The sequence below is a fragment of the Vipera ursinii genome (assembly GCF_947247035.1).
Source record: "Vipera ursinii genome assembly, chromosome: 7".
NCBI lineage: Eukaryota > Metazoa > Chordata > Lepidosauria > Squamata > Viperidae > Vipera > Vipera ursinii.
The window spans coordinates 8,832,247-8,903,209 of NC_139521.1; the positions used below are offsets into that span (position 1 = coordinate 8,832,247).

At 43.1% G+C, this 70,963-nt stretch overlaps 3 protein-coding genes across 9 annotated transcripts in view; 2 read left to right on the forward strand and 1 right to left on the reverse strand.

Moving 5' to 3' along the window:
* Positions 1-262: 262 nt before the first annotated feature.
* Positions 263-14,607, forward strand: OCIAD1 (OCIA domain containing 1). Of its 2 annotated transcripts, none has more exons than XR_014493089.1 (8): positions 263-764; positions 3,466-3,550; positions 4,423-4,476; positions 6,283-6,330; positions 7,675-7,789; positions 8,040-8,057; positions 10,360-10,520; positions 13,636-13,654. XR_014493089.1 is itself a non-coding variant. In XM_083367940.1 (8 exons), the coding sequence occupies exons 1-8, from the start codon at positions 699-701 to the stop codon at positions 14,478-14,480; spliced, it is 708 nt and encodes a 235-aa protein (XP_083224066.1). In that variant the 5' UTR covers positions 520-698; the 3' UTR covers positions 14,481-14,607. The 2 variants fall into 2 exon arrangements, 1 of the variants encoding a protein (XP_083224066.1); XM_083367940.1 differs by lacking the exon at positions 8,040-8,057 and adding an exon at positions 14,443-14,607 and having other exon boundaries at positions 520-764; positions 13,636-13,776.
* Positions 14,608-15,931: 1,324 nt separating this feature from the next.
* Positions 15,932-26,324, reverse strand: LOC310643490 (OCIA domain-containing protein 1-like). The gene is made up of 7 exons (XM_083367948.1): positions 26,184-26,324; positions 25,292-25,393; positions 24,860-24,947; positions 23,308-23,361; positions 21,774-21,809; positions 20,325-20,427; positions 15,932-16,450 (listed from the first exon to the last, which is right to left on the reverse strand). Exons 2-7 carry the CDS (start codon positions 25,343-25,345, stop codon positions 16,432-16,434), a joined length of 354 nt encoding a protein of 117 aa, XP_083224074.1. The 5' UTR covers positions 25,346-25,393; positions 26,184-26,324; the 3' UTR covers positions 15,932-16,431.
* An 18,429-nt stretch (positions 26,325-44,753) lies between these two features.
* Positions 44,754-70,963, forward strand: part of DCUN1D4 (defective in cullin neddylation 1 domain containing 4) — a 42,051-nt gene continuing 15,841 nt past the window's right edge. The window contains exons 1-11 of one of the 6 annotated variants that reach the window (XM_083367927.1): positions 44,754-44,902; positions 53,692-53,762; positions 57,177-57,216; positions 59,281-59,395; positions 60,785-60,876; positions 62,888-62,958; positions 64,377-64,468; positions 67,056-67,164; positions 68,707-68,811; positions 70,194-70,296; positions 70,432-70,963. The exon at positions 70,432-70,963 is cut by the window's right edge and continues 2,638 nt beyond it. In XM_083367927.1, coding sequence (XP_083224053.1) covers positions 44,878-44,902; positions 53,692-53,762; positions 57,177-57,216; positions 59,281-59,395; positions 60,785-60,876; positions 62,888-62,958; positions 64,377-64,468; positions 67,056-67,164; positions 68,707-68,811; positions 70,194-70,296; positions 70,432-70,487 — 879 coding nt within the window. In that variant the 5' untranslated portion in view covers positions 44,754-44,877 and the 3' untranslated portion in view covers positions 70,488-70,963. Of the gene's footprint in view, positions 44,903-45,873; positions 46,078-52,861; positions 52,936-53,436; positions 53,763-56,092; positions 56,288-57,176; positions 57,217-59,280; positions 59,396-60,784; positions 60,877-62,887; positions 62,959-64,376; positions 64,469-67,055; positions 67,165-68,706; positions 68,812-70,193; positions 70,297-70,431 lie in introns of those variants that run through there. The other 5 variants (XM_083367929.1, XM_083367926.1, XM_083367928.1 and 2 more) reach the window with 5 other exon arrangements.

Genomic DNA, 70,963 nt, shown 5'->3' on the forward strand with positions numbered 1-70,963 from the left:
CCAGATACTTAACCTCCACACACTTGTTTACAAATCATAGTAATAACAACCTACGCCACCTCTCTAAGCTTTCACCTCTCACGAGGAGACTTGGCAGCGCCTTTCTCGCCCCCACCTCGATGCTTCCTGGGTCCTTCTAGCCCGCTTTTGTCTATGGCAGGGGGTAAACGACCTTGGCTCTTTTATGACTCGCGGACTTCAACTCCCAGAATTCCTGAGCCGGCCACGCTGAGGGGGGAAAGGGAGAGGTTTCCAAGCTGAGCCGCGCTGGCTCAGGAATTCTGGGAGTTGAAGTCCGCGAGTCATGAAAGAGCCAAGGGTTGCCTACCCCTGGCCTAGGCCGCTTTATGACTCGCGGACTTCAACTCCCAGAATTCCTGAGCCAGCCACGCTGAGGGGGGGGAAGGGAGAGGTTTCCAAGCTGAGCCGCGCTGGCTCAGGAATTCTGGGAGTTGAAGTTCGCGAGTCATAAAAGAGCCGAGGTTGCCTACCACTCGTCTATGGCAAGCACGGCACGCGTCCTTCCTGGTGCCCTTCCGGTTTCTGATCCGAAGTTCCGGTTTCTGGGCTGTTGTTGGGGTTTTTTTTGCCCTTCCTTTGGTTTGAGAGTCCTCCGAGGGGGACTTGGGGGAGGGAAAGGGGGCGATTTATTTTTTTACCCCTCCCGTCCCGGTGTTTTCTACCCCATAGACCGAGCTATGGAGCCGTCTGGTCAGCCGCGAGGTCCCGGAACCTACGGTCCCATGGACGGGGTGGTTGGCAAGGTAGCTTGTCCCTTTTCTCAATGCCGGGGAAGAAGGTGGAGGGGTGTGTGTGTCTGTCTGTCTGTCTGGGTGTGGGTGTGTAGCGAAGGATCGAACCGTGTCTTCTCCCGCCGGCTCGGACGAGCAATTGGAAGGTCGTCGCTGCTGAGGCTTCAGACGTTGAGGTTCTTGCTCTGTTGGGGTCCCCCCTCCGCCCCGGGTTATAATGATTGCTCTCGGTCGGACCCAGAAGGAAGGAAGGACATGTGGAGCTGGATGAAGCATTAGCGCAATGCCAGCCTTCCTAGGTTTAGAGATAAATAATAATAATAATAATTAATAATAGTAATAGTAATAATAATAATAATATGTTGGAAGGGACCTTGGAGGTCTTCTAGTCCACCCCCTGCTCAAGCAGGAGACCCTATAGCAGGGGGGGGTCTTCAAACGTGGCCCTTTTATGACTTGTGGACTTCGACTCCCAGAATTCCTCAGCCAGGCACTGCCTGGCTGAGGAATTCTGGGAGTGGAAGTCCACAAGTCATAAAAGGGCCACGTTTGAAGAACCCTGTTCTATTGCGATTAAATACAGTAGAGCCAATTTGTTGTATTGCTTAAGGCATTAGAGCTAGAAACTGGGAAGACCCGTGCCTGGCTGAGGAATTCTGGGAGTTGAAGTCCACAAGTCAGAAAAGGGCCACATTTGAAGATCCCCTGCTATATACCATCTCAAGACAGGTGACTGTCTAGTCCAGCGGCTCCCAACCTTTCCTATACCCCGCATCCCTAGAACGCTCCTGATATATTCTCACACCCCTTAGAAAAGTTCGAAATAACCGCAATGAATTATGCTTGTGTATGTACACTATAATTTTGAAAACCCCCAAGTTTTCGCACCCCCTGGAATATCGTCTCGCACCCATGGTTGGGAACCCCTGGTCTAGTCTCTTCTTAAAACCCGCCAGTGATGGAGCGCCAAATATTTCTGAAGGCTGGTTAATTGTCCTCCCTGTTAGGAAGTTTCTCCTTAATTCCAAGGTTACTTCTCTCTTTGATTAGTTTCCACCCGTTGTTTCTTGTCTTGCCCTCTGGTGCTTTGGAGAATACTTTGACCTCCTCTTCTTTGTGGCAGCCCCTCAAATACTGGAATACTGCTATCACGTCTCCCCTATTTCTTCTTTTCTTTAGACTGGCCAAACCCAAGTCCTCCAGCCGTTCTTCGTATGTTTTAGTCTCCAGGCCTTGGATCAGCTTAGTTGTTCTTCTCTGAACTTTTTCCAAAGTCTCAACATCTTTTTTGTAGTATGGCGACCAAAGTTGGTTGCAGTAAATAGCGGCTAAACTTACAGCGTTCCTGTATTGATGGATAACTTTATGCAGGCCGTACTTTTAAAAGGGTTCAAATATCCAGTCTTCCCCAGGACAGGGAATCGGTCGATCTATCAAACATCTGGAGTGGCAATCAAGCCAGGAATAAGGATTTAAGGAATGGAATAACACGTTAATATCAAACGTCTAAGGATGAGCAATACAGAATTGTACCATTTTATAATGTTTATAACCACAGCAATTGTATTTAGTATTTACATTTTGAAGAGTGAGGTAGGGCAGCACAGGATAAGCCCCTATAAAGCAGAGTGGCATGAAATAAATAGCCATCAGATCAAGCAACCTTTTATGTGACGATAACTTTATTTGAGCAGGAATGCTATTTTACAGATTTTAACGGAGCAATAAAATCAATGGGAATAAAATTTTTTAAAATATTTCTTTTTTACCGAGTGCCAGTTTGGTTTAGTGGCTAGAAACAAGAGGCAGTGAGTTCAAATCCTGATTTAGCCACGAAAGCCAACTAGTTGACCTTGCGCCAGTCACCCTCACCTCAGGTTGTGAGTGAACTAGGTTCCTGAGATAACCACCTGATTGCTAAACTATATAAAATGTTGCTTAAGATGAATCTGGAAGAAAAAATTGTCAAAGATTGTATGGTAAAATGACAAAAAAAAAGTTTGGGTATAACATAACGCTAGCTAAATGGGAGAATGTATGGACCAATGGTTTAAAATGTACTTTGAATTACACATTGAAAAATTTTTTTCTTTGTTTTGTAAGAATAATAAGGACGGGATATAAGTCATCGGATAAATAAATATACATAAATGGGTATAACTACTGCAAGCAATTAAGTGTCAACTGCTCAGCTGCATAGATGTTTTGATCAAAGAATAATTGAAAATATTACAAAGTGAGATGCCTTTCTAAGTACTTTACGAATTTCTTTACGATGGACGATTGTAATGTCTGAAAATAATTATAATGTCCCTGGTATGTAGATTGTATCAAAATGCTATTCTTGGATATTCTCTTATCTTCTTTATAGTACAGAAAAAGTAGACTAATCTAGAAGGTGGAGTTAAATGAGTTATCAGTATGGAGTCATTGCGTTGCCACAAGAGATCCAAGTCCAGCCCTCCCCTCCCCCCATGAATTCCATTGATTCTTATCGAGTACTAATTTAGCTTTGATCATTAGTTGACTAGATTCTTGTACAGGGATAGCAATAATAAACTCTTCTGTGCTTTGAACTCAACAAATGCTTCTGGTTATTTCCTCCTGACACATACTCACACATTTATCACAGCATGTATCTCAAAGCATACAAATCAAATGGTAAGAAATAGAAATGCTTAGTGTTTTATTTTTGTTTTCTTTTTAATCAAAGCACAAGCTAGATCATTCCTATGAACTCACACCAGAAGAATACAGAGTAAGCCGAGAATGCATTAAAGAGAGCTTCTTATACAGATGTAAGTAAATTGTTCCTTGTTTGTGCTTTTGTGGTTAAGCGATGTCTCTTTTGCCAAATAATAATTGATATAAGTAATGTAGCTTACACAGATATAGACAGTTCAGATATGTTCCTGGCGATTGTTGGTGGGGTATAATTCCATATAATTCGCACATCCGTGATCCATTGGCCTTACAAAATCTTCTTTCAAGAATGAGGCATTTACTCTAAGATGGAGAAAAAAAATCTAATACCAGTTATAAAATATATAGGTTTCAACGCTGTGTGAAAATATTTCTGTGTCCCATATTGTAATGTGTCTTGGGATTTATGCAGTAGTGGAGGAAAGGATTGTACAATTTTTCACGTGAAGCAGGATTCAGTTCCACTCTCCATTGCTGAAATAAAAGAGATTCCTGAGTTAGGTGTCTCCTGTTTCGCACTTTGTGCCCACATGCCACAGAGACTCATCGCTAGATTACGACTGGATTTCCACAAGATGGTGACCTGAATTAAGCCACATTATGGCTTAGCAAGTATATGAACCCCGTTTACGCGTTGTATTTTTATTTCATCTTTTATTTCACTTTCCAGAAGCTAAGAAGAAGGTAGACGTTTCCGTGGAGCTTAGGTTTAACAACTGTAAGATTCTTACAGTAACTCTGAAGCAATTGGATTGAGAGGGAGGTCGGCTGATGAACTTGGTCAGAGAAATATTTGTACTTGGGTTCCCTTGCTTTAAAGCCACTACTGACCTGAAAGTTCTCCGATTTGAATGGATCCTGTTTTGTACCGTCATAAACATATTTACAGGTTTAGTGTTTGTTACTCAGGATGTACTGAAATTTCACCTCCCCGTGAATGTTTATTTCTCCCCCCCTCTTTTCTTAGGTTTGCCCTTCTCAGGTTTTGCCATGGCGGTCACTCATATTTTAACTCAGAGAGGTGTGTTCCAAATACCTTTAAATTTGAAAGTCTGCCATTTTTCATGTTTGCTTTGTATTATTTGGCTTCATATGCTGCTCCTGTTTTATATAATTTTCTTAAAAAGGTGGGGAATGAAATACTATACTTTTTTAAAAAAATGACCATATAAATGCTATGAATATGTTATTGAATCAGTACCTCAGAATTATTATTATTATTCATTAAACATGAACCTCAGTCAACTGAACATTCAGGTTCATCTTTAATGAATTTATTATTATTATTATTATTATTATTATTATTATTATTATTATTATTATTATTATTATTATTATTATTCTGAGGTACTGGTTCAATAATATATTCATAGCATTTATATGGTCATTTTTTAAAAAGCATAGTATTTCATTCCCCACTTTTTTAAGGAAAGAAAATTATATAAAACAATGCTACAACAATTGTTGCTGCTGTTGTTATATTTTTATTATTATTATTATTATTATTATTATTATTATTATTATTATTATTATTATTATTATTCTGAGGTACTGGTTCAATAATATATTCATAGCATTTATATGGTCATTTTTAAAAAAAGCATAGTATTTCATTCCCCACTTTTTTAAGGAAAGAAAATTATATAAAACAATGCTACAACAATTGTTGCTGCTGTTGTTATATTTTTATTATTATTATTATTATTATTATTATTATTATTATTATTATTATTATTATTCTGAGGTACTGGTTCAATAATATATTCATAGCATTTATATGGTCATTTTTAAAAAAGCATAGTATTTCATTCCCCACTTTTTTAAGGAAAGAAAATTATATAAAACAATGCTACAACAATTGTTGCTGCTGCTGTTGTTATATTTTTTTTGTTGTTATTATTATTGTTGTTATTATTATTATTATTATTATTATTATTATTATTATTATTATTATTATTATTATATTTAATCTTCAATTCGATTCACAGTCTGGGACTGTTAAAATCTTAACAATTCAAGTCCTAACCAAGAACCTAAGAGCTGTTAACGTAACTTGTGAGTATATAGGTAGTTCTGAGTAAGGTGGTTTTTCGCAAAGTCAGAATATTCAGGTCTAATAAGTTCAAAATTTCTATGTGTCTAGGCCAGGGGTCCCAACCGTGGCAACTTTAGGATATGAAGTCCAGAGATCTTAAAGTTGTGCAAGTTGGGGACCCCTGGTCTAGGCAGTCCTTTGGGTATTGCTCCAAGGACTCTATTATTATTGATACAACCATTAATTTCTTCGTCCACAATCGCTCAACTTCAGTTTCCAGATTGCAATATTTCAGTTATTTTTCTCAGCTGTTTTTATATTATTATTATTATTATTATTATTATTATTATTATTATTATTATTATTATTATTATTACCTTGCAATCTATATATCTTAACTCCGTGGTTCTCTACCTCTGGTCTGCTGACCCCTGGGCTGATTTCATCATGGGGTCCACAAAGGATTGAAAGAAATGATTTCAATCCTTGGGGGTCCGTAGCCACAAAAGGTATTTAAAGAGGGTCGGTGGTGAAGACAAGGTTGAGCACCACTGTCCTAACTGATATATGGTGTTTAGAAATTTTGGGGGGGAAAAGAATCCATTCCTAAGTTAACATATTTTGCAAATCTTTAATGATGACGCTTTTATTATATATCTAATTGGGGGCCAGGGGGGGAATGAACCTAAGTGATATAAACATGCTAAAAGTGAAATAATTGCCTGGCTATTTTTTTACTTAATAGTTTTGTATAGTAACTTCCCTTTTTTCCTTCTTAACGTTGATTACCAGGAGTCCTTACAGGTCATCCAAAGTTCGGCGCTATACCAAAAATGGCATGTGAGTTTTCATTCATATTGGAATTGAGTTGTACCTGATGGCCCAACGTTGAGGGTGAGGGTTCTCATTATTTAGTTAAGGAAAGAAAATATTAAGCACCTTTTAACAAATGCTGTAAGAAATGTAATAGCTCAGTAGTGTGAAGGTTCAAAATTTAGATGCAAGTGGGCCCGTTTAAACACTGTCTATACCAGCGGTCTTCAAACCTGGCCCTTTTATGACTTGTGGACTTCAACTCCCAGAATTCCTCAGCCAGACAGGCTGGCTGAGGAATTCTGGGAGTTGAAAGTCCACAAGTCATAAAAGGGCCCAAGTTTGAAGATCCTGGGTCTATGCAATAACAAAGTTTCCAAATTGTTTTGCTCGTTGATCCCTTCATTAAGTTTCAGATTGTTCATCTAACCCGTAACCATTTAGCACATGAAAATAATAAATACTAAATTAACTAATAGTACTATTACTAATTAACTAAATTAATTAGTAAATTAGCTAATAGTACTATTACTAATCAATACCTTGATACACTAGTCCCATCAATCTTGGGGGTCAACGTAAAATCCTGTTCTATAGCAATGATATAAAACGATGCATGTACAAATGCCACTGTTATGGCTTGCATTCCAGCTGTTGACACAATTTTCAGCATTTGTGTAGCTAAAATGGTCAGGCATGTCATCATTTGCACCCCTGAATAAGACATCTATATACTCAGTGGTCATATATGCCAAGTAAAGTAAGGGATGGATGGATGGACGGACGGACAGACGGACAGACAGACAGACAGATAGATAGATATAGATGCATGCATGCATGCATGCATGCATAGATAGATAGAGATGCCTAGATAGATACAGTAGATAGATATAATGTATCGATAGATAGATATAGATTTTGCATTTTCTTCAAGTTCTGAAAAAAATAGAAATACAAATATGAAAAGCAGGAGAGCAATAATATACCCCTATCCATGTATACTTGCCTATAAACGTAAAACTATAGTAAGGATTTTGGCTCTAGACTTGTAATAGTGATCTCATCAGGAGTTTATCATCTCCTTGTTGAAAAAGAGATAGAAAATAGAAATGCGCTTAAAAGCCATTGGTAGTTTACTCGGGTGTATTAAAATAGATCTGAATGTTTTGTTGCTGACCTCTATTTAGCAGTTTTATAAGTTCTGTCATCAAGAAATGGGCTCAAATGCTTAGACAGTTAAAAGCATGTTTTAAGCAAGGGATTGTTTTTGGGCGTGTGACTTTCATGGATTCCATTTTAACTGTATTCTTTTGTTCAAAGTGTCATTTGGTCAAACATCTTAAAGAGTATTTGCCTTCCTTTGTGAATAAGTTGCAGGAATCTGTGGATGGTTTGCTGGGAAGATATCTTATATAAACGTGTGCAAGGAGAAGTTTATGAACCTAAAGGATTCACCGTTGGGAGAAATGTTGAAGAATGAATTTCAGTAAGAATTTTTATTGAGTTACCCGATTGAAAACCTGCTTTAAAATACCAGGGTCATTGTATACTGCTGTTTACTTTTCCCATTACAATAATACACGACATATCCTCAGAAAATTAGGTTAGTCTACACACGAGTGGTATCAGCTTGAATTCCAAGACTTTTAAAAATATTGTCATTTTCTTTTAGACTGGGACAAAATCAACTTGGTGATAATCCTGACTGTGTTTGTTTACATTTGCCTTTTCTTTAGAATCAGAAAAAGAAGGTGGTGAGTTTAAAAATATATACAAATGGAAACATTGGACATTTATTCAAGTCTTCCAAAAGGCAGTTTGCTTGATAGAGAAGACAGTTGGAACATATTTAAGTATAACATTGCCAAACTTAAGTACTTGAACTTTGTCTTCATGGAGAGATGTTTATGCAAGTACTTTTATTGAAGCTGGTGGGGACTTCAGATTGTTTGAATTTAATCAGAACTTGTATTTTATGATATTGGTAGAAGAGAAGCGTATGTAGAGGGGAAGAAATAAATGCTTTTGTAAATAAGTAAATAAATAAATACATGCATGCATACACACACACACACACACACACACACACACACACAAATACGCCTTTTTAATAATCCATTTTTCTTGAACCTTAACTATGAAAATTTAAAATCTCTGTTTCTTTTAACACATATCGGGAACTTTCTTAACTATTTCCTTTTCCTGCTATACTGTACAATTAAGGGAAAAGGATAATCAACATAATAGGACTTGCAATAAACAATCTGCAATCGCATTGTGTAAGACTTTAGTTAGGCCGTGTGATTTTAAATAATTCCATGATGGTGTGTTTTTGCACCTCGTGTTACAATAATAATAATAATAATAATAATAATAATAATAATAATAATAATAATAATAATAATAATAATAATAATTTTATTTATATACCGCCCTTCTCCCGAAGGACTCAGGGCGGTGAACAGGGCAAGCATAAAAATACAGAGATACAAAAGTTAAAAAGGATTAAATATATGCCCACTAAAAACAGTAAATACAAATATTAAAATAACAATAAAAAAACCCCGCCCATCCCCCATCAGGTCAGGCCGGCTTGTTCAAATAAGAATGTCTTTAGATCGCGACGGAAGGAGCGAAGATCGGGCGCCGTGCGGAGCTCAACCGGTAGCTGATTCCATAGCTCCGGGGCGCCCACAGAGAAGGATCTCCCCCTGGGGGCCACCAATCGACATTCTCTGATCGGTAGCACCCTGAGGAGGCCCTCTGTGGGAACACACAGGGCGAAGGGAAGTTGACGCCGGCAGCAGGTGTTCCCTAAGGTACTCCGGACCCATGCCATGTAGGGCCTTAAACACCATTACTAGTACCTTGAATCTCACCCGGAAGACAACTGGCAACCAATGCAGCTCACGGAGCAGAGGTGTGACATGGGAGTATCGGGAGACTCCCAACACAACTCTCGCGGCTGCATTCTGTACCAGTTGGAGCCTCCGAGTGGTCCTCAAGGGCAGCCCCATAAAATAATAGTCTAGCCAAATCTAATGTAATTTTTGGCCTTGATTCTGCATCTTAGTTTATATTGCTTTCTTCTTTTTCTTCAGCTTTCAAGATCCTGAAGCCCATATAACTTTCCCCAAAAAACAAAGTAACAACGAGAGCTTCTTGCTTCCAATACCCTTTCCACAGGAACAATTAATGTTTATTTTATTTATGATTTTTCATCCGGTCTTGTTTTTTCCCCCCAAATAACCGAAGGAGGCAAACATACCTAATATTCCTGAGTCCTTCGGGAGAAGGGCGGTATACAAATAAAATTATTATTAATAATAATAATAATTTCCCCCACAATAAATAATCCTATGACCTGGTGCGAGTTGAGTCCCAGTTGGAGGAGGATTTACTGTGTACATTTGTCTTTGACTGATTCCTCTTTGCTTCTATACATTTTTTATATACGTACGTTTTTTCGTCTCTTATAAATATTAACTAAAAATGGGGTAATAGTACAAGAATTATGAACATGTTATAAAACGACACGAGCTTTTTGAGTTTGAAAACGCTGCTCTCTCACACAGAGTTTTCTTTTAATAATAGTATCAAAACGATGGCAGGGGATAAGAACAATCTCTGTGCTTCTGAACTACCGAGTTAAATAAAAACTTCACCCACTTCAATACTGAAATTGGCCCCATTAATTTTCCTCCCCATTTCCATGTCCGTCAAGTTCTTCTTGAGTCGTGTATCTCCTTTCCTTTCTCCTTCCTTCCTTCCTTTGTTCCCCTGATTCCTTGAAAACTGTTTCTCAAGCTTGGCAACTTTTAAGATGTGTGGTCTTTAACCCACGGCTGGCCGGGAAATTCTGGGAACTGAAATCGATAAATCTTACGGTTGCCCAGTTTGAGAAACAATGATTTAAATAGTTGTCTTCGCTGTTACAAATTTCCATTTGTGCTGTTTTGAGGACGAGGCTGCAACGGATTTATATATTTTAATAAATGCTGTTTTTTAAAAAAAACAAAAAACAGCGAAGCACTGCCAATCTCTCTTCCTCCACAGATCTAAAAACCAGCGCTCAGAATTTCCAAGAGGGTCCTACGTATCTGAAAGGGCTCCAGTGACAGACACGGCACCAAGAAAGAAAGTCTACGATACAATCCCATTTAGCACTTCCATGAACGAATCTACCCCAAGTGGAATTACAGACGGCGCCCCCCGAGGTAGGCTCCTGTAGTTATTTGAAAACGTAACCCTTCTTTAGGTTGTTGAAATACGAAGTAATCAGTGCGTGGTAAGTAGCAGCACGAAAGCGTCGTGCAGGTAGTCCTTAACTTACAACAGCTCATTTGGTGACCGTTCAAAGTTACGACGGCACTGGAAAAAGGGACTTAAGTCGAGGACTATCTGTATGGCATCGATAAATACAATTCCTGTATGTCTAAAATTGGCCAATAGTTTACCCTGTCTCTCCTTGCCAGTTCTGCCCATGAGATTTCATCAGTGGGCTTTGGATTTAGAGCCTTGGTGGAGCAGAGGGCTAATGCCTCCTTAAGTAACACCAGCTGCCTGCAATTAGTGCAGGTTGGCATCCCACCAGGCTCAAGGTTGACTCAGCCTTCCATCCTTCTGAGGTAGGTAAAATGAGGACCCAGATTGTTGGGGGCAATAAGCTGACTTTGTAATAATGCCACTTGGGGGGGGGGGGCGAAAGCCCTAATAAGCAGGCATATACATAGAATGAAGGCTATTGCTAAGCACATTGATTTGTGCTTTAAATTGTAAGCCGCCCTGAGTCTTCGGAGAAGGGCGGGATATAAATGGGATTAAAATAAAAAAAAATCCCCCCCACAACTTGGGAGAGTTGGCGTGTGTGCGCGTGCACGCGCAGAGTGCTGACTGGGAAATTCTGGGAGTTGATGTCCACACATCTTAAATTTGCCAAGGCTGAGAAACTTTAGTTTCAGTAGATCCCCCAATTCTCCTGACCAAATACGGAGACTGCCGTGGGTGGAAGAATTTGCACAATCGCAAGGGACAGTCAACAATGGATGCTATTGTGCAAAATTCTGTCAATTCTACTACTGTGTTTCCCCGAAAATAAGACCAGGTCTCTTTTTTTTTCCCTCCAAAAGAGCCACCTGGTCATATTTTCGGGGTAGGCCTTACCTTGCCTCCGGCACCGACAGCCCCACCCAGCCAGCCCAGCCAGCCGGTCCAGTTCTTCTGGGGCTGAAGTTCTGCAGCTGCATTTGGGCCTGCATTTTGCAGTCTGGCCTTTCCGGAAGGCCTAAGCAGCCAAGTACCGAGCTATGGATTCAATCCTCAGCTGCAGATCTCTTGCAGAACCAAGCTATGGATTGAATCCACAGCTCGGTTCTTGGCTGCACTGGCCTTCCAGAAAGCCCTGTTACTGAGAAATGCAGGCCTGGCTGCACAAGAGGCCTCAGAATAAAAAGTGGGCCAGCAAGGAGAGGCTTGGCTGCAAGGTAAGTGGGTGCAGGGCAGGTGAGGCAGCTCCACCACCACCCCTAGCTTGATTTTTAGGTGTGTGGTTTGCTCCAAAACTAGGGCTTATTTTTGGGATAGGGCTTATATTAGGCCCACCCTCAAAAACCAAGCTAGGGATTGTCGTTGGTGTAGGCCTTACTTTCGGGGAAACACGGTATCAGCTTGACTTGGCTTCTAGGGTCGATGTTTATCAGATGAATTGCATGAGAAAGTCTTGCAAGGGGGAGGAATGAAAATGCTTGTGGACTCAGAAGTACACAGTGTGGTAACACTGTATACATCTGACTCAAATGCGTAGGGGGAAATATTTATTCAACTTTGTTGACTAAATTTCAATATTTATTCAGTTTATTAAGTTGATGTCTATTCTGCAACCAGTAGAGGTAGTTCTTGACCATTTGTTTAGTGACCGTTCAAAGTTACAGTGGCACTGAAAAAAAAGGGACTTATGACCATTTTTCACACAACTGTCACAGCATCCCCATGGTCGTGTGATCAAAACTTGGCAACCGACAAGTACTTATGACGGTCGCAGTGTCCCAGGGCTGATTCCCTTAACAGCTGTGTTACTAACTTAACAGCTGCGGTGATTCAAGAAAGGTCATAAAATGGGGCAAAGCTGACAGCTGTCTTGCTTAGCGAAGGAAATTTGGGGTTCCATGGTGGTTGTCAGTCAAGGACTATTTCCAATGCATTCAAAATGGCTCTCCGTGGTTACTTAGGAAAAAAAGTATGAAGTGAATGGTAAGAAAAAAATAAAGTAGTGCAAGAATACAAGGAGAAAAGAATGGAGAATGTTGGCCACATCCAGTCAAATCATGGCAAGGCTCTCTGAAACAGCTCCACCTCCACAAAATGGCGGCAGCACAGTTTGAGCACAGCAAGAGAAAAGTGGCCCCTCCTTGCCTCACTCCCTGAACCACCCCGAAAGTGCAACAGTTGCAGCTGTTTCTCCCTGGTGGATCTGTTCAGTTGGCGGAAACTGATTTGAGCCTAGGCTCCTGCATGTATAGCAATGCCAAGCCGGGAAGGGCATTAGAGCAGAGGTCTCCGACCTTTCCAAGCTTGTGGACCGGAGGGAAGGAGAGCAGCTTTAAAATTGGCGTGCGTGCACGCACAGAGGCACACACTGGCGCAACACTAGCAGCCCCATTCGGCATGCGGCATGAGCTGGCAACATGCGCAGGCGTGAACAGCCGCACACACCACGGCAGCTAGCAGCCCGTTCGCGCATCCGCAAATGGGCCAGCCAACCTACCCGGGCTAGTGATGCATGCGCAAACAGGCCACGAACACCCATCCCGCGCTAGTGTCCCCGTTTGCTCCCGTGCACTTGCGCAAATGGGGCTGCGGTTGCTAGCGTGAGTGGGGGGGGATGCGTGCCCATGTGTGCACACACCTGCCAGTCATTTCCATGGTCCGCTGGCCAAGAGCCCGCAGCCCATTGGTTGAGAACCCCTGCATGAGAGGTCAGAACCAGCATATAAACAAATAGCGTAAAAATGAAATCCGTTCCCCATTCATATACCCTCTTTGAAGAATGCTACTCTGAAAATTGACCACCATCGAAATATACAGTACATATGACGTACTAAAAATGTTAAATCGTACACAAGAGTTGGAACATTTGAATTTACCTCAGATATCAGAACATTTGAATTTACCTCAGGTATCATTTCAAGACTGTCTGTTTAAATTTCTCCCAAAGTCAAAGCCCTTGCTGAAGTCAAAGGCTGCTAAAATAAATACCTTTTGCAATCTATGCCTTCTATCCATGTGCAGCAAGACCTATTAATTTACTTGGTGGTATGTCTTCTTCACTTTAAGAACCTGAAAGTGTGGAAGAAGCTCCTAAAAGGAAAAGAGTCACATACGAAGAACTCAGAAACAGAAACAGAGAAGGATATGAGGCTGGAACAGTGCAGAAATCTGAAATTCGAAGAAGCCCGTTACCCATAAATGAGAAAGGTAAATATTCAATAGGGAATATAATTGGTAATGGCACATTACAGCCAAAAGGAGCCAGAATTTTATACTGTGTATTTTAGTTGCGTTCAGAATACACAGCCATGAACTGGAAACAATATTTTTTGAATTTATTTTTATACCGATCATTTCTTTTTGTTGGAATCATTGCTTTCAAGTTAGTTGTAGAATTTTAGCATTGTGTGTGTGTGTATGTATGTGTGTGTGTGTGTGTGTGTGTGTGTAAATTTAAGCAGCCAATAAAGTGGGTATATTACCTTGCATTATTTCATCTAGCGATCTCAAATAAAAAAGGATTGAATCGCTAGCTTTCAAGGCACTCTGATTTAAATCAAATCATAATTAGCAAACAACAGTGTCCTCAGTCACGTTTCCCAAGCAACTACTTTTTTTAAAAAAATTTTATTGAATAAACATTTAAAAACAGGTTGAACACTGTGACTTTTCTGGCTGTTATTTTGCCATACATAGTATACCATATACCTCCCTATTCACTGATTTTCCCAAGCAACTCCTTTCATAAACCGTTATAAAATCTGACCAGTACTTAACTCAAGCAGCCCACCAAATTCTTAGCTTTTGTTGGTAAATTGGGCTACAGGATTAGATCTTCTGTACGTGACTCTCTCCTTTTTTTTCTTTTTTTAGCTAAGACCAATAAGTATGGAGATGTTTGGGAAGACTGAAAATGCTGATCTTCCTCAAGACCTGTCTTTGTTCCACTATTTCAGCTTAATCATTGCTCGTCAAACAGTTGAGTATTCTACTGCAAAATGGACATGTAACACCTCTACAATAAAGATATGTTTCCCATTTGCACTCTTTTTTTTTGTTACACGAAGCAGTTGTATATAAAATGGAAACTGTCTTTCAGCTTTGGACCCAGAACAGAAGTTCTGATGATCTGGTCTGGAGTAGCTGCAGTTTTTGTTGCTCCAGTTTTCAGTTAAAGCAAAACATACAGAAAGCCAGGAATAATTTTACTGGTTCACATCTCCAGTCTGCCTTCTCCTGTCTCCCCAATGTGGCCTATACCTCCAGTCCAGTGGTGGGATTCAAATAGGTGAACAACCGGGTTCTCTGTGTGGATGCCACTTCCGGAAGTCCATTCTGGGCCTGGGCAACAAAAAATTAGCTACCGGTTCTACTCAAGTGGTGTAAACCGGCTGAATCCCACCACTGGATCCAGTCCAGTGTTTCTTACTCTTGGCAACTTTTAAGGTGTGTGAAATTCAACTCCCAGATTCCTCCAGCCAGCATGCTATCCCAGTTGGGAAATACAGCTCTACAACAGGAGTTAGAACGCAGTGTTGCAGGCTAACTCTGCCTGCTGTCAAGAGTTCGATCCTGATTGGCTCAAGGTTGACTCCACCTTCCATCCTTCTGAGGTTGGTAAAATCCAGATTGTTGGAGGCAATAGGCCGTCTCTGTAAACTGAGAGGTATCTGGGGAAGAGTCCGGGCGAGTCATCACAGAATCCAGCTTGCCAGAAAATGGCAAAAAAACAAAATAAATAAATTGCAAAAATGTGATCATGTGACTATGGGACCTGCAACTGGGTGTAAACCCAAGGTAGTTGCCAAGCACTTGAAACATGATCATGCAATTGCTGGGTTGGTACGCCAATCGTTAACTTTGAGGATGGGTTGCTGTAAGTAACATTTTTTTTTAGTCTCTTGCAACTTCAAATGGTTGCTAAGTGACCTGTTGTAAATTGAGGCCTTCCTGTACGTAAATTTCTTACTCGCAAAAATTTGTAACCGCAAACTCACATTTATTTACAGACATGCAGAGCAGCAAATCGTTTGAATCACCTGATGCAGATATTCCCAGCTGAAGCTTCAGCATTTGCTAATTCAGTATTTGAGGCAATTTTACAGAACACGAATATTGCAAGTAATGAGAATTCTCTGTATTTAGAGAAAATAAGCAAATTTTCTAATATAAAAGTCCCCAACCTTTTGGGCACCAGAGAGAGGTTTTTTGGCGGACCGGAGAGTACGTGGTTTTGCGTGCTGCCTAAAGCTGAGAGAAATTGAATACCAGATCACAGAGACAATTAGACATATGGAATTGAGGGGAATTGGCAAGAAAATGGGAGTTAGGAAACATAACGCATAAAATATGTGTTCATCGCTAAGCATGTAAATAATAGACTTTAATCCGGACACAAAACAGGTAATTGTGATGCATAAAGAAAACAAGATTATCTTGGCTTACATAATTGCAAGTTTCTTCTAGTATTTAGAATTATGTTTGATGTCCTAAAACAGAGGTCTCCAAACTTTTGGGCACCAGGGACCGGTTCCATAGAGAAAGATTTTTCCACGGACCGGAGAGTGTGTAGTTTTGTGTGTTGCCTGCATCCCACAGATGGGGCTTTGCTTGTTTATGCAGCCTGGTTGCTGGCATGCCGCGGCCCGGTACTGGTCCACGACCCGGGGGTTGGGGACCCTTGTACTAATACACAAAAACAATCATTTTATTCCAACACTCATAATTCTGTACAGTATATTCACACAGAGTGGGGAATACATTAACGTGAGTAAAATATTAATTTTGGTAATGTGTGCTTGTTTAAAGAAACAGAAGTATCTTTTTTTTTTCATTTGAGGATTTACTTTGCCTTCTTCATCTTTAGGAGGAAGGATATTTCCTAAAAGCATTAGGAGCAGATAAAAAGACTGAATTTAGGGTTTATTCAAAAAAAAGTCACAGTGTTATAAAACTATAAAATCATAATTTTATTTCTGGAATTACAAAAAGTGTGCCTTAAATAGCAGGTTTATGGAGCGGTGATAGGTAAAGGGGCTGTTATTCATTCATTACATAAATTTCTATTCCACTGAATCTCTTCACGCTGAGCAGTTTATCAGATCAGTACTATGATTGGAGTTAAAAACATACAATAAAGCACAACCCAGAAGTAACATTAAGCTCATCTATTCTTCTCCACTCTGGCACGATGCGATTTTGTCGGGATAACAGCCACTAGTCAATTTTCCATGCTTTCTCCACCAGCCCTCCAAAAAGGCCACTGTCTATGCTTATCAATTTTCTGACTGCAGTACACTGGCCTCTGTATGACACAACATGTTACACTAGGTCAGGGGTAGGCAACCTCGGCTCTTTTATGACTCATGGACTTCAATTCCCAGAATTCCTGAGTCAGCACAGCTGACTCAGGAATTCTGGGAGTTGAAGTCCATGAGTCATAAAAGAGCCGAGGTTGCCTACCCCTGCACTAGGTCAACGATGGCGAACCTTTGAGGGACCGAGTGCCCAAACTGCGATCCAAAGCCCACTTATGTATCATCGAGTGCCAGGTGGGCATGGCCCATTGGGTGGGTGTGGCCAATTGGGTAGGCGTGGCCTATTGGGTGGGTGTGGCTGTGGTGGTAACAGCAGACTGGGTGGGACTAATGTTCAATCAATTAATTCCAACTTTGCGAGACCTTTTTTTTTCTCGCGAGTTGAAATTGATTGATTGATTTAACCTTTGGTGTTTTTTTTTGCACACGGCGGCAGAGGCCTAAAGCAAAAAGGTTTTATAAAAGCCAGCTGAAGGCCTAGGACTCGGGTGACGGCACGTGTGCCCGCAGAGCGGGCTCTGCATGCCACCTGTGGCACGCATCCCATAGGTTTGCCACCATGGACTTAGAGTTACCTATGTTTCCTGGTAAAATACATTGGAGGAAAATTCCACTTAGGGTTAGGATCACCTCACCATGAACTCGTAGAGCAAAATGGACATCACCGTATATATTTTTCTGAACACAGTGGCGAAGGCCTGAAGCAAAAAGGTTTCATAAAACCCAGCTGAAGGCCTAGAACTGGGGGGACGGCGTGCGTGCCAACAAGAGAGGGCTCTGCATGCCAACTGTGGCACACGTGCCACAGGTTCGCCACTATGGCACTAGGTAAGTGACTGCCAGGCTCAAAACAAGTCTAATAAGTTATTCTCAAAAACACAAAACAAAATGTAAGATAAGACTCGAAATTCAGAAGGACCTTGACAGACTTGAGCAACAGGCCCTAGAACAACAAGATGCAGCTCAGTGGGTAAGGCCCAGCAGTTAGGCAGGGAAAATTAAACACACAGGTACAGAATAGGAGATACCTGGTTCAACAGCACTAACTGAGGGATCTAGGTGTCCTGGTGGATCACTGCTTAGGCATGAGACATCAGTGTGCTGCAGCTGCCAAAAAAGCCAATGCGGTCCTGGGCTGCATCAACATAGGGATAGTCTCAAAGTGATAGTTATCACTCTGTACTGCACTATTAAGGCCACAATTGGAATACTGCATCCAACTCTGGTCACCACGACACAAAAAAGATGCCGAGACCTTAGAAAGAGTGCAGAGGAGAGCACCCAAGATGATAAGAGGTCTGGAGGCTAAACTATATGAAAAATGGTTAAGGGAACTAGGTAGGTTTAGCCCAGGGGTAGGCAACCTTGGCTCTTTTATGACTCATGGACTTCAACTCCCAGAATTCCTGAGCCAACCAAGCTGGCTCAGGAATTCTGGGAGTTGAAGTCCATGAGTCATAAAAGAGCCGAAGTTGCCTACCCCTGGTTTAGCCTAACGAAGAGAAAGCTTATGGGTGTCACGACAGCCATCTTCCAATACTTGAGGGCCAGTCCCAGGGAAGAGGGTGTCAATTTATTCTCCAAAGCACCTGAGGGGAGGACAAGAACCAATAGGTGGAAGCTCATCAGTGGCAGATTCTGGAACTGATGAGAAATTTCCTGACAATGAGAACAATTAATCAATGGAATAGCTGGCCTCCCAGAGTTGTAGCTGTTCCACCTCTGGAGTTTTTTGAGAAAAGACTGGACAGCCATTTGTCCAGAATGGTATAAGGACTCCTGCCATGGGCAGAGAGTTGGATTAGGAGACCTCCAAGATTTTTTCCCAGCCTGGTGATTCTGATTGCCCTCTCCTCAATCCTGTAAAAAAGTATTCAAACTAGGAACACGACCCGAAAGGACACGAGTTGTATTCAGAATCCCCCCATTGCACATCAACAGGGGGTTCATCCTGATTCTTTTTTTCACTGGTTCCATTTCTACTTACGTAAAGGAACACTTGAAAAGTTATTTGAAAACTGTGGTATTATTCCGATGTAATGCTAAACCATACTTTCACAATACAAGAGCTAGGCCCAAAGATTGGATTCGTCCACTGTTTCCTACTTTCGCACACAATGGCACACATTATAAAATATATGAATCGTTGAATTCAAAATCCCTTAAGATTTGTTATTAAAACAGGAAAAGGAAGAAGAGAGGGCAAGGGAGATGATGAAGACTCTTGAACACAGGAGTTTGAATGGTAATACCGTGTTTCCACAAAAGTAAGGTCTATACCAGGTGTAGGCAACCTTGCCTCTTTTATGACTCGTGGACTTCAACTCCCAGAATTCCTGAGCCAGCATGGCTCAGCTTGGAAACCTGTCCCTTTCCCCTCAGCATGGCTGGCTCAGGAATTCTGGGAGTTGATGTCCATGAGTCATAAAGCCAGAGGTAGGCCACCTTGGCTCTTTTATGACTTGTGGACTTCAACTCCCAGAATTCCTGAGGCAGCATGGCTCAGCTTGGAAACCTCTCCCTTTCCCCTCAGCATGGCTGGCTCAGGGATTCTGGGAGTTGAAGTCCATGAGTTATAAAAGAGCCAAGGTTGCCTACCCGCGGCCTATACCAACAATAAATCCTAGCTTGATTTTTGGGAGTGGGCCTAATGAGCCCTATCCCCAAAATAAGCCCTAGTTTGGGGCAAGGCACACACCTAAATATCCAGCTAGGGCGGGGGTGGGAGGGGTGGAACTGCCCCACCAGCTCCGCTTGCCTTGCAGCCAGGCCTCCCCTTGCCAGCCCACTTCTTCTTCTGAGGCCTCTTCTGCAGCCAGGCCTGCATTTTGCAGTCAAAGGGCTTTCCAGAAGACCTGTGCAGGCAAGAACCGAGCTATGGATTCAATCCATAGCTCGGTTCTACAAGACCTCAGCAGCCGAGCACCAAGCTATGGATTGAATCCATAGCTCAATACACGGCTGCTTAGGTCTTCTGGAAAGGCCTGACTGCAAAATGCAGGCCTGAATGCAGCTACAGAACTTCGGCCCCAGAAGAAGTAGACCGGCTGGGTGGGGCTGTCGGAGCTGGAGGTGAGGTAAGGCCTACCCTGAAAATAAGACTTGGTGCTTTTTTTGGAAGAAAAATAATAATCATAATAATACCCGGTCTTATTTTCAGGGAAACACGGTATTAACTATGGTTCTCCAATTTTACTGAAAGAGCAAAAGGCAGGCACACATAACCCACATAAATACCTGAACTATCTCATTACTGTAAGACAGTGTTTCTGAGCCTTGGCAACTTTAAAATGTGGGATTTCAACTCCCAGAATTCCCTAGCCAGCATGCTGGCTGAAGAATTCTGGAAATTGAACCATACATCTTAAAGCTGCTAAGATTGAGAAACACTGCTCTAAAAAACCGAATTATCATTGTAAGTATGGATTCCAAACAAACCTGTTCTTTTCTGGTCCAAATGGCACAAGAAGACTTTCATACTTCTGGATACATTTTTCAACGTATAACATTTTCCCAGCAAAAAATGCCAAAACACCAACAACTATAATGGAAAAGCAACAGAATAAGTAACCTCTGATGAATTTTCCTCAGATTTTTTTTGTTGTTCTGCACTGTTCTATAATATGGGAAATCTGCTTTAATAGTGTTTCCCTTGCTTGCCATTTTGAGAGTGGGTGTTAGAAACGCCTTGGGCTATTTGTCTTTTAATGTTAAATTGGGATGCTTCTCACAATTAAAACCTCACTGCACGAAGCAACAGGCCTCAACAGTGCACGGACTATAAATATTTTTAATGAAATAGGCAAGAAGCACGGGCTACAGATCCTTAATTTATAAAAATAACAATTATTTTAAAATTCTCAGTACAACTACAGGTAGTTCTCGACTTATCACATTTTGTAACACTTATGACCACTGCAGCATCCCCATGGCCGTGGAATCAAAATTCAGACTCTTGGCAACTGACTCATAATTTATGACGGTTGCAGGGTCCAGGGATCATGTGATCCCCTTTTGCAATCCTTGAGACAGGCAAAGTCAACGGGGAAGCCAGATTCATTTAACAACCATGTTACTAACTTAACAACTGCAACGCTTCGCTCCACAACTGTGGTGAGAGAGGTCATAAAATGGGACGAAGCTCTTTTTCACAACTGTCTTGTTTAGCAAGAGAAAATGGTGGCTCAATTGTGGTTGTTAAGTGGAGGACTACGTGCATGCAATCTGCTGAAATTTAAATGCTTTTAAGTTCTCTTGGAATAAAGGAATGCGTTAGTAAACCTCGAAGAAAGTATGCAGGGATTGTTTGGCCAATAAAAGACCGTTCAGTGGTGGGAAAGGAAAAAAATGTGAGAAAGTAACTCCAGATAATCTTGTCTTGATTCTGTTTGGTGTAAGAGGGACAGAGGGAAAACTTGCTCAGGGCATGGTCAGTTTTCAAGAGACTATGTCCTATAACAGGGGTCTGTCTTCAAACATGGCAACTTTAAGACTTGTGGACTTCAACTCCCAGAATTCCTCAGCCAGCCAGGGCTGGCTGAGGAATTCTGGGAGTTGAAGTCCACAAGTCTTAAAGTTGCCAAATTTGAAGATCCCTGTCCTACAACATTACTGGAATCTTTCTCCTATTTCCTAACTAGGCCTTTTCTGAAGAACTAGTATGTTCTTCAGTGTGGTCTATGTTCAAGTGCAAATATAGGAGCGGTGTTTCTCAACCTCAGCAACTTTCAGATTTCAACTCCCAGAATTCCTCAGCCAGCCATAGTTATCTTCTAATTTTCCAAGGTTGAGAAACACTGCATAAAAGAGATGTTCGTTTTACTAACTATAGATTCAAACACTGTTCCTTTTTTTCCTGCGGTAACTTCGCAGTCTTTCAAAACTTACCCACTACTGTATTCAAAGAAGCAGTCTTGATAATCCCTAGAAAAAAATAAATCATTTTTAAGAAAAGATTTTGCATGTCATTGGAGAGAAATCTTGATCTGGTTCGTGGATCAACTATGTTTGTATCATCAGGTTTTGTTGATTTCTGGCAAAAAAAAAATCAATTGGATAAGAATGGGTTTGCTTAGTGACCGTCAAGAAAGGTCATAAAATCAGGTGCTGTCACATGGTGACTTGCTGAATGACAGCAATAACTTACAACCATAATTTCATCCAATTGGATCATAAGAACTAACTGTAGGCCACTTTAAAAATCAAAATTGCTCTAAACCCAAACCCCCCCAAAAAATCAAAATTGCTCTAAACTAAAACCAACCTTGCTTGGTTAATGCATTAAAAAAGTACATTTTACCTCTTCTAACTGCAACAAGCTCTCACAATCAAAAATGTAGACATGAGAAATATTACCACTTAAAACACATTTATTAAGCTGGAAGTCTGACTGAAATGTGCACTTGTAAGAAATAAAATAAAATAAAAGCCCCTAGATTGTTAGTGCCTAACATAATGCAACAGTTTTAATTAAAAAAGATAAAAGGAAATATTTCAAACCAACCTTACAATAATTGCTGTAGACCAGGGGTGTCAAACTGCCGGCCGGCCCGCGGTGTGGATATGTCACGCAAAAAACCATGCCCACCCCATTGCTGGCAAAGTCGCGACACGTTGTGACATGTCACGTAACCTTGTGAGTTTGACACTCCTGCTGTAGACAAACTTTGAAGGAATGGTGCTATTTTCCCCACACGCTTTCTTTTTCAGATTAAACATGAAAATGAAATAAAAAATTAAAGATCGCATATATTTTATTCCTGAAAAGCCTCTTCTGCTCCCTCTAACTACTGAAGGCAATTATTAAAGGTAAGGGTAAAGGTTCCCCCGCACATGCGTGCTAGTCATTTCCAACTCTAGGGGCCGGTGCTCATCTCTGTTTCAAAGCCGAAGAGCCAGCGCTTCTCCGAGGACGTCTCCGTGGTCATGTGGCCGGCATGACTAGACGCCAAAGGCGCACGGAACGCCGTTACCTTCCCACCGTAGTGGTCCCTATTTTTCTACTTGCATTTTTACGTGCTTTCGAACTGCTAGGTTGGCAGAAGCTGGGACGAGTAACAGGCGCTCACCTCTGTTACGCGGCACTCGGGATTCGACCCGCCAAACTGCCGACCTTCTGATCGACAAGCTCAGTTTAAAAATCTTCAAGTGATAGATTCACTGCAGAAGTCATTATTTCACGACTGCTACTAAAAAGTGCCTCTGAAAGATCTGTTGTCTCAATCGTGGGAGAAAAATGCAGAGATTTCACATATGCTGCACATAAAATTTTTTATGCATCCAGCTTTTTACACTTCCATTGTCATACAGATTAGGGATTTTCTCCTAATACTTACTACATGGAAATAGTTAACTGATCATTTTTTGCAAAATTCACCACTTATTTATTTATTTATTTATTTTAAAAAAAATACCTACTTACCTTTAGTAATTAGTCCTTGAGTAATAAGCATACTTCCAAAGGATAGAGGAAGGGCTGTAAACAAACATTGCAACAAACAATTTCAGCCTGGGTCTTCATTCCCACGAACCCCCACTCCCAGTGAAGCAGCAGATGGAACTCTGTAATATCCTGGCCTTTTCTGAATCTGCTAATCATTGGTGCCCAGTTCATAAAACCAATTTAGGAAACTAGTATTAGAAATTTTCATCTGGTGGTCTGCATCACGAAGGGAGAAACCGGTAAGTATCTGAAAGCAATATCTCCCTCTAATTCAGTGTTACACCTGCTTCTGATTCAGGGTTTCTAAAGCTTAGCAACTTTTAGATGTGTGGACTTCATGCTAGCTGGGGAATTCTGGGGGTTGAAGCCCACATGTCTTCGATTTCCCAAGGCTGAGAAACACTGCTAAGCTTAGAAAAATGAAAAAGCGGTAAACCATCCAAATTTATCACCGATATCATTGGGGATAGTAATTGCAGCTTCTTCCTTTTTTGGAAATGCGTTAGGCGAGACCCAGAGTTATCTTTTTTTTCTTCTTCTTTACCTTCTACAAATATGACCACAGACAGATTTGAAACATTTCCTTCCAGTTTGATTCTTTTAATTTTTATGTTTGAACTGAGACTAGTCTTAGCTAAAGCCTGCTCAGACAAATCAACTTCAAACTTTAGTCGATGAAAAGAGAGTTTGTTTAAATAAATAACCTTTTCAAGTAAGAATAACCCATGGTTAATTCAAAATGGAAGCAAACATTTCTGATCTTGCGGTTCCACTGGAGACGTGAAAAAATAGGGGGGACCTGGAAGCACTTTTTCTGACTAACAAATGTAATTAAAAGCATAAGTTTTTGTCGGTTGCAACTCATTTCATCCGATGTACAGAGAAGCTAGACTGCTGTAGGATTTAAAGTGGGGTGAGGTGGTGGGAAGTGGGGTAGAATAGATTCCTTAAATCTAACATCATTCCTTGTAATGATAAAAGACAATATGTCTCCAAAGGCAGTCACTAAAAATCATTACTGGAATGTAATCTTGGTTTGGGATTTAAATCCTGTGAAATATGGAAGGATACTCAGATTACTAAGGGTTGGGTACGGGAAGGAGACAATGCTGGGAGACAAGACGTTTATACAGGAATATGCATGTGGAGAGGAAGAATAACTGCATGCATACCTGTATGTAATTAACATGGTTGAGTATAATAAACTAAAGTTACTATTCATCGTATTTTGGGTTTTAAAATTATTTTCAGTGAGTAATTTGGGTTGTTTTAAAAAGTGCAAGGGTTATTTTAGGTATTTTTTTATTGCCTGCAATAGAGTCTTACCAGATTGTAGCAGAGATCTATGGAAGAAATGAATAAAAGACATGTACATTTACAGCCCCTGTCAAGTCATAAATATGGGCTTTGGAGCGAACATGTCAGTTCCAAATATTAGTAATCATCAGGTAGCCTTGACAATAGCAGAACAAAGAAATGTAGACAAAAATATAATTATATTTCTTTTTGTATCTATAACAAAGGAATATACCTCTGTACCAGAAGCTTTCTTCTTTACATCGTTGACTGATATTTTCAATCTCTTCCAGAGTAAGCCTTCTTGGATGACTAAGTAAATTCTGGAAATAAAAATCTAAATAAATAATAGCATGAGAACAGCATGTTGAACTACAAAGAATAAAATATTGAGGGGTTTTTTTCCTATGCCATATTATACACCATATAATTCAGTCGATCATTTCTTCAGTTGAATATTATTAATATAAAACAAGTCAATTAAAAAAAGTTAAAGTTTGGGAGAAAAATACCTCAAGTTTAGAGTTAACATAATAATAATTTGTTTGTGATTATGATTATATTGCTGCTAAAATACTGAATTACAACTGTAGGACTCCATGTAGCAAGAGAGGTTGATCAACCTTTGACCCAGGGCAGAAATTAATCTCTGCAGAGAAGGACCCACCTGGGTCGTATTTTCTGTTGAAGAGAATTCAGTATTTACTGGAGTAGAATCCATGTTTCTTCAGTGATTCCAGCAAATCTGAACACCCGAAATGTGAGTGTCCTACAAGAAAAGAATTCACAAAATAATCAAGTGCATTTCAAGAAAACCTCAAATGTTCTATTTACTATATGGTTAGTATAATGCTGACTTTGAAGACCATCCAGAGACAATGAAGGGCGTGTGTGTGTGTGTGTGTGTGTGTGTGTGTGTGTGTGGTGTTGGTGTGTGTGTGTGTGATGGCAGGTGCAGCCATCCTGGTATCAGGAGAAAAGGGGGGAGGGGGAACAGGAATCCAGGCCCCCAGCTACCACCAAATGTTCTGCTTAGAAAGCCATAGGCGATCTTTAAGCAAGTCATGTTGTTGTTCACGCCACCAATGTCTCACACCTTTTTTGTGTGTGTGCTGCACCACGTTCACAAGCCAAAGCTCTTGCAATCGTTTCTGTACCCGATTTTAACGCAACAGCCGCGTTCCTCAACTTTGGCAACTTTTAACGCATGCTCTGCAAGCAGGGGTTCTCAACCTTGGCAACTCTTTTAAGACTTGCGGACTTCCTACTCCCAGAATTCCTCAGCCGGCTGAGGAATTCTGGGAGTTGAAGTCCGCAAGTCTTAAAAGAGTTGCCAAGGTCGAGGACCCCCCCTGCTCTACAGCAGAGGAGGGGGGGGAACGATGGCTCCTTTAATGACTTGTGGACTTCAACTCCCAGAATTCCTGAGCCAGCAGGAATGGCTGGCTCAGGAATTCTGGGAGTTGAAGTCCATGAGTCATAAAAGAGCCGAGGTTGCCTACCCCTGTCCTAGCCTCAAAGGAGGCGGCAGGAAGGGCGCTCTAGAGAGCCAGGCTTACCCGGGCGGCCGGTCAACCCGCTCGCCGTGTCTCTTCCGGCTGCCCCACCTTCCTTCACGGCGCTCTCCAGGCTCTCCCCGCCTCCTCCGCCCCCACCGCTCGGGCTCGGCTGGCCCCGCGGCGTCTTTGCCACTAGGCCAGGCCCCGCCTTGCTCGTAGGCCGCGCGGGGGCGGGGCCGGAGAAGCAGCTTCGACTCGGATTGGCTGAGAGGGTCGCTTGCAGCCTCTCTTTGAGAAGGGACGGTTGGGATTGGCGCAGGAATTGAAGAGCGGGCTGAGGGAGTCGGGTTGCGGGTTGCGAGTGAAAGTCTGCAGCTAGCCAGAGGTCTTGCAGCAGGTCTTGAGCATGGGGTTGGACTAGAAGACCTCCAAGGTCCCTTCCAACTCTGATGGTCTCTAGATCAGGGGTAGGCAACCTCGGCTCTTTTATGACTCGTGGACTTCAACTCCCAGAATTCCTGAGCCAGCCATGCTGAGGGGAAAGGGAGAGGTTTCCAAGCTGAGCCACGCTGGCTCAGGAATTCTGGGAGTTGAAGTCCATGAGTCTTAAAAGAGCCGAGGTTGCCTACCCCTGGTCTAGATCTAACCCAGGGGTGGGGAAACAATTGGCCCTGTTTTTAATGACTTGTGGACTTCAATTCCCAGAATTCCTGAGCCAGCCTTTGCAGCTGAGTGAGCTATTCCTGCTGGCTCAGGAATTCTGGGAGTTGAAGTCCATGAGTCATAAAAGAGCCGAGGTTGCCTACCCCTGGTCTAGATCTAACCCAGGGGTGGGGAAACAATTGGCCCTGTTTTTAATGACTTGTGGACTTCAATTCCCAGAATTCCTGAGCCAGCCTTTGTAGCTGAGTGAGCTATTCCTGCTGGCTCAGGAATTCTGGGAGTTGAAGTCCATAAGTCATAAAAGAGCCGAGGTTGCCTACCCCTGGTCTAGATCTAACCCAGGGGTGGGGAAACAATTGGCCCCGTTTTTAATGACTTGGGGACTTCAATTCCCAGAATTCCTGAGCCAGCCTTTGCAGCCGAGTGAGCTATTCCTGCTGCCTCAGGAATTCTGGGATTTGAAGTCCCCAAGTCATAAAGGGGCCATCGTTCCCCACCTCACTTTTAAGACTTATGGACTTCAACTCCCAGAATTCCTCAGCCACCATGGCTGGTTGAGGGATTCTGGGATTTGAAGTCCACAAGTCATAAAGGGGTCCATCGTTCCCCACCTCACTTTTAAGACTTGTGGACTTCAACTCCCAGAATTCCTCAGCCACCATGGCTGGTTGAGGGATTCTGGGATTTGAAGTCCACAAGTCATAAAGGGGTCCATCGTTCCCCACCTCTGCTGTAGAACATATCTTAAAGCAGAAGTTTTCAAACTTGGTACTTTTAAGAGTTGTGGACTTCAACTCCCAGAATTCCTCAGCCATCATGGCTGGTTGAGGAATTCTGGGAGTTGAAGTCCACAGGTCTTAAAGTTGCTAAGTTTGTAGACCCCTATCTTAAAGCCCCTTGTGGACTTCAACTTCCAGAGTTCCTGAGACAGCCATGCTGACTCAGGAATTCTGGGAGTTGAAGTCCACACGTTATAAAGGGCCCATCGTTCCCCACCTCTAACCTCTCACGTTTGGGTTAGGTTTACCCTACAGGTAGTCCTCGACTTAGGACCACAACCAAGCCCAAAATTTCTGATACAAAGTGAGGCGTTTGTGAAGTGAGTTTTGCCCCATTCTACAACCTTTCTTGCCACAGTTGTTAAATGAATCGCTGCAGTTGTGAAGTTAGTAACTTGGTTGTGACCTGAATCTGGCTTCCCCATTGACTTTGCTTGTCTCAAGGTTGCAAAAGAGGATCACATGACCCCGGGACGCTGCAATGGTTATAAATAGGAGTCAGTTGCCAAGAGTCTGAATTCTGACTCCAGGACCATGGGGATGCTGCCATGGTCGTTAAGTGTGAAAAATGGTCATAAGTCACTTTTGCCCAATGCTATTGTAACTTTGAATCATCACTAAATGAAGCTCATCCTAGTTTCCTTGTCCACACTTTAATCTGCAGTCATTAGGCCCCACGTTAAATCCCAAACAAAGTGGGGGGGACAAAATTATCAGAATGGTGACTGTGCAGTGTGGCATTCATGCAAAAGGGACAAGGCTTTGATCGTGTCTCATAGCCCCCATCTTGACTTCTCTCTCTCCGCTCTCTGGATACCTCCAGAGCTGCTTCAAAGAGTTGCTATTTTTCTGCACAGTTAGGTAACTTCTGATCCTGGTTCATTGTTGGTGGAGTTGAAGCCCAACACCTCTGGAGCACATCTGTGTTTGGGAATGCGCTCTAGAGCCTGTAACTCAACCCGCAGAAAATGGTTCTAATTTGGGAATTAAATTGCAGTGGAAATTCCAGTCATTCTGCATATTTGGCATTTGAAAGAAATGGTGGTGTGTTGTTGTTGTTTTTAATGATTAAACTCCAAGCACCAGTGTTCTCAAACATTTAGCCTTATTGCTAAACTATACACCTGACGTTGGCTTTCACTCATAAAAGTGAAAGAACCACCTCCTTAGCTATAATGTTATTTTTAATTATAGCCATGAGGTAAGTAAGTGCTAATGTTTTAAAGAAGTTTTCTCTTGAATTTAAGGGTGCTTAAATACAAACAAGAGGGACGTGGTGGCTCAGTGGGTTAGGATGCTGAGCTTGTTGATCAGAAGATTGGCAGTTTGGCGGGTCGAATCCCGAGTGCCGCGTAACAGAGTGAGCGCCTGTTACTCGTCCCAGCTTCTGCCAACCTAGCAGTTCAAAAGCACGTAAAAAATGCAAGTAGAAAAATAGGGACCACTACGGTGGGAAGGTAACAGCGTTCTGTGCGCCTTTGGCGTCTAGTCATGCCGGCCACGTGACCACGGAGACGTCCTCGGACAAGCGCTGGCTCTTTGGCTTTGAAACGGAGATGAGCACCGGCCCCTAGAGTCGGAAACGACTAGCATGCACGTGCGGGGGAACCTTTACCTTTACCTTTAAATACAAACAGGCCTATATTAGTTGTACTAAATACAAGTAATCCTCAACTTACGACCACAATTGAGCCCGAGAGTTCTGTTGCTAAGTGAGACATTTGTTAAGTGAGTTTTATGACCTACCTTGCCACTGTTAAGTGAAGCACTGCAGTTAAGTTGTTAAGTGAATCTGGCTTCCCCATTGACTTTGCTTGTCAGAAGGTCCCAAAAGTTCATACCATGACCCTGGGGCACTGCAACCATCATAAATATGAGTCAGTTGCCAAGTGTCTGGGTCAGGATAATAATTTAATAGCTAAACAGCTTATGTAAAGGGGTAATCTAAGGGGGATGATGCAATAATAGGAATGACTCAGCAGGTGTGTGTATCCCTTTAAGAGCCTGTGTATAAAAGGAAAGTTTTTTGCTGGAGTTTTTCTCTCTCCCTTCAATTGCTGTAACTGCTGTGTATTGGAGTTTGCTGAATTATCATGTCTATGTATTTTATTTCTAGTGTATATTTGTAGATATAGTGTACTATAAACCACCATTTAAGTACAAACCACTGTGTACTGTATTTACTCCTGGGTTTCCTCAGCGCAATAAGACTGTGCATGGTCTGACAGTGTGAAATTTGATCACACGACCCAGGGGATGCTGCAATGGTCATAAGTGTCAAAAATGGTCATAACTCACTTTTTTTTTACTGGCACTGTAACTGAGTAGTCCCCAGAACCTGATTGACATCCTCCTTAGTCCTAATACTGACATGTGTCCGTAGGAAGTGAAAGTGCGGTGGGAAGCCCACCCCAGAACAGAACTACAAACATGCAGCAACTTGGAATCTGTTTCTATGAAATGTTTTAACATCACAGGCATCTAAATATATAAAAAAGAATGGTTCTCCCCTCACATAATGGCCTTTTTGTTTTTCTTTTCATAGGCACAGTTTGGCTTACACACATGGTAGGCAGCCATTGCTGGCAATCTTCTTGCTGTATTCACAGTGTGCGTGTGGCTCCACACTGCAAAGGCCGATCCACTTGGATGAAGTCACAGTTGTTTAACATTACAAAATTTGTATCCAGTGCTTTTTTTGTAAAAGAAAAAGGTGCCGGAACTCACACATGTCATACAACCCGCCTTGCCTACCCTACAAGGTTCCATCCAAAAAAGGTGCCGGAACTCCGTTCTGAGCGTTCTATGAGGAAAAAAGCCCTGTTTGTATCCTTGGAGAGGTAAAAATCAAAAAGCTGGAAGTTTTTACATGCCAAACATGTCCTCTGTTGCTAAGCATTTCATTTGCTATTAGAATAACAGTTATTTCACTTTAGCTTGAGGATTGAAGATGTTGGTGCAGCAAATGATTGCTGCTGTGCTGGAGCATAGTGGACGACTATGAAGACTGCTCAAAAAGCTCAGTCCTTTGTTTCACGCAGCTAGCCTTAAACTGTATTATTTGAATTCTCCTATTGCAACTGATTCCAAAATCATTTGGGATACTGCATGGGAGCCCTCTAACATACAATCGTGTTAATTATATATATATATTATTAGTTTTGTGTATAATATTCATTTTAAAATAGATTGATAATAGTCTCAGAAGAGTCAGTTATCCGACTGAAATGATTTCAGAGAAATATTAACACATTTTGTTGTTTCCACATCCTTAGACTAGAGACTAACGCTCTCAATAAGTGTTACTTTCAGAGAATTAATCCAGACAGTGCTTTAAATATTTATTTAGTTATCAAAATTTTTACGTGATCCTACTGAAGTTCCTGAGGAAATGTATCTCAGTATGAGGTTAGTGTATTTTTAAATGTATTTCAGTTTAAGAGTGTAGTTTAAAAAGAAATGATCCTTTGCTTTGATTGAATATCTTGAGAATGGCGATCCAAGAAAATATGAAAAATGGGTCCCTTCAAGATTAGCTGCCCATATCTGTTAAGAGTTAAATAATCCTTTCCTGTATTTATTTTATTATTTTATGTTTTTATTTTATTTTATTATTTATTAAACTTATATGCTGCCCAACTAATTGACAAGTGACTCTGGTAATAAAATATTATAATGTTAAACCATTAAAAAAACAAGACCATTAAAAACTGAATAAAATATTAATACTATATCTAAAGATTGTGGTAGATTGGTTACTTTTCATGTGTAGATCTAAGGTGTACAGAACAATTGCATATATGTTTTTAAATTTTACAACCGAATATCATTTACTCAGAAGTAAAACCTCCCACAGCTCACAATGCAAGATTATAGCATTTGTTCGAAGCACGTTTATCAAGAAAAGGGAAAACAAGCATTATATGGTGGGTGAAAAACGAATAAACTAATGTCAAAACAGCACTAAAGTCTGCTACTGCCAGTGACATTAATTATGATGTAAAAGTGCAGGACTGGGGACGGGTTACAATATTGGTGTGAAGTCTTCTGAGTTTGTAAGATTCACTACTTCTGCACAGCTTTGGATCCTACAAAAAAGGACACCCTTGTCATTTGAATCATAGCTTTCACATGAGCACACCTTAATACTTCGTGAGCACCCCTAATGGCCTCAAGTGAGACAGCTAGAAGGGTGCAATGTTAAAGCTCTTCAGCCCAGAGCTTGGTGGCGGCAGCAGAAGAGTGTGACAACGGGAGGCCTCTGGCCGCCGCTGCAGTGTGCCCTGCCCGCCTGCTCACCTGCCCACCTAGCTCTCCATCCCCGAATTGTCCCTGCGGCAAGTTCGCCATGCGGAGTTGCCCTGCGGCAACCTGGCAGCGGTGAGTTAGCAGACACAACGTGGCGGGTGGCGAGCTGGCAGTAGTGAACTGTCCACGCCAGCCACACCGAGTTTTCCTAGACCAGTGATGGCGAACCTTTTACAGACCTACTGCCCCAAAACTGCCCCCGCCTCGCCCCATCCCCCGCCGAGCCTGCCTGCAGGGCCACCCACCGCCTCCACGGCCCGCCACAGATCGCCCAGGTGGCTCAACAATGCCATGGCGGGCCACCAATGCCATGGTGGCCACGCCCTTCGCCTGCACCCCGTAGCATCATCTGCGTGCGACGGGGCACAAAGGCAGAATCTTGTCCCCGCTGCCTGGCTGCCATGTCCTTGGCTGCGCTCTGGGCACGGGCCATGCCCAGTGGCAACCCTCTTCTCGGGGGGGGCTGCTGGTGAGGAGGGGGCCGCAGGGGGGAGGCAGGTCTGGGGCAACGGCATGCTGTCCACAGAGAGGGCTCTGAGTGCCCCCTCTGGCACACGTGCCATAGGTTCACTACCACTGTCCTAGACCTTGTGGGACCGTAGGATGCGGAAGACAATGTATTTCTGTACTTAGAAATCTGTTGCATACTTGAGAAGCTAGATCATAAGCTTAGGCTCCAACCGATGGGAATGGGGCCAGCTCTCCTCACACAATCCTTGCTGTGAGAAGTGTTACATGTTTTGTGCCAGCCATGGCAGTTCCCCAAATAGGTCATCAGATGGAGCAAAGAGGCTTCTTTGCTCCCCTGCAGCAGGCCCCATTGGTGAGAGAGTTTTATGGCTAGGGAGGGGCCGAGACCCCCCATAAATACCTCTGCCCAGGGGCTGCTTCTTTTGTTCTAGCTCTGCTTCTCTTTCTATCTATCTTCTATCTTACAAGCATGGATGCTTCCATGCCATATAGCTCTTTTTATATAACCTGTCGATGAATAAAGCTTCATGATGACTGCATCTATGCATTCTGCCTATTTCGCTTGGAAGCACCTTAACGTTCCATCGATCTCTTGTGAAAGCTGCCTCACAAGTTGGTAGCAGAGAGGATGGTTAAAGGGAACGCTTCCAAAGCCTGCAGCTAATGCCTAGTTTTGAAACTGAAATGGATGGCCGGAAATCGCAGATTGTGACCAGGAGTCTTCAATCAAGATTAACAGCTCTAGCCCCTGAAGCAAGCCCCGCTCCAGGTGAGAGCACAGATGGCTTCCTTCTGCACGCCACAGAGGGAAGCTTGGAAGTTTTACAGTCCACCCAAGACTGTCAAGATGCAGCAGAAGCGCTCCGGGCCCAACGCAAGCAACGCGTGGATCAAATGTCTACACCAGAATGCAAGGAACTGCTTCTAAAACTCCTTGAAGTACAGGAGACCCCACAAGCCTCTCCACGGAGGACATCAGTGCAGAAGGACTGTGGATGCCGGGTAAGCCCCCCCTCAGCCACCACGAGGCCCCTCAATATGGCGCCTGCCACCCTGAGTAACCCCGGGACCCCAGGGCTTTCGGCGCGAAATCCCCTGCCTAACTGTGACCTCCAGCTTCCTGGGGCAACAGGAAACAAGATGGCTGCGCCCAGGGAGACCGCATGGCCCGGCACAGGAAGCAAGATGGCAGCCCCCTGTGCGCCCACATTTTCTAACAAAGAAAGGCCTCAATTAAGTCTGGAGGCCCAGCAACCCATGGCATCCTGCCATAGCAACATGCAAACTCCTGGGCTCTCTCCAGCAGAAACCCTCGTGACCTATGATGGCTATAAGACTGCTCATTACCCCCTAAGGCCCCCGACCCTCTCTCCGGGGCCCCCAGCCTTCCCTTCGCCCCCGCCCAGGCACTCTCCTTACTTGGCCTTCGGGGGGGGTTGGCCCCCTCCTCCAGCATCGGCTTTAGCCATCCCCAAGGTCTTCAGGGCCAACAATGGGCTTCTCAAGGCAATCCAGGGCCGGGAGGGCTCCAGGAAGTTTTTCCAGAGCATTTTAAAAACCAAGTGCCGGCCGGCAATCTTGGGCTCCGCCCACCCCCTGATCACGTGTTTTCCGGACATGCCCAGTACGGGCTTTTTAACCCAGAAGGGGGGCCATCTGAAAATCAGAGAAATGTACCACCAACGCCCACTAGAGGGGTACCTTTACCATTTTTTTCAATGTCAACCTCCCAAATGCTCCAAGAATGGGATAATACGTTTCTAATTGCCACCCCGTTGAATCCCAACTTTGAAAAATTGAAAATTGGGGGTGAGAACTATCACAGTTGGAATAGAAACTTGCAAGTATGTCTATTAAAGGATGGGATTCTTGAAATGGCCCTGAACCCACCACCTTTCCCGTGGAGCTCACGAGAAGAGTGGCTTCATAGACAGACTTTTTCCATTCTGATGGAGTCCATCGATGATAATATGTTCCCTAGCATTCCAGATGGACTCACAGCTTGTGCAGCCTTGCGCCTATTATACAATTTATTCAACAGCAAGAGCATGGGTTCTCTCACCAGACTCACAACTGAGTTTTACAACACAAGACTCAGGTTTGGGGCCAACATGGCAGAACATCTTGGAAAATTAAAATCCCTCAGGGCGCAACTAATGTCCAAAAATTACCGAATACCTGAAGAGAACTTGGTCGCAGTTATTGTGGCTTCCCTGGACAAAAGTTGGAACAATTTTATTATTTCCCTGGAAGGGGGCAGGGATGAACCCATGCCTCTGTCCTACCTCGAGGGCAGACTCATTGACGAAGATAGCAGACGTAGACATACGGGAGAATACAACAGAGTCACCAGCCAGACAGCCAGCACACGACACCGCAACTTAGAGCGGGTTAATGCTCTACTCAAGTGTTTCACCTGTGGCTCTGAGGGGCACCTCAAGAAGGACTGCCCCCATTTTCAACAAGGCCCCAAGCGTGGTCCCAATCAAGATAGGGGCAAGGGACAAGGAAGGGGCCGTGGCGGGGCCAAAAGTACTAACAATCTTGTGTCTACCTGTGCCCCCACCACAAGAGCTGATAGCTCCACTGACTTATGGTTACTGGACTCTGGAGCTTCATCTCACATTACTAATGTGAGTCAAGGTTTTAAAAGAGTAAAGAAAATTAAATCATCTGTCAAGGTGGCCAACGGTGATAAAGCTTTGGTTATTGGGGAGGGCACGGTTTCTCTACCCGGGCTTGGAAGAGTTGAAGGTGTCTTACACGCGCCCTCTATTGCCAACAACCTGTTGAGCATTATCAAGTTATGTGACGATGACGGGGTGGAAGTTTTATTTCGCAAAGGGGGAGGTCATGTCACCCGGGACCAGAGGGTCATTGGAAATATAGCCATCATAAATGATTTGCCATATTTCTCCCCCTTAGAAGGGGCCTCACAGACAACCCCAAGGCTGCTTAACGACCGCAAGGGTGAAGCGGTTGCATCCAAGCCCCCACAGCAAGGCAGTGTGGATAAGAAATCCCAACCTCAGCTGTCACCTGAAGCACCGCTCAAGGCTACCAAAGCCAAGAGGGTGTCAGTCGGGAAGCCACTCCACGATAAGTGTGCTCATATATTGCACCGAAGATTAGGTCATGCAAGCTTCCCTGTAGTTAAAAAGATGGGAGAGTTTGCTGAGGGAGTCCAGCTCAAAGATTGTGAGGTATTCCTGGACTGTGCAATCTGTAAGAAGTCAAAGAGGAAAGCTGCGCCTATCCCAAAAACATCACTGCGTAAGACCCAATTCCCATATCAACTAGTTCATGTTGATTTGGTCGGGCCTTTCACACCATCTCTAGGGAAAAGTCAGTATTTTCTCACTGCAGTTGATGATTTTTCACGGTACGGCCATGTGTATATCCTCACAGAAAAATCTGGAGCCTTTGACGCCATAAAATCACTCTACAACCTTGTAGAGACCCAGTATAAAACCAAGATTGCACAACTGCAGAGCGACCGCGGGGCTGAGTTCATGTCCCGAAAATTCCAGGACTGGGTAAAGCGTAAGGGCATCCGCCATTTTCTTACCGCGCCTTTCACCCCCGCTCAGAATGGTGTGGCAGAGAAAAGAAATGGAGTCCTACAAACTATGATGCGTAGTCTGATTGCAGACGCAGGGGTCGCAGAATCATACTGGGCAGAAGCGGTAAAATATGCCAATTATACCTTAAACCGCACTTGGAGCAGTGTTGTGAACCAGACCCCATATTTCCTAGTTCATGGTAGGAAACCAAATCTTGGACATTTACGTGTTTTTGGGTCCTATGCATGGGTTCACATCCCCAAGCAGCTGCGGAAGAAGGGGAGATCTGTCTCCCAGAGACTGAGGTTCTTGGGCTACGCTCCTGGCTCCAAGGCCTACCGTTTCCTGGGAGAAGGGGGCAAGATTGTGACTTCCCAATCTGCCTCCTTCGAAGAGGACTCCAATTGGGCCCAGATACACTCCAATGATCTGAGCCCATATATCAACCGTCCCAACAAGGGCACACCGACTACAACATCACCTGAGACGTCCACATACCCTGCCACCGACGAAAGTGTGGAACAAGACGAAGATGTCATCCCACCTGGTTCAGATGGGGAGGATGAGCCGTCCAGTTCCCCAGCAACGCCTCAGAAACCCGCGGAAGAAAAAGGCGGTGAGTGGCAGAAGGTAAGGAGATCAAAGCGGTCCAACAAAGGCATCCCGCCAAAGAGAATTGACATTGGGCACATCGCGTCTGTTAACAGCGTTGTGGTCACCCCAAAATCCTTCTCTGACATCCAGGAGCTGCCCATCGAAGAACAGGAGAAATGGCAGCTCGCGATGGAGAAGGAAATGCAGAGCTTAAAACAACTCAAGGTCTTCACCCCCCAGCAACCTCCAAAGGAGAGGAAAGTCATTGGCACAAGGTGGGTTTACAAGGCAAAACCACTTGCCAATGGCCTCTACCTGTATAAGGCCCGTTTGGTAGCTCAGGGATTCGCCCAACGCTATATGGAAGACTATGGCGAGACATACTCTCCAACTGTCCGGGCAGAGAGCGTCAAGACCGCCCTCGTGACTGCAGCTGCTCTGGGGGAGGAAGTCTTCCAATTCGACATCCAGACGGCTTACCTCCACGCCAAATTGGACCGGCAGATCTACGTGAAGGCCCCTCCTGGCTACCAGCAAGAAGGGGAAAATACATGGTTACTCCACAAAGGGTTATATGGTCTCAAGCAGTCAGGGAAATTATGGTATGACTGTCTTAGAAAGAGTTTAGAACGAGTTGGTTTCACTGCATCCCGTGCAGATAAATGTGTTTTCACACGCAACTCAAAGGGTACCACAGAAAGGGTGTTAGTTTATGTGGACGACCTACTATATGTAGGACCTGACAAGGAAGGGTGTGATGAATTTGCCAAGGCCCTGGAAGAAAAGTTTACTTTGAAATCTTTGGGGCGGATTGACAAGTACTTGGGTGTGCATATTTTGGCCACTAAGGGGGGGTTCGCTCTATCTCAAAAAGAAAAGATAGAGGAGTTATTGGCCAAATGCAAAATGGCAGAATCTAATCCCACGCACAGCCCAATGCAAAGCGACTTTTACAACCATACTCACAAGGACGGTCCTGAGTTCACAGATAATACGCTTTACAGATCTGTGATTGGCTCCTTGCTATATATCAGCAATTGGAGCAGACCTGACATAGCTTTAGCTGTAAATCTATTGTCCAGGCATGTGGAACACCCAAAGGAATTCCACTGGACTGCTGTTAAGAGGGTACTTAGGTACCTCAGGGGCACGACCGATGCCCTCCTTGTGCTGGAACCAGAGAAGGGGGAGACGGCCCAGCTCTCTGCTTACTCAGACGCAGACTGGGCTGGCGACACCAAAAGTAGGCGGAGCACTTCTGGTATCCTCATATTGCTAAATGGCTGCCCAATACATTGGCATGTTAGGCAGCAAAAATTTGTTTCTTGCTCCACGGCCGAGGCTGAATATGCCAGCCTGTCAGACACGGCCAATGATTTGACTTGGTTCAATGAGCTGATAACGAGTATCTGGGCAGCTCCTCCTCTGCCCATCCAAATTCTAGAGGACAACACAGCCGCCATTGCAATCTCGGAAGCTTATGCAGTAGGCTCTAGATCTCGCCACATAGACATACGCTATAAAAATGTCAGACAGCTTGTCAAAGAGGGTTTTATACGTGTAGAGCACTGTAACACAGTTGACCAGATAGCTGATCTGTTCACCAAACCTCTTCCCATTGACCGGCACAACCTTCTGTGTAAGCGTTTGTGTTTGGCCTTCTGAATGTTTTTATACATGTCTATGACACCTGCTTGCCCCTCACACACATTCACTGGTCCCTGTCATTGGCTGGCAAGAAGGGGAATTGTTACATGTTTTGTGCCAGCCATGGCAGTTCCCCAAATAGGTCATCAGATGGAGCAAAGAGGCTTCTTTGCTCCCCTGCAGCAGGCCCCATTGGTGAGAGAGTTTTATGGCTAGGGAGGGGCCGAGACCCCCCATAAATACCTCTGCCCAGGGGCTGCTTCTTTTGTTCTAGCTCTGCTTCTCTTTCTATCTATCTTCTATCTTACAAGCATGGATGCTTCCATGCCATATAGCTCTTTTTATATAACCTGTCGATGAATAAAGCTTCATGATGACTGCATCTATGCATTCTGCCTATTTCGCTTGGAAGCACCTTAACGTTCCATCGATCTCTTGTGAAAGCTGCCTCACAAGAAGAACATTTTGTTTGCTGTGTTTTCTGTTTTACTTCATTTATGCTTGTAAAAAAGCAAGACATTGGTGCTATGAGTGTGCAGCTGAATCTCCAAAGATCTTCTGAAGCCATTCCAGCTGGCAGGGGTCTTTGGGAATTGTTTGCCAGCTCAACTAGTCACTAACTGTTTAGATCATGTCCTAAAATGCCCTCTTCTGTCCCAGCACAACTACAGCAAAAACATTTTAGGACATGAAATCTTTTTCTTCTGGCTGCACAGAAGATTCTAAACATTTGCCCTCTGCTCTACTCATACATGATGTAAAACAGAGGTCCCCAACCTTTTGGGCACTAGAGACCGGTTCCGTGGAGAAAGGTTTTTCCGCGGACCGGAGAGTGCATGGTCTTGTGTGCTGCCTGCTTCTCGCTGACGGGACTTCATTTGTTTGTGTGGATCGGTTGCTGGCATGCTGCAGTCCGGTACCGGGGGTTGGGGACCCCTAGTGTACAATACTACTGCAGCTAAGCCATCTGTAATTCTTACATAAGCATTTAACTTTATTGTCATTGCTGTTACGTAAATGGGTGTAATTTACCTGTTGTGGATCCTGTAAACATAATCTGAATAGCAAAAACGTTCTTTGGCATATCGGTTGGTAAGGAATTTGCTTAGAGCCAATTTTAACCCTGAAGCATATTCACCATCCAATTGAGAGTTGATTTTTTTAGTTCACCTTAAAATTGTTGCAGAGAAATCCTCATTTTGAACTGTTGGTATGTTTAACTATTTAACTGTTTAAATGCGAAAGCAATTATTATGCCACTGAAGTTATCCATATTGCATTTGGTATAAAAAGAATAGGGGGTTTTTTTCCAGAAAGAAGGGGGGGGAATCCTAAAATTTAAAAGGATTTTAAATTTTAATGGATTTTAAATTCTAATGGCTGGTTCTATTGAATATTTGCATAAAATTAAGAACCAAGCTAATAGATGTTGTGCATTTTGCACTGTTTAGCATTATTAGCGTACAGTAACATGTCCATTGAAACCTCGTCTCTGAGTGATACAGCAGGGGAGTATAATTTCATTATTTGACATTCTATAAAACTTAAATAATTATCCATCCATCCATCCATCCATCCATCCATCCATCTTCTAATTCCCTCCTAAGAATAAGATTTTAATAAGGAACAGAGAAATGAAGTAACAGGATCACATAGCAGCATAGATTCTAGTTTGCTAGAGGGTTAACGACTAGAGCTTTTTAGCTTGAACTGGAATAGTGATAGCAAAAGCACTTAGATTTACACACTGCTTCATAGTGCTTTACTCTAAGTGGCTTTACAGAGTCAGCATCTTGCCCCCAACAATCTGGCTCCTTATTTTGCAGGAAGGAGGGAAGGCTGACTCAACCTTGAGCCGGTGAGAATCGAACTGCTGGCAGTCAGCAGAATTAGCCTCCAATGCTGCATTCTAACCACTGCACCACCACAGCTCTTAGTTGAAGCTGGTTTATATTATACAAGGTGTAAACAAAGTAAGTGGCTCAACGAGGTCATAGTAGAATTTAGCAGCGTTTATTGCTGAAGGTCAAAACCTGCAAAATGCTTGGTAAGACTGTCCATCTTATATAAGCACATGCTTTTTAATAAAAACTGTCAGAGAATGTGCTATCTTATATGAGTTTTGATTATAAGCCTGTCTGGCAGGATAGTTAACTTTTGATTGATTGATCATGTGCCATCAAGTCAATATAGATTATCAGAGACTATCCAGATACATATTTTCCATGAGGATCTGTCCTTAACGTGGTGCTTTAGTGCCACACCTCTCACTGCTGTGAGTCCGTCCACTTTGCAGTTGGTCATCCTCTTGTTCCCTTTTCTTACTATCTTACTGTATTTTTTAAAAAAAGATTTGACAATTGCCATATTACATTTTTTTTAAAACAAAATGATTAAATATGAGGCTTGGCTTATCGATAGTTAATATTCATACTTGAAAAAAAAATAGAAGCCACTTATCAGAAGACTGTACCTTCAATTGTCTTCTTTCCCATCCTAAGAATAAGCTGAAGTGAAAATGAATTTGGTTAGTAAAGAATGTAAAATAGATTTGAATCAGGAAGGAGGCTGGCTACTTTATGAATCCATGTCAACAGAACACACCGCTTGGAAGATCTTCTTGAGGTGAAAGAAATGAACTGGTTTATTCACTCCACAGCATAGCTCATACATGAACAAACTGACTTTGCTGCATGCAATGCACAGTATTTCTATTCCAAATAATATTCTACATAGAAAGGATTTGAGCATCTTCCATTGATGGAGTGGAGAAGATATGACCAAACAATGGGCAAGAATGGAGAATGTAAGAGTGAGCCTAAAGTTGAACACCAGGACATGAAGAGTCTCTAAAGCAAATATATCATCAAAGCATATCATGGTCTAAAGTTTGAAGGTGCACGAGATGAAGGGTATATGATGCCCTCAAGCCACACTGACAGATGGTACCATCTCTCACTAATGGAGATAGTCGCTTTTTTTAGAATGATTTTTAGAATAATTCAGAAGTGGTCACAGCCTTGGTGCCCCCTGACCTTTGACTCTAGCCCAAAGCGAGCCCTGTTTATATGTTTATGAATTTTATTAAGCTCATGAGTTTTCTTTCAAATTAGCCCTCAAAGATCAGGTTGGAGTGAATCAGGGACAGAATACATTTTAGAGGGTTACAGCTCTCCCTGGAAGATCACATAGGAGCTGTGACCAAGGGGGCCTTCTCCCGGGTTCGGCTGGTGCGCCAACTACGGCCTTATCTGGACCTGGATGCCATACGTACAGTCACCCATGCCCTTGTGACCTCTTGCCTAGACTACTGTAACGCTCTCTACATGGGGCTGCCCTTGAGATCCACTCGGAAGCTTCAACTGGTGCAAAGTGCAGCGGCACGGACACTTTTGGGAGCCTCCCGATACTCCCATATCACACCTCTCCTCCGTGCGCTGCACTGGCTTCCGGTTGCCTTCCGAGTGAAGTTCAAGGTGCTAACAATGACATACAAAGCCCTACATGGCATGGGTCCGGACTACCTACGGGAGCACCTTCTGCCAATGTCAACACCCCACCGCCCTGTGCGCTCCCACAGAGAGGGCCTCCTCAGGGTGCCACCGCTCAAGGAATGTCAGCTGGTGGCCCCCAGGGGGAGGGCATTCTCAGTGGGTGCGCCAGCCCTCTGGAACTGCTTACCAACTGAAATCCGGATGGCCCCCGACCTCCGCACCTTCCGGCGCAACTTAAAGACTTACCTATTCCAGCAGTCCGGCCTGGCCTGATAGCTTTGATAGCTCTAATTGGGGTCCCAGTTTGTTTTGTTTTGATTATTGTTTTTCAATACTGTTTCATTATGTTGCCTATCTTACTCTGTACACCGCCCCGAGTCTCTCGGGAGAAGGGCGGTTTATAAAATCAAATAAAATAAATAAATAAATAAATAAATACATGATGGTTTTTCCCTCAAACTTGCAGTTAATATATGCAGACCGAAGATAAATTGATAGTGGGAAGTGAGCCTATAAGTCATTGAAAATTTGAATTAAGAGAAACGTCTCATTTGCATCCATAAATCTTTCTTCATTTTGATGTGCACATATCGCCTATCTATAAACATTTTTTTAAAACTTAGGATACTGTATCACATCTTGCCACTAATGATTATATCGCAGTCGCTATTTCCCCAACCTGATATTCTCTTGATCTCTCGAATTGCAACCCTTTTGCCCATTCCCCATAGCCAAACACCACACTGGCTGAAAAACTATAGAAGTTGAAATCTAGCTTGTGGATACCTGGATAGCAACAGGATGCAGAAGCCGTAGTACCCTTTTACAATCCACCCTAATATATTGTAAAGTTAATGGTAGTTACTGTTAAGTCGGGTTCACGGATCAATGAGACACAGGCGTAGGTGTGTGCATAAGCTTTATTGGATGGTAGTTTGGTCTGTACAGCGGGACAACGGTTACCTGGACATGTTTTATACCTGCCCAGGTGAATGCCTGACCAATAGGTTTGAACCTTGGTTTCCCGCCGGCTAGGCGGCCAATACCTTTAAATCCGGCTTTCCCGCCGAACGTGGTTCCTACACAGAGCTGTCCAACTCCGCGCCTCCTGATGCGGTTGCGACACGTGTATGCCAGCTCAGCATACACTACAGTTACTGCAAAGGATTTTTAACTAAGCTCAATTACGTATCTTTTAGGACAGGGGCTCCCAACCCCCGGTCTGTGGACCAGTACCAGCAACTGGTCTGCACAAACAAGCAAAGCCCCATCTGTGGGATGCAGGTAGCACACAAAACTACACACTCTCCGGTCCATGGAAAAATCTTTCTCCATGGAACCGGTCCCTGGTGCCCAAAAGGTTGGGGACCTCTGTTTTAGGACATCAAACATAATTCTAAATGTTAGAAAAAAAACTGCAATTAAGTAAGCCAAGATAATCTTGTTGTGTGTATGCATCACAATTACCTGTTTCGTGTCTGGATTAAAGTCTGTTATCTGCATGCTTAGCGATGAACACATATTTTATGCGTTATGTTTCCTTACTCCCATTTTCTTGCCAATTCCCCTCAATTCCATACGTCTAATTGTCTCTCTGATCTGGTATTCAGTTTCTCTCAGCTTTAGGCCAAAGAAAGATTGGTTGTCCACACCCTGAGTGCCATCTACAGGACACACATTATGAACACTTAAGGTGCAACTATGAGATCTGGTATCTCCAGTGCTTTTCCAGGACTCTTTCAGGGTCTTAGAATTTTGACAGGAATAACACATTCAAGTTCTTTTCCAGTACTCTGTCAGGTTCTTAGGTAGCGACAGAAATAGCACATTCCAACTTTTATTATCCTCAAATGATCCCACAATTATGCCTCTTTAATGCAAATTTTAGATGACTGTTCTTCAAAAAGACAGGAAGCTGACCACAAGCCTCCTTCAAAGCATATGAGTTTTCTGGCTCCTGGGGAGTTACATGGACAGGGCCATGAATTCACAATACCATCAAATTGGTTTTTCCATTAACTTTCTTGTCTCAAAAGTGCTTTTTCAAAAGGCAACTGGACTGGGGGGAAAAACAGTCCAGTTGCAAAAGCACTTTTGAGACAACTATGATCTGGATGACTGAGAATCTCCACAGACATTATTTTCTTTCTTTCTTTTTTTTAAAAAAAATCTAAATTACCCTAAAATGAAGCAAGATCTAGCTCAGGGGGTCTTCAAACTTGGCCCTTTTATGACTTGTGGACTTCAACTGGACTGAGGGGTTTTAATGTTTTTAAATTGTGATTTTAATTTTTGGGGGCTAGACTTAATTTAATTTTAATTTTATATTGTATTGTTTTAAAATTTTGCCTTGTAAACCGCCCTGAGTCCTTTGGGAGTAGGGTGGTATATAAACCAAATTAATAATAATAATAATAATAATAATAATAATAATAATAATAATAATAATAATAATAATAATAATAATAATAATAATAATAATAATACAATAACAACAACAACAACAACACAACAATAACAACAATAACAACAACAACAACAATAATAATAATAATAATAATAATAATAATAATAACAACTCCCAGAATTCCTCAGCCAGGCAAGCTGGCTGAGGAATTCTGGGAGTTGAAGTCCACGTCATAAAAGGGCCAAGCTCCAAGACACCCCCCCTCCCCTCTGCCAGCTAAAGAAAGCGATCCTGCCAATTCCGCCTAAAAGTCCTCTTAATGCCATCAATGGTCTGCGCTCCTTTTCCTTTCCGCCAATGAATTCACGGCTTGGGCGTGGCCTCCGACCGGCCCTGTCCAATCCAAGCCGGCCTCCCCCTCTCCGTGTGACGGTTCCTCTTTTTTTGCACGCGCTCGCTCCGCCGATTGGCGGAGTCGGCGGCCCAACGGGCGAGGCGGAACCCTCCCCCCCCCGAGTCACGTTGGGCGGCTGTCTCCGTCCGGCCAATCGGGAGGCGCGAGATCCGGCGGGTGGGCCAGCCGGCTGAGCGAGAGGCGTGGCGGGCGAGAATGCCGTCGGGGACGGGAGGCGGGGCGAGGGAGCGGCGTCCAATGGCAGCCGGCGGCGGCGGCGGCGGGGGCGTGGCGGACGGCCCGGCCTGGCCTCTGCCTTGCCTGGGGAGGGAGGGCGAGCCGAGCGGAGTCGAACGGGAGGCGGCGGTTGGAGCGCCCGCGCTGGGCAGGCTGTGGGGTGGGGTGCGCACCCGCGCTACGGCCGCTGCCCCAAAATGCACTCGGATGCCGCGGCTGTCAGTAAGTGGGTCGGCGGGCCGGGCCAGCCGGCGTTTGCCTGGTCGGGAGGAGAAAGCGGCGGGTGCCGACGGAGAGTCCGGGGATGCATTGACGGGGCTGCGGGGGGGGAGGAGGCTCCCTGTGACGCAGTTCGACCGAGGAGGCTTCCGGCGGCGGCGCCCCCCCCTTACTGCTCCGTTCCCCCCCCCTCCCGGCCAGGTTGAGTCGGCGAGCGGGGCAGGGATCCAGGGCCGGCGGTGATTGGGGCCGGGTGGGCGGGTGGGTGGGATGTAGAAAGAAAGGGCAGAGCCCGCTCGCCTTCTCGCCCCCCTCGCTGCATGGTGGGAGTTGTAGTTCCCGCCCGCCCCGGCTGCGCGGCCCGGCTTGGCCGGCGGACTACAATTCCCAGAGTGCATCCCGCGGACAGCTGTCTTGCCTGTCTCTCCCCCCCATACACACACACGCCCCCTCCTTTCTCCACCATTCGCCCCTCTTTTGCGTCAGGGGGTGCAACTGGAGCCCAGGTACGCCTTGCCTCTCTGCAGGTAGAGGGGATGGGGTGGGGGGTCTCTGCAGGGAGCTCCCCTCGAAGGGGCAGTTGCATGGGGTCGAGGGTCCCCCCCTTTTTTTTCCTTTTTCAGGGGGAAATGAAGCTGGGGAGGGGATCCCCTAACGTGTTCTCTCCTCCCACGTTTTCTTAGGGCAGGGGTCGGCAACCTCGGCTCTTTTATGACTCGCGGACTTCAACTCCCAGAATTCCTGAGCCAGCTATGCTGGCTCAGGAATTCTGGGAGTTGAAGTCCGCGAGTCATAAAAGAGCCGAGGTTGCCGACCCCTGTCTTAGGGTTTTGGTCTGCGCTGGACAAACTTCATCATGGTTTGATTGACACTGATCAAAAAAAAAATGGGAGGGGGGAGGAAGGACGCATTAATTCTCCGTCCCTTTATACAGGAGTTCTCCCCCAACCTTGGCTACTTTTCAGACTTCAACTCCCAGAATTCCCACTGGCTGGAATTCTGGGAGTCCCAGAATTCCCACTGGCTGGAATTCTGGGAGTTGAACGATAATCAATAGCCTTGATGATCAAAGCACAACGCGGGTACAATGAGATTGGCTGAGTTGAAACCCACAGGTCTTAAAAGTTTGGGGACCTTTGCTACCCTTTCATACCTTTCTTGGAGGTCAACAGAAGCCGGTAATTTATTTCAGGATAAGCTTATTTATGAAAGTTGCTGTTGCAATTTAATTTGTTGCCGGATAGCCATTTGGTAAGAGAGAAATCCTATTGGATTGTTCATCGATCGGGGCCATTCTAATAGTTGGGTAAATTTTTCTAGGTCAGCCTGTGTGTGTGTGTGTTTTAAAAAAAAAATTCCTGATTTTTCTAGGCTTTGTAAATGGGGAACTTACATTCTTGATTTTGTAAAGAGGCTTACCTGAATATGCATAGTAACCATAGAGGAAGGGGCTTTCTCTGTAGATACAACAGAATAGCAAGCTGCTAACGGTTATTAAAGGTTAGTAAAAAGAAGAGCCTTCCATGTAACCGTGATGGAGAAGGGAACAGTGGCAGAGAGGAGCCAAATCCCTCTGTTCCAGGGGTCTTCAAACTTGGCCCTTTTATGACTTGTGGACTTCAGCTCCCAGAATTCCTCAGCCAGCATCCCTAGGAGTTGAGTTGAATTCTGGGAGTTGAGGTCCACAAGTCATAAAAGGGCCAAGTTTGAAGACCTCTGCTCTATTCCTCTCTGGCCTCTTGTCACCTGCATGAATCTTTGTCTGTGATGATCAGTGAGTTTTTAAACTATTTACTTGAATCAAGTTTGTCCATGCAGTGTACAGGACATAAATATTCTTCTTGGGCATTACAGCAAGTAATGGATAGTTTACAGCAAGTAATGGATAGTTCACACTGTAGCCCATAATGTATTTTTCAGTGTATGTGAAATTCAGAATTCTCTTTTGTTTGTTCTGGGCTGAAAACTCTTCTTACTTTAAAGGTAAGAATGTTATTAAGCTAGTCTTCTTGGTGGCTCCCATAGAAAGGTGAAAAGTTCTCCCTAATTCCTGTTCAAAAATAATATTATTTCTCCATGATATTGCTCAGTTTATTTTTATGAATATTCTGTATTCATTTTTTAAAAATGGAAGAAAGTCCCGTAAGAAGTAGCTGCTTCTGAAATATGTGTGATTTAGTTATGCTTCACTAGAGGATTTTGACCTACTCAAAGAAGGAACTTCTTAAATTTTGTCTGTGTACACTATTAGTAAACAAAATTATCCATCCGTATTATTAATAGGTTATAGATTTATATCAAATTTCTTTAGTTTTTAAAACTAGGCCCATGTCTTCAAAAATTTCAACAATAAGTAGCTGGCATCCATTAAACAGTTGAATAAGTTTAGAAGTGCAGACAGACGTCTGAGATTATTGCTGAATGCTTGGAAATTGAGAGGAAAGTGGCTATGTTGTAAGATTAGAATGCAGAATACTGGGAATTAAGGCTCGCTGGAAAAAAAAACAGATTACTTACAAATAAATTCTCTTAAGAATTCAAGCGGCAGCCTTACGGGTTTTATGAAGGGTTAACCCCTATTAAACTTCAAGGATATACTGGAAGTAATTCTATTGCTTGATAGTATTTTCTTCTGAGTAGGCATGTACTGTATAGAAATGCATCCTCGCAATAACATGTAAAATCGCACTTCAGCGTGCTTATTAAAAAAACACTGAACTTAAATATGACTAGAAGTAAAGTACTCTGTTTAGTCTTGCTGGTCTTTAATTTGAGGTGCCATTTTAACACATCACGTTTAAATATTTTAAGCTAATTTATTCATTTTAAAAGAAATAGGTTTGAAAACCACTTCTGCAAAAGATCTCTTAAGGGGAACCTTGTTTCAGAGGGCCCAGTTGATGTCATTGTTTAATGAAAGGAAAACTTGGTGGCTTAAAACTTATTCTAGGTTTATATGTAAGTGTGAAAATGTCTTGCAAAGAACTAATTCCCCCCCCCCCCAAAAAAAAAAATTCCCTGGTTATCTGGAGACTTAGCATATGTGGTACTTGAATAGTTCAGTCCCTCGGGAGAAGGGCGGTATATAAAAACAAACAAATAAATAAATAAATAAATATAACAAGCTTCATCTGAAACGATAAAATGCTGACAATGGGAATGGCTTCGTGTTAATTTACATTAGTCATTTCATATGCTATATATCTATATTGATCTGTGATTAATATATGTATGTATATATTTGTGTATATGTACATGTGTGTTCTGTGTACACACTATATGTACATGTATGCGTATGGTATACCTTTGAGAGCGGGCATCAGAATTTCATTTTTTTAATGTGTGCCAGTGTGTTTACAGTAAAAAAGTGATAATAAAGGTTATATGTGACCTATAAAAATTGGAAACTGATTATTTTAAAGTCTACCCCTCATAGTGGCTTGCTAGTCTCAGTTTCATACTCCTAAGTTCTCAAATTGCTTGGCACAGGATGCCAGAATTTCTCCTCATTTTGCATCTTTCAGCTTTTAGTCCTTCAATTTTGCTGCAGATGGGTTTTAAATGAAAACTTTTTCACATTGTCTTGCTGATATTGTTTGAGCCTATTTGCTATTTAATTATGGTCTTGAATTTTAATGTTATTTTACTGTAATATATTGTTTTAATAGTAACATCTTGAGCACTGCTTGTACTGGAGCACCAAGCCATAAATATATTTTAAAGTAAAATGAATAAGTGGAGCTAAAGCATTTTGAGCAGGTAGCAGGGGTTGGTTGATCTTGTTGGCTCTGAAACTAATTAGGGTTTAACCTTGTTAGTATTTGGAGTGAAGTCCTCCAGACAATACCAGTGCCGAGCTTCGAAGTTGAGAAGAACACCCTAGAACAGTGATGACGAACCTTTTAGAGACCGAGTGCCCAAAACTGCAACCCAAAACCCACTTACGTATCGCAAAGGCACGCTGGCTGAGGAATTCTGGGAGTTGAAGTCCACAAGTCATAAAAGGGCCAAGTTTGAAGACCCCCCTCTGGTATAATGCATCTGCTGCCTAAGGAAAACTGGGAGAACTTGAATTTTAGGCTGCAACCTTCTGACCACAGAATTGATTGGATTTTCCTTTTGGAGAGCAGAGAAAATGGCCTAGTTTTGGAGGGGCTAAATGTAACACTGAGTTATTTTTCTTACGCTCCTCGGAAGTAGCTGCAGCTCTCCCTCACTGTAAAGCTCTGGTTTTAGGAGAGCGAAGAAGGGAAGAAAAAAGGGAACTCACGGAAGGTGAAGTATTCAAAGGTTTCTCAGCTGAGCCCATCCTTGGAACAAAATGTAAATCAGTTCCTGAGGTGCTGTAGTATTTCTTTCCTGTTGCTTGCAATTGTCTTTCCACCCTCATTTCAGCCCAGCTGGCCTGTTGCCGATGAAGCATTTAAAATGTGGAAGCCCTTTGACGGGATAGAATAGGATTATAGAATAGTCTTTATTGGCCTAGTGCAGGGGTAGGCAACCTTGGCTCTTTTATGACTCATGGACTTCAACTCCCAGAATTCCTGAGCCAGCCAAGCCAGTCATAAAAGAGCCGAGGTTGCCTAACCCTGGCCTAGTGCAGAGGTAGGCAACCTTGGCTCTTTTATGACTTGTGGACTTCAACTCCCAGAATTCCTGAGCCAGCCATGCTGAGGGGAAATGGAGAGGTTTCCAAGCTGAGGCATGCTGGCTCAGGAATTCTGGGAGTTGAAGTCCACGAGTCATAAAAGAGCCAAGGTTGCCTACCCCTGGCCTAGTGTTATTGGACTCACGAGGAATTTGTCTCTGGTGCATAAGGCCTCAGTATAGGTTCAAGCAACAAAGTGACAAATAAATCATAAGACACAATCATAAATCACGATACAACCAACAAAGCGATGGTCACAAAATACCAACAGGAGTAGGCAATAGGAAAGATAAAAAAGATAATAGTAATACAGTCCTGCTACAATGGTTAGATATCCTTTGGTGTGTAGGACAGTCCTGTGGGAATTATGTGTTTAGTAGAGTGATGGCATGGGGGAAAAACTCTAGTTGTTTTGGCACGCAATGCTCTGTAGCAGCGTTCTGAGGGGAGAAGTTGAAATAGATCAGGGGTCCTCAAACTTGGCCACTTTAAGTACTATCCTTATGGTGTAATCTGTTTTGGCATGATCAAAATGTCCTTAAGGGCAGAATAAATTAACACGAGTCAAGTGTTCTGATTTAGTCTTCCGTTATTGCATTGAACTTGATGAAAAGACCTGAAGTGTGAAGTCCTTGGTGTATATGTATATGTAGCTTAGGTTGAATTGTGAGCCCTTGAAGGTCTCTGAGCGTGTTTGTTTGCTTGCAGACATTTCATTACTCAAATAAACAACATCATCAATGCTAGCAAATGTAGGGTTTGTTTATATACAGTACTTTGCCCTGCCAGTGTTGGTGGGTTGATCTGCAGTTCTGGATAGTGAAAAATATCAAGGAATGTGAAAAAATACACCACCACTCAAGAAGATTCTTAGACTTCCTTTCTGAAAACACGTTTTTCTTCTTTGAATAGAGATTGCATTTGCATAGTACTGGAGTTTATTTTTCAATCTATTTCAGACTTTGCAACTGTTTTTGTTGCACTGTATGCTTTTATTGTAGTTTTTACTGACAAATAGTTTTCTAGTGTATAGTATAATCATATGTTGTATGCACGTGCACCCTCTGAGAAAATACGTATATATTCCCACTTTGTAACAAATCATGATAGATTGCCAAGTGTGATGCATAATAATGGTTTTAACATGTAAAGTTCTATGTTTCTTGGTGCCAGCGGTATCTTGAGGGCTACTTTTTCCAATCTGAATTGACCCATCCAGTACCTTCTTCACAGGAGATGGTCTTGGCCAGGGGTAGGCAACCTTGGCTCTTTTATGACTCGTGGACTTCAACTCCCAGAATTCCTGAGGGAGCATGACTCAGCTTGGAAACCTCTCCCTTTCCCCTCAGCATGGCTGGCTCAGGAATTCTGGGAGTTGAAGTCCACGAGTCATAAAAGAGCCAAGGTTGCCTACCCCTGGGTTAGGGGGACGAGGTGTTTAATCTATTAAAGAGAAGGATTAGGTAGCTGTCTTCTGATAATTGAGGGAGAGTCAACTTATTCTCCAAAGGACCAGAGGGCAGGACAAGAAGGTCATTAGCTGTTGTTCTACCCTGTTCTTCCGCAAGACCCTGAGGAAGTGAAGTCTCTGTTGGGCCTTTCTGGCCACTTGGGTTGTATTGACTTTCCAGGTAAGATCTTCACAGGTGGACTCCCAGGAATTTAAAGGAGGAAACTCTCTCCACACAGCCCCCCCCCCCCAATGTAAAGTGGGGCAGGTTCCTCTCTTTTCCTCCGGAAGTCTAGCACCATCTCCTTCGTTTTGCCGATGTTCAGGTGCAACTTGTTCTCTAGACACCGTGAGGATAGTTTTTGTACTGTGGAAAGCATAGAAGGCAGATTTAATTTGGAGGGGGGGGGTTCTAGTGGTTTAGTGTTTTCTTATAATTTTGGTTGGTGAACACTGGAAGTGTTAACGTGTTGTTTTTATAAGTGATCCTTTACAGGTAATGATGGTGGAGGTGGTGTTAGTTGCGAAGTCGTCTCCGACCCATCGCGACACCGTAGCTCTGTTGAAATGTTGTTCTGTTTTGTTTCTTACTTTTCCCACCGTTTGCTTTGCTTTCCGTTCTCACCACGGACATTTAATTATTTCTTTTGCATCATGAGTACCGTGATGTTTATTGCCTTGTAAATTGCCTTGAGTTTGAATTGACGATATTCATCCCTTTACACTTGTATATTTTTGTTTCCATTCATTGTTTTTCATCGAATTGCGTGTTGCCCGTGTTGCTTTTGATGAGATGGGTGGTTATATAAGTCTGATTAAGCGGTGGCTCAGTGGGTTAGGACGCTGAGCTTGTCGATCAGAAGGTCGGCAGTTTGGCGGGTCAAATCCCGAGTGCCGCGTAACAGAGTTACTGTTACTCGTCCCAGCTTCTGCCAACCTAGCAGTTCGAAAGCACGTAAAAATGCAAGTAGACAAATAGGGACCACTACGGTGGGAAGGTAACAGCGTTCCATGCGCCTTTGGCGTCTAGTCATGCCGGCCACGTGACCACGGAGACGTCCTCGGACAAGCGCTGGCTCTTCGGCTTTGAAACGGAGATGAGCACCGGCCCCTAGAGTCGGAAACGACTAGCATGCATGTGCGGGGGAACCTTTATCTTTACCTTTAATAAATAAATGTATAAATAAAAAGACTCTAAACTCAGGTTAGGGTAAACCCTGGATGAGAGTTCAACCCACAGTTGCCATAACATATAACGGCTTTGTTGACTTACCAAGTTTCACATAACAAGCCACATGATTAGTTTACTTTAACCATGATTTAATATTACATATTTGAGGGTAGACTCAATGCGTGGCATGTTTTGTCTACTGGATCTGTATTTGCACAATAGAGCCCTTTCTCAACATTGCTGATAATTAGAAGGTTTAATCTCTTGTAGTAATGCTTGTCATAGTTTTATCTGGCTGTGGCTTAGGGTTGATTTCTGTGAGATGTGATATTTTAGTGTTTTATACTGTTTTGTACTGTAGGACTATTTATTGTGCTTAGTTATCTTAAAAGAACGTGAAACTGACTTGCTGAGTTAAATTAGAGTCTTCTCTAACTTGGTAGCCCTGAATTCTGGGGATTTTAAGGATGCTTATTTTTAATAACCCTGTACTCCTTTGCACATGCTTGTTTTGTACTACCTGGAGCAAACACTTGTGTGTGCCAGTTACCTACATTTAGTAAATTAAGTGGTGTCATTTTATTTATTTTGACATAGTTTGTTAAATTTTGCCTTCCTTTGATAAAGAGTGGAACTTTGGATAAACCAATGTGTTATGTGAAATATTAATTTGTTGGTCTTGTTTTGTAACAGACGGTGAGAATTTTTCCTCTTCAAGCTGATATTTTCTTGTTCAGGGAACCTCTTTGGGACCGAAAAGGATTCAGGCTAGCAAAACGCTTATAAAAACTAAGCATGTCTGTTCAGTCTTTACAAAATGCAAGCTTCAGAGTGCTGGGTGAAAAGGAGAACCTATGCAGTGGGGGGATTCAGCCAAAGTTCGCATCACTTCGGCAGAACCGGTAGCTAATTTTTGGTTGCCCAGGCCCAGAATGGACTTCCGGAAGCGGCATCCGCACACAGAACCGGTTGTTCACCTATTTGAATCCCACCACTGTTGCAAAAAACAACAAACAAAAACCCAGTGGTATTTTCCCACTGTTTACTTGCAGTTAAGCTGTATGCTGTATATTCACATTAACATTTTTTTTGTACCCAACAATTTAAGATTTTCTTATTCTGTGTAATGAGGCCGTGTTTTGCTTTGCTAGGGAAATCTATTCATGGCATAAGTAGCTGCCAAGTTGGGCTTTGTGTGTGTGTGTGTGGGGGGGGGGGTTGTTTCAGGGAATGACTCCAAATGTATTAATGTTGTTTTTAATGTTAAGGATGTATCAACAATCCCTTTTGCTCCCAAGTTCGTACTTGGCTCTAGAGATTTTCCTGGCTAAAAACACCAGTGCCTTTGTGGCTCAAATCCACTCAGAATCTTAACGACTTTCTCTTTATGACATCAATAATAATTTCACCATTCTCCTCAGTTCTAGCTAGTGGCTAGCCTGTACATTTAAAGTATTCCACATTTTTTTTTGCGGAACTAATAAAATATGAATTTTATGCCTTTTTTTTCTTTTCATTCCTAGATTTTCAGCTGAACTCTCATCTGTCAACACTGGCAAATATTCACAAGATTTACCATACTCTTAATAGGCTGGTAAATTACTTACATTTTTTGGAAAATCGTAGTTATTTAATGTTAAATAGATGTTTGAATATTCTCCCTTTGTTATTTTGCAATCAGCGATGGAAGACCTGTGTAAATTCAACTGTGCGTACTATCATTTCTGCTCATTCTTTTTTCTGTATTCATCTTTGGATTCATATTCAAACTTTATGTGCACAACTGGTCTGTTCCTTCATTCTTCCATTAAACAAATACCCATCTAATTCTACATATCTTAGGATTCTTATCCTGCTATTCCTACTACCCTACATAGTCTTACCCACTTGTGGGTTGCCTATCAGTATAATAAGCATGCTGTAGGATTATCAGGGGAAAAAATGAAGCCAGAGCTCTTGGTACTGATTTTGAAGGGGGTCCCAAAGTTTTTCTTAGTAAGTTTTAATACTTTGGGGTTTTTTGGTATAAAGGGAATAGTTATATTATTTAGATACGTACTTACCGGTATTTATGTGTTTTAATACGATAACTCAATTGCATTTCTAACCATAGGACCCTAATTAGATTATTTAGAGCTGCTTATCCTTATCAATATAAATGTATAATGTGTCGGGTATAAATATATTAAAACACATATCGAGCTCTTTCTCTGCCCCCTTCTTTCTGGAAGCATTAGGAAGCTTGCCCATCATGATGATATGGTCAATTGTTGGAAGTATTTATAATAGGAACTAAGAATTAGCAAGCCGTTCATTTTCGTCCTGGCTTCACAGATGGAGAAATGAAGCTAACACACAAAATTACAAATGGGAGAAGATGGCAAGGAAGGGATGAGCATAGGGAGAAAGCAGAGTTTTCAAATCACCAGGACCAGATGGATTACATCCCAGAGTTCTGAAGGAGCAGTCGGAGGTGATCTTGGAACCATTGAACTAATTCTTTCAAAGATCCTGTCGCACCAGAGAACTACCAGAGGACTAGAAAAGAGCTGATGTGGTTCCCATCTTCAAAAAAAAGGGGGGGGGAATTGATCCAGGAAACTGTATAGACCAGACATGTCAAACACAAGGCCCGGGGGCCGGATCCGGCCCGCGAAGTGGTTTCATGTGGCCCGCGAAGCCATCCTGGAAACAGTGAGAGAACGGCCCCCACTGCCTTGGCCCTGGCCCAGAGACCCTCCTTCTGCCAGAGACCCTCAGATCTGTCCCACTCCTGCCCAGGCCCCCATAGGCACCCTTGATGCGAATGATGTAGAGCTAGCCACGCCCACCCAGTAGGCCATGCCCACCCTGGCCACACCCACCCGGCCCTCTGAGGGCAACCGCAGTGCTGATGTGGCCCTCAATGAAATTGAGTTTGACACCCCTGGTATAGACCAATTAGCCTTACATCAGTCCCCGGGAAGATCCTAGAAAAGATAAGCAATAGATCTGCCAATACCTAGAAGCGAGCGAAAGTTATAATCAGAAGCCAACATGGGTTTGTCAAAAACTAATCATGCCAAACAAATCTTATTTCATTCTTTGACAAAGGGACTAAATTAGTGGACCAGTGAAATGCTGTGGACATAGTCTACTTGGATTTCAGTTAGGCATTTGGCAAAGTAGACCGTAACCTAGTAAGTTAGAAAAATGTGGGATAGACAGCATCACTACCAGGTGGATTTGTAACTGGCTGACAAAATGTTCACAACCAGTAATCCTTAATGGTGCTACATCTACATGGGGGGCACGTAATCAGCGGGGTATCCCAAGTTCTGTCTTAGGCCTGATACTCTTCCATATCTTCATAAGCCTTGGTGGAGCAGTGGGCTAATGCCTCCTTAAGTAACACCAGCTGCCTGTAATTAGTGCAGGTTCGCATCCCACCAGGCTCAAGGTTGACTCAGCCTTCCATCCTTCCGAGGTAGGTAAAATGAGGACCCAGATTGTTGGGGGCAATTAAGCTGACTTTGTAATAATGCCGCTTGGGGTGTGTGTGAAAGCCCTAATAAGCAGGCATATACATAGAATGAAGGCTACTGCTAAGCTTGTAAGCCGCCCTGAGTCTTCGGAGAAGGGCGGGATATAAATGGAATTAAAATAAAAAAATATAAAAATAAGCAATTTAGATGAGTGAATGAAAGGGAACTAACTCAAGTGTGCTGGACCCCCAAAAAGGCAATGCAATCCAAGGCTGCATTAACAGAGGGTATAGAATCAAGATCACATGAAGTGTTAGCACCGCTTTATAAAACCTTACTAAGACCACACCTGGAATATTGCATTCAGTTTTGGACTCCACAATATAAAAAAGATGTTGAGACTCTGGAAAGAGTGCAGAGAAGAGCGACAAAGATGATTTGCGGGTGGGGGAGGCTAAAACACATGAACAGGAATTGCCTAGTGAAAAGTACACCTAGGGATGACACGATAGCAGTGTTCCAATATCTCAAGGGCTGCCCCAAAGAAGAGGGAGTCAAGCTATTCTCCAAAGCACCTGAAGGCAGGACAAGAAGCAACGGATGGAAACTAATCAAGGAGAGAAGCAACCTAGAACTAAGGAGAAATTTCCTCACAGTAAGAACAATTAACCAGTGGAACGGGTTGCCCTCACAAGTCGTGGCACCAACAGTCTTTTCCCCACATGCTTCCTGCTAATGGGAATAATCTTGGGACATACTCCATCTAGCTTCCAATGGGTGAACCAAGAAAGGGATTGGTTTTAAAACAAAGCTAGTTTCTTATCACAGAGAAATGGTCTGGCAAAGGAAAATCATGCGCACAGGCCTTTGAGGGAAGTAAACCTCAACATTGGCTTTGTTTATTTGGTGGATCTCATGTTTTAAAATCCAGAGATTCCATTTTTTTCCAAACAGTCCAAAATAGACTTGTAGTACATACACGAGCTTCTTCTGGACCTTCCTTTACTTGATGCAATCCAAAACAACTGGAGGGTACATGGTTGCTTAGTATCCGCTCCAAGTCTAGACCTTTTACAGTCTATCCAATTCCTGTATGATTTTAATCCAAAGGTGTTTTTAATCTCGCTGTTAATGTCAGTTACAATCAGGCTGAATTTACCTTGCTGACTTTGGGGGTGGGGGGGAAATCAGGCTGCAAGGTCTTATTCATTATTTGCTTATATGGAAAGGGGTTTGGAATTCTTAGAAGTGAAATGAAATCTGGAATTTTGTTGAAGCCATACGTTTTTGCAGTTATTAAAGAGAAATAGCAAAACAAGAATATTAATAGGATTTTTTTTATGATAAAACACTTAAGAATTTTCAACCAGAATAAGTTAAAGCAGAAAAGTTCACATGTTTTCCCTCGGATAAGAAAGTTGGTCGTAGCTGTCTGTACTCTTTGACATTTAAATCTGGTGAGGCCAGAATAAGATAGCTGTCAGTCTCTGAACCCACAACGCAATATCCAAACTCCCAGTTAATTAATTTAAATATTTTTTCAGAATTTGACAGAAGATACTAGTCAAGACGATCACCAAACAGGTAGAGTTCTTAACGTTTATATGCATTACACAATTTTTAAGAACGTTGAGTGAAAAGGGAACCTTATTAAGTTCTTACTTGTCAGGCAAATTTGTGTCATTATTTCTATTAAAATGGAGGAAAGATTTATAAAATGGGGTGATAGATTGTTTTAAAGGTGTGTTAATGTTCGTTCAGTTATTTAATATTGTTACATCAGTTACTTTTTATATCTAGTAAATGTTCAGTTAAAACAGCAGGCTATTGTAGGCTGTGTTAAAAACATTTGATCAATTTTTTAATTGATTGTTTATCTTCAGTGAATAAATCAGAGTGGCTGAGTTCACACAACATGTGAATCATAACCACCAGTAAACAAACAGTTGTAACTGAGTTCGCAAAACATGCTAAGAAGAAGACCAAACAATTCCCATTACAAACGCTAATATATTCTACATTTGTACATTATATTAGGCCTAGTGTTGGTTCCTAGCAGCTTCTGAACTAGTCTGCAAGTATCTGATTTTTAGAAACATTTTCCCATTGCCTGCTTTCTAAGACTGGGAGAAAGTATCACTGGCTCAAAATTACCCAAATAACTTTGTGCCTTAGGTGGGATTCGAACTCATGGTTCGAAAGCATGTAAAAATGCAAGTAGAAAAATAGGGACCACTCCGGTGGGAAGGTAACAGCGTTCCGTGCGCCTTTGGCGTCTAGTCATGTTGGCCACATGACCACGGAGACGTCCTCGGACAAGCGCTAGCTCTTCGGCTTTGAAATGGAGATGAGCACTGGCCCCTAGAGTCGGAAACGACTAGCACACATGTGCGGGGGAAACTTTAGCTTTACCTTTTAACATACTTACAAGACCACCCCATACGATAAAGGTACCCGGATTTTGATTATATTTTCCACACTTGTTGGAAATTCCTCTATACATTTTTCCTAGTCTTCTCTGGGGCCAAATACCAGCGCTATATCATTTTATAAAAACATTCTTTCGAACTTTAACTCAAAGTACATTTTAAATCATTGGTCCATATATTCTCCCATTTATTTAGTGTTGTGTTATACCCAAAGTTTTTTGCCCATTTTACCATACGATCTTTGACCTCTTAAGTCATATTTTATTTAGCAATCAGGTGGTTATCCCCAGAACATAAATTGATATCCAATTCAGATTTAGCTCCTGCGAAAACAAAACCGTTTTTTAATCAAGTTTAGTCTTTCAAAAAATTCTGCAATAATTAAACCAATCACAAAGAAATCCTTCACTTACTAGTTGTTCTCTTGTTATTATCTTAAATCCTTCTTCAAATATCAATAAATCCTGATCTGTCACCCATTTAAATTCCAGTAGCATCTCTCTTCAATGGAATGCTTCATGGGGTGATAATCAAAATAGCACTTTGTCATCCAATCATCTTTTACATTTTCCCCATAAGCACCCGATCGATTGCTTAATGATATGATATGATTCTTAAAACCAGGTTTAACTTTTGCTTACAGAATAATTTTAGATAAGGCAATTCCAAGTACTGTATAAGTTGGTAATGTAACATAGAGGTTGCATACCTGACTATGTCCCTACAACCTGTTTTTCCAATGGCTCATCCTTTTAGAGACATTTCCTTACTTAAACAGAGAAACAGAATGACCAAGGGTGGGCAAGAAAGCAGTGGGAGTAGGAGAGACTTTTGATTTCCCGTTGGTTTCCCCACTGAGTTTCCTTGTTCTAGTAATTTTGATTAATCCTATTAATTCTTATAGAATTCTGAAATTTGATGCTTCTTTAATTTTAATTCCCTTGCTTGTCGATCTCAAGCTACTTTCAGATATTTAGGAGCATTGCACATCTGAATTTTCTCTGCTGATGTCTCGCTGTGGCATTTTGACCTGTGGCATTTTCTTCTGATATATTTATTGCAATGTATTGTTCCCCGGTTTAAAAGGTCTGTGCTTGATTGATAAGCAGCCTCAAAAGTTTTGGGAGAACGTAGAAGTGGATGAAATAAGGTGATGTAGTAACATCCCCCGCCCCTGTTTCACGTTTCTCTCTTTTTTTTTTCCTGCATTCTCTTGCAGGAAACCTGAGATCTTGCAGTTCATCAGACAGCTTTAGCAAAGTTATGCCTCCAAGGAAAAAAAGGAGACCAACAGCAGGAGACGATCTGACAGCTAAAAAAAGTAGACACGATGGGTACGTAAGCTGTCCTGTTTGGTCATTTTTCAGTTAAGAAACACGACATTTGGAAGGGCAGCAAACCAGGAGAAGATGGTTGAACTTTCAGCTCCCACCAGCAACTTGCTTAAATGAAATTTCTAGGCTTTCTTACTATGCTCTGCGGGCCTGGCACAATGTAGTCTCATTATTTTAAGAGTCATCGTCAGTGCTACCTATTCCTTCCTTAAGAAATGGTTTAGGGTGACAGATTTCTCCGCAGATTTTATAATTTGACCTATGTATTGCACGCGCTTTGATTACGGTGGGGGTGTGGCAAGATGCTAAAAACCCCTGCAAAACAGAAATCTCACAATGATGAGCCTTAATTTGTGGTAAGTAAGCAAAGTAAGATTGGGTAGGCAAGATTGGTTTCCTGCTTCTGGTTGTACATGTAAATTGTAGGGAAGAAATGTTTTGGATCGCAATTGAGCACAGCGTTGGTGCTCAGTTGCGATCCAATTTGTGAAGGATGTGTGTAATATAATGTATATTTTTACTCGTGATTTTTCACGTGTGTAGTGTGCACTGTGGACAGCACTTAATTTTGTTGTGAGATATACAATGATAATAAAGATATTCTATTCTATTCTATTCTATTCTATTATTCTATTCTATTCTATTCTATTCTATTCTATTCTATTCTATTCTATTCTATTCTATTCTATTCTATTCTATTCTATTCTATTCCATCCCATCCCATCCCATCCCATCCCATCCCTATCCCTATCCCTATCCCTATCCCTATCCCTATCCCTATCCCTATCCCGTCCTGTTCTTTCCATACTCTACTCTACTCTACTCTACTCTACTCTACTCTACTCTACTCTACTCTACTCTATTCTTTCCATCTTTTATTCTACTCTACTCTACTCTACTCTACTCTACTCTAGTCTAGTCTATCCCTACCCTACCCTACCCTACCCTACCCTATCCTATCCTATCCTATTTTTTCATATTCTATTCTATTCTATTCTATTCTATTCTATTCTATTCTATTCTATTCTATTCTATTCTATTCTATTCATTTCTCTGTTATTCATTAAAGCAGCCTATTTTTTTTCCTGGGCTTCAGTGCAAGTCTGAAAAAAATCCTTGTGCTGTAAGAATTGCAGTTGATTTGATAAAGCAGCCTCCACTTTTTCCAGGACCATGCCATCCATTGCATCTGTTTAAGGCTTGTCTTGAAAGTGCTTTAAATTCCAGTGTAGAATTTGGAAGTTTATGCAACTGATCTTATAACATTATTTATAGTGTCAGAACTAGGGACAAGATGTTACTTCAAAACCTTTCCATCTATCAACATTGGCATATCATTTTATAGAACTGTGAAACACCATGTACTTAAGCTTTTCCCCTTTTTTTCAGCGTGTACAGAAAATATGATTCTACCAGAATAAGGTCAGAAGATGATATGTTTTCAAGTAAAAGGTGTTTAGAATGGTTCTATGAATATGCAGGCAAGTACTCATATCTGCACATCTGACTAAGCAAGAACTTGAAAGGAAAAGAATCAATTCCTATTTGAAGTATTAAAAATATCAATTTTTTTAATTAAATAAGGATGACTTCAAGTAATTTTACCTTTCTCCGAAAAGTCCAACTTACCCGTATATACTTGAGTATAAGCCGACTCGAGTATAAGCCGAGACCCCTTATTTTTACCCCCCAAAACTGCAAAAAGTTATTGACTCGAGTATAAGCCGAGTATAAGTATAAGCTTGGCCCCTTCTTAGCAACATATCTATATTCTCTGCCACGATGAGCCGCTCGTTGACTCTGGCAGCATCCCGGAGCTGGCTCGGGCCGCGGTTCGCAGGGTCCGCTCATCAGGCTGCCAGGCTTCCTGGCAGCACATCCCGCAGGGAAGGTCTGCTAGGGAGGCGGCAGTCAAGCGTTGTTTCCCTCCTCGTGTGTGTGTGTGTGTGTGTGTGTGAGACCTGCGGGAACGGCTGGTAGAGGTGGCGGCAGTCTGGCGTTTCCCCCCCTCATGCATGCGTGCGTGTGTCAGACCCGCGGGAATGGCTGGTAAGGAAGCGACGTTCCCCCCCCTCCTGTGTGTCGGGCCCACGGGGCTTGACACACAGAGAAACGCAAATGCCGGACTGCCGCCACCTTTACTAGCCATTCCTGTGGGTCTCACACACACACACACACACACACACACACACACACACACGCACGAGGCTTGCAGAGCTGGTAGAGGCGGCGGCAGTCCAGCGTTTCCCCCCCTCATGCATGCGTGCGTGTGTCAGACCCACAGGAATGGCTGGTAAGGAAGCGGCGTCCCCTCCCCTCCAGTGTGTCGGGCCCACGGGGCTTGACACACAGAGAAACGCAAATGCCGGACTGCCGCCACCTTTACTAGCCATTCCTGCGGGTCTGACACACACACACAGACACACACACACGCACGAGGGGGAGAAACAACGCTGGACTGCCGCCACCTCTGCCAGCCCTGCAAGCCTCTGCCGCCCCTTCTCTCCGCTGCCTGGCCTGAACAAAGAGGAGCCGAAGGGAGCAGCTCTGCAAGGCTCTGCCGCTCCCTTCTCTCAGCAGCCTAGCCCGAACGAAGGGACGCCCCTTCGTTCGTAACAGGCAGCGGAGAGAAGGGGCGGCAGAGGCTTGCAGGGCTGGCAGAGGTGGCGGCAGTCCAGCGTTGTTTCTCCCCCTCGTGCGTGTGTGTGTGTGTGTGTGTGTCAGACCCGCAGGAATGGCTAGTAAAGGTGGCGGCAGTCCGGCATTTGCGTTTCTCTGTGTGTCAAGCCCCGTGGGCTCGACACACAGGAAGGGGGGGAATGCCAGAATGCCGCTTCCCTACCAGCCATTCCCGTGGGTCTGACACACACACGCACGCACGAGGGGGAGAAACAACGCTGGACTGCCGCCAGCTCTACCAGCTCTGCAAGGCTCTGCTGCTCCCTTCTCTCAGCAGCCTGGCCCAAACGAAGGGACAGTTCTCTTTTTTTTGTTCACTGGAGTATAAGCCGAAGTGGATTTTTCAGCCCAAAAAGTGGGCTGAAAAATTCGGCTTATACTCAAGTATATACGGTAACTTTTGATTTGAAATTACAGTCAGTTTTTGCAGATCCTTAATAGATCCATTTATGAAAATTCAAAGGTGGTTCTGAGGTGCTGTATTTTAAACATTTGAAGTGTATCTTTTCTTGGTTAATCGGGGCAGTGGATGTGAATCTGCAGTAAAGTAAACAATAAAATTTTATTCTATTTTGACGAACCTTTGGGCTCTTTGAATATTTGTGCGTTGTGACAGCTGTGTGTGCGGGACTGAGACAGAGAAAGGAGTTTTTGATCTTTGGACCTGCACGGCCTGTTGTGTGCCTAAGCAGTGTCCAAGAAGTCACATCCTTGTAAGACCTGCTCTTTTTGTACAACCCAGACGGTTGGACTTTCATAATCAAGTAATTGTAAATTTTGAATAGAAAATAATCTTTTGTCATTTACTTGTAGGAACAGATGAGGTTGTGGGTCCTGAAGGAATGGAGAAGTTCTGTGAGGACATAGGGGTGGAGCCGGAAAACGTATGTTCAAGTTCATTTATAGGTTACAGGGTACCAGGTTGTGCTTCCATTTTTTGTGATTTATTTGTTCTGTCGTTCCACCCTGAACCTGATGAGGAACTTAACGCATTGATAGCGCTGGCACAGTGTGCTTATCCATTGTGTAATTAAATGGCAAATATGGTGGCTGTTACCCTCTAGCATGTGGGCAACTCTTATCGCACACCTTCCCTTTGTGATTAGATAATTGTAGCAAATGGTTCCATATGTCCACGCATGCAGGATGCATGTTATAGTGCATGAATGTATACTTTCCAGTTTGTTTAGGAATACATCCATCCATCCAGAAACAATGTTGACCGGCATTTGGATGGCATACTTAAAAATTTGCTCTGGTAACAGGCTATCACAAGGAAGCCACTGAGATGGATCGTTGGGCATATGTGAGGCAGAAATTATATACATTGAACCATTTGACTGTTTTGTGCTAATCATGATACGAAAGCGGCCCATTGAAATGATTTGATATTTTATGTTTTTGCTGAAAAGAAGAAATTACTCTTCAGCCCTCATCTTTCCTTTTTTACGGTTCAGGTATTTTTGTCTTTCCACTCACCACTGAACGTCAACACTGGGAATATCCCCTGCACTTTTTCAAGTCTAAATACTTGGGGGGGAAAATGGAGCTGTGTATCCCTTCTGCCCTATCCCTGTTTGCCATTACAAGGCTTCGAAGACTAGATGCGTTAAGAAAAGCATTGAAGGAATATAAATTCTCCTGTTTGATTAGACCGTGTTTTCCCCAAAAGTAAGACCTACCTGAAAATAAACCCTAGGTTGATTTTGGGGGGTGGGCCTCAAAAATAAGCCCTAGTTTTGGGGCGAGCAACAGGCCTAAAAATCAAGCTAGGGTGAGGGGGGTTGGAGCTGCCCCACGTGCCCCGTTGCAGCCAGGCCTCCCATTAATTGACACCTGCCTCGCCTCACTGGACCACTTTTTCTGTCCGTCTCTCCCCCCCTTCCAGAAAGGCCTCTGCAGCTGAGAATGGAGCTCCGGGTTCTCCCCCGGCCTGCATTTCACCATTAGAGGCCTTACGGAAAGGCCTCTGCTCAGCTGAGAACCGAGTTTTGGATTGAATCCATAGCTCGGTTGTCGGCTGCAGAGGCCTTTCCAGAAGGCCTCTGATGGTGAAATGCAGGCCAGGGGGCACCATGCACTTCAATCCGGAGCTCCATTCTCAGCTGCGGAGGCAGTCCCTTCGGCTGCAGAAGAAGTGGGCCAGCTGGAAGTAGGGCTGTTGGTCCCACCACTGCAAGGCGAGACTGTGGGAAAGACACCGTTCCTCTTTTGAAGGAAAAAAAATAAAAACAACACCGGGTCTTATTTTCGGGGAAACACGGTAACAAACTTTTGGGTCTTTTGTTTATTTGTAAACCAGGTAGCCATGCTCGTGTTGGCTTGGAAATTGGATGCTCAGAACATGGGTTATTTTACATTGCAAGAATGGCTAAAAGGAATGACATCCCTGCAGTAAGTATTATTTCTGTTATCATATGTGAAATAGCTCCGGTAGCGATCTCATGTCCTCTTGCAAAATGAACCTCGCACATTTATATAAAGTAAAAAAAAACAACTGTACTTTCTTAGCCAATAATTTTGCGAAGCTGCATAGAATATGCAGAAGCTGCAGTGCAGTGATTAGAATTCAGTACTGCAGGTCAACTCTGCCCACTGCCAAGAGTTCGATCCTGACCGGTTCAAGGTTAACTCAGCCTACCATCTTCTTAGGTGGGTAAAATGAGGACCTCAGATTGTTAGGGGCAAGGCGCTGACTGTAAACCGCTCAGAGTGCTGTAAAGCAGCATGAAGTGGTATATAAGTCTTATGTGCAATTGCCACTGCTGTCTATTTACGGGGTTTTATTTACTGTTCATTCCACAAGACGTGAGGCAGATGACAAAGCGTAAAAGAAATATATTCCGTAAAATTGGGAGCATTCAGTATTAAAAAGCTTACCTTAACAGGAATACTATGAGGCCTAAAACATTGTGGAACAGCTGTTTTTTAAGCCATTTCCAAAAGGCAGGGCAGTTGGGGTATTCTATAGCTCAGGGGGCAGGTGTTTCATGGCATGGGGGCAGCTACATAAAGCGAGATCAGGTAGACCAGCCCTTGAAATTGGATCTGGAAATGGCCATAGCATACCGTGTTTCCCTGAAAATAAGACTGGATCAGATAGATGGTCTTCCTCAGTGGTGCCAATGTTAAATAGCATGGGGGAGTGGAATTCTGTACTGGAGCAGCCACCCACTGCAGCGCTCCTTCTCACACACGATGCCTGAGGTTGCCTACTTGTGAGGGAATGAAACCACTACAAAACACAACCAGAAAGCTTCATCCTTATAGACCAGGGGTCTTCGAACGTGGCCCTTTTATGACTTGTGGACTTCAACTCCCAGCATTCCTCAGCCAGGCATGAGGAATTCTGGGAGTTGAAGTCCACAAGTCATAAAACGGCCATGTTTGAAGACCCCCGTTATATAGATGTTCCAGAGGGACGCCATCTACCAGCAAGATCACAAACCCCTTTGGATCTAGCAAGTTCAGGCAGACGGACACTCTTATAATCAATCTGTTGCCCCTGCGGAGATTTAGCAGGCTGATGAAGCGCATGCAAGTCAGAAAGTGATCTGAGAGTAGCAAAAGACTGGTGATGATGACCTCCATTTTTGGATCACGCTACATCTGCTTCAAAATAATGCCCAGGTCTTGCATCTGACTGCGTGTAAAGGCCAAGATTTCTTGGTATCTTGTGATTGTCGTGGGGGAAGTAAACACTTAGGCCCATCCAGACTACAAGTCTCCCCACCCCAGGTCAGGGAGATTCACCCAAACACTAAAAGACTGAGAATCTGTTTAGTACCCTTCAGACTGTTCCCCTGTTCTCAGGCTCAGCGTAACATGCAGACAATCTCTCCCTGTCCTCTGTGGCAGCAGGACCCAGATTTATTTAGTTATTTATTTATTTATTTATTTGGATTTGTATACCGCCCTTTCCCGAAGGTTTACAGGGAATTAAAACAAGAAATACAAAAATTAAAAACAGTTTAAAAGATTATAATAGTCCCTGAGAGAATAAAAACCCCAATTAAAATTAAAATTAAAGTTAAAATTTTCAGCCTGGGCCAGAGAGCTCGAAGAGCCAGGTCTTCAGGTCCCGGCGGAATGAATGGAGTTCGGGGGCAGTCCTCAACTCTACGGGTAGCTGGTTCCAGAGGGCAGATTGTTGGGGGAAATAAGCTGACTTTGTAAAAATGCCGCTTGGGGGGTGCCGAAAGCCCTAATAAGCAGGCATATACATAGAATGAAGGCTATTGCTAAGCACATTGATTTGTGCTTCTTAGACTGTAAGCCGCCCTGAGTCTTCGAAGAAGGGCGGGATATAAATGGGATTAAAAAAAACAAAAACTTCCGGTTGTAATCAGTGTCTCAAGGACAGTTGGCACCATGCTCCGTCCCTGGTCCACTTGCCACTCCTTTCATTTGCGCTCACACATACACTCTCTGCCTCCAGAACTTATACCAGCTCATGATCACCCTCTTTCCCTGAAATTGTTCTCCCACTAGGTCCCAAGTAATGGGGTTGAAGTCCCTCCCCCTCCTGGGGAGGGGAAAAACAATTTACTGTGCCCCACATGTCTTAGGACAGAGGCCCCCAACATTTTGGGGACCAGGGTCCGGTTCCGTGGAGAGAGGTTTTTCCGTGGACTGGAGAGCGCGTGGTTTTGTGTGCTGCCTGCATCCAATGGATGGGGCATTGTTTGTTTGTGCGGACCGGTTGCTGGCCTGCCGCGGCCCCGGTACCAGTCCACGGACCAGGAGTTGGGGACCCCTGTCTTAGGAGACTGCCCTAGACCTTCCGCTTTTGTGTGTGGTACATGGATTTCTCTCACATGCTAAGTGAAGAAATGTTGTGTACTGTAATTTTGTGAGAGTTGTTTTGGGAAGACACTGTTCATGTTTTAAAAAACAAGGGATCTAGAACTTGGGGGGGGGATTGTAGCAATCTGTCTCGTAACATTTAAATTACCATTCATGAGAATTATTAATTTTGCAGATGTGACACGACAGAGAAGCTAAGAAATTCTTTGGATTACTTGAGATCTTTATTAAACGAGCCTATGAACTTTAAGCTTATTTATAGATACGCATTTGACTTCGCACGTGTGAGTAGCCTGAAATTCTGTTAAATCTTCCAGTAAATTATGACCAAAATGAGAAAACCATGTGGGGGTGCTTTATTTTCTCTCCTGAATTGCTCGCTTTAAAACAATTACTCTTGATTTGAAATTGAGGGAAGAAATTAACCTTGCTAAGCTGAAGGGCAAAATACATTACATTCTGGTTTGAAGCATATTGTGAGGAATCGAGGTTGTTGACTCATTGCAGAATACAACCTATCCAAATCTGTGCATGTTGCCCCAGAGTCTTCCAAAATTGTATTTTTTTAAGTCATGTTAATAATATCATAGAACATTCAACCCCAGAGATGGTTTTTGGCCTCAAACCAATCTTGTATGTCATGGAAGTGATGTCATTTAGAAACATTTGCATACCTCCAATATTTAATGGGACAAGAAGGGAAGTATTAAATATATGGGAAGCTGCCACATGGTTAGTATTTAACTTTCATTTAACCCTTAAGTGTTAATTTTTAAAATGCTTTCTGTTGACTCTTCCTGCTTCTGAGACTGTGGATTGTACTCAGAGTCCAGAAGAGGCCTTCAGTCTAAAACGTTACATATCTCTGATTTTTTGAAGTTGATTATTGTAACCATAAAGAGCAGCTATTCCTTTCTATTATTGTAATCCCAGAATGTGATAGTATAACTTACGCAGGTAGGAATATGTCTCTTAATATGTGAATAGGTCACTTCCTGGGGTTGGAAGTACCATATGTCTTCATACTGAAGATAGCATTAAGTACCTTGACAAACTCTAGAAAGAGGGCAGAGAAAAGCATCTAAGACGACAAGGGGTCTAGAGACTAAACTGTATGATGAATGGTTAGGACAGGGGTAGGCAACCTTGGCTCTTTTAGGACTCATGGATTTCAACTCCCAGAATTCCTGAGCCAGCATGGCTCAGCTTGGGAAGCTCTCCCTTTCCCTTCAGCATGGCTGGCTCAGGAATTCTGGGAGTTGAAGTCCACGAGTCCTAAAAGAGCCAAGGTTGCCTACCTTGGCCTAGGCCGCTTTATGACTCGTGGACTTCCAACTCCCAGAATTCCTGAGGCCGCATGGCTCACCTTGGGAACCTCTCCCTTTCCCCTCAGCATGGCTGGCTCAGGAATTCTGGGAGTTGAAGTCCACGAGTCATAAAAGAGCCATGATTGCCTACCCCGGGTTAGGGGGACGAGGTGTTTAATCTATTAAAGAGAAGGATTAGGTAGCTGTCTTCTGATAATTGAGGGGAGAGTCAACTTATTCTCCAAAGGACCAGAGGGCAGGACAAGAAGCAATGGATGGAAGCTTGTTAAAGAGAGATCTGGAACAAAGGAGGAGTTTTCTGAAGTAAGAACAATTCATTAAATCTCTAGGAACTCTAGGTGTAGCTTGACGGCACATGCACTGATGAAAACAAAAAGCCAGGGCCTGCTAGATAAAGATAAAAGTTGGGTTATACTTGTTTGAGGGTTAAGTTGAAACGGTTCTTAGCTCAACTAAGCAATATTACAAGTATATATTTTTTTTGTTTCCTTCTGACAGGAAAAAGATCAGCGAAGCCTAGATATCAATACTGCCAAGTGTATGCTAGGACTCCTCTTAGGAAAAACATGGCCCCTTTTTCCAGTATTTCATCAGTTCTTAGAGGTACAAGTAGAAAATAACTTTTTTAAGAATGTTTTTTTAAAAAAGCGTTAAAGTTAAAAGTGAGAGTTGACAGTGAATCAGTTGAAAATGTTGCTACCTAATATATTTACACACACACACACACATACACACACACACACACATACGGTGGCTCAGTGGGTTAGGACGCTGAGCTTGTCGATCAGAAGGTCGGCAGTTTGGCGGGTCGAATCCCGAGTGCTGCGTAGCAGAGTGAGCACCTGTTACTCATCCCAGCTTCTGCCAACCTAGCAGTTCGAAAGCACGTAAAAATGCAAGTAGAAAAATAGGGACCACTACGGTGGGAAGGTAACAGCGTTCCGTGTGGAAGGTAACAGCATTCCGTGCGCCTTTGGTGTCTAGTCATGCCGGCCACATGACCACGGAGATGTCCTTGGACAAGCGCTGGCTCTTCTATATATATATATATATATATAATTATATATATATAATTTTTTGCTTTGAACCTTTGCTCGGAGCAATGTCCATTCGCTTGAGGTTTGCTCGTTAAATTGTTTTTCTTTTTTTAATCGGTGTCTTTTACATCAATTATGTAATTATGCAAATGCAACGGATGTAAATGATGGACATCTACATCGAACAAGATGCCCCATCCCCTGAAGCGATTCCTTATATTGAGGCTGAACTAGTACCCAACGTATCTATTTGGGGTTTCTGAAAAGGAAGAACAGGCCTGCTTACTTTGAAAAAGGCAAAGATTTCTTTAACATTCCCCATGCAATGAGCGTACCCCAGAAAAATGGATTCTTGATGATGTCTTCCTTTCATCTGATTTGGTCTTGTTTGCGGGGTGGGGGGGGGATCGAGATAATTTCTGGTGTGTTTGTTATCCTTAAATGTTATAGCTATAATATTTATATTATAGAGCAGGGGTGGCGAACCTATGGCACACGTGTCAGAGGGGGCACTCAAAACCCCCTTTGTGGGCACGTGCATCGTCGCCCCAGTCTCTCCTCCTTCTACGGCCCCTTCCTCACCAGTAGCCCCTCCGGAGGAGAGCCATCCCCGGGCGTGGCCCGCGCGGAGCAGTGCAGCCAAGGACATGGCAGCTAGGCAGCAGGGATAAGACTGTGCCCTTGCACCCCGTCGTGCGCAGGTGATGCTGCGGGGCGCGGGTGGAGGACGTGGCTGCCATGGTACTGCTAGGCCGCCTGGGCGATCTGCTGCGGGCAGGCAGGGCGGGGGCGGTTTTGGGGCACTCGGTCTCTAAACGGTTCGCCATCACTGTTTTAGAGCATGACACCCGCTCTTATTACATTTGCAAAATTAGCTTTTGCATTTTTAGTTCCCGGTGTCTTTGTTCAAAAAGCGTTTTGAACAGCTGCCATTTTTGTTTTAAGTAGCAATCTAAGTACAAAGTTATCAACAAGGACCAATGGTGCAACGTCCTGGAGTTCAGCCGATCCATTAATCTTGACCTCAGCAACTACGACGAAGATGGAGCATGTACGTATTGGTCAGGAAAGACAAAAAAAATCATTTCACATCGTAATCTGTGATCTCTATGCCTTTTTTTTAAAAAAATGTGTTTTGTAATATTTTTTTTTATTTTAAAAAAAATCGTTTCCTTCTTTCTTTAAGGGCCAGTGTTGCTGGATGAATTTGTGGAGTGGTATAAAGAGAAACAAATGACATAGGAATTTTAACTATGCACAGCTGCTCAAGAGCTTTTGTTACTACAGTTAATGTCAACCATTAGCCATAAACCTCTCTTTGTATATAAAGCGCATGCTGCTTTTCCTGCACTGTATCCCATTTTCAGGGATATTTTGGTGTTTGCTGTTTAACAGGCCAGCTCTGCTTGCTGTGTACCATTGTTCTCTCCGAAGGCTGCTTTGCATTTTGTCTACACTACAGATGGTGAATTTGCCAGCATCCTCACTGTGACTAATGTGAATATTGCTGTCTAAACTTTGTATATGTGTATTTAAAAAAAAGCTTCATCTAGGAATGATTTCAGCAGGAAAGGTATAAAAATAATTATGTTGCAGTCAAGTAACCATGTACCTTAATTTTTAATTGACTTGGCCTCGGGCATAGCATTTCCTGGAAAACGATGGGGTGGGAGGGGTTGGGGGAGGTTTGCCTATGTAAGACTATTGCTAGCTAGTTA

Bases quoted from the DNA above. Each gene is read 5' to 3' on its own strand.
- LOC310643490 (XM_083367948.1), bottom strand. From the start codon at position 25,345: ATGGATTCTACTCCAGTAAATACTGAATTCTCTTCAACAGAAAATACG. The intron at 24,948-25,291 runs GTGGGTCCTTCT...TTTTATTTCCAG, and splicing joins CAACAGAAAATACGACCCAG to AATTTACTTAGTCATCCAAG. The intron at 23,362-24,859 runs GTATATTCCTTT...GTTTGTTTACAG, and splicing joins AGAAAGCTTCTGGTACAGAG to CCCTTCCTCTATCCTTTGGA.
- OCIAD1 (XM_083367940.1), top strand. From the start codon at position 699: ATGGAGCCGTCTGGTCAGCCGCGAGGTCCCGGAACCTACGGTCCCATG. The intron at 3,551-4,422 runs GTAAGTAAATTG...CTCTTTTCTTAG, and splicing joins AGAGAGCTTCTTATACAGAT to GTTTGCCCTTCTCAGGTTTT. The intron at 7,790-10,359 runs GTAAGAATTTTT...CTTCCTCCACAG, and splicing joins ATGTTGAAGAATGAATTTCA to ATCTAAAAACCAGCGCTCAG.